This window comes from Gavia stellata, chromosome 15 (genome assembly GCF_030936135.1).
Source record: "Gavia stellata isolate bGavSte3 chromosome 15, bGavSte3.hap2, whole genome shotgun sequence".
Taxonomy (NCBI): domain Eukaryota; kingdom Metazoa; phylum Chordata; class Aves; order Gaviiformes; family Gaviidae; genus Gavia; species Gavia stellata.
In genome coordinates, this window is record NC_082608.1 from 3,679,259 (window position 1) to 3,751,347 (window position 72,089).

General features: G+C 38.3%; 2 protein-coding genes across 2 annotated transcripts; one reads left to right on the forward strand and one right to left on the reverse strand.

The window, feature by feature from the left end:
* Positions 1-6,670: 6,670 nt before the first annotated feature.
* PLA2G15 (phospholipase A2 group XV) lies at positions 6,671-27,243 on the reverse strand. The gene is made up of 6 exons (XM_059824790.1): positions 27,081-27,243; positions 18,921-19,077; positions 17,320-17,438; positions 15,627-15,725; positions 14,989-15,213; positions 6,671-11,133 (listed from the first exon to the last, which is right to left on the reverse strand). Exons 1-6 carry the CDS (start codon positions 27,241-27,243, stop codon positions 10,622-10,624), a joined length of 1,275 nt encoding a protein of 424 aa, XP_059680773.1. The 3' UTR covers positions 6,671-10,621.
* A 16,672-nt stretch (positions 27,244-43,915) lies between these two features.
* On the forward strand, positions 43,916-45,234 carry LOC104256916 (leukotriene B4 receptor 1). The gene has a single exon (XM_009811504.2). The coding sequence runs from the start codon at positions 43,959-43,961 to the stop codon at positions 44,967-44,969; it is 1,011 nt and encodes a 336-aa protein (XP_009809806.1). The 5' UTR covers positions 43,916-43,958; the 3' UTR covers positions 44,970-45,234.
* Positions 45,235-72,089: the final 26,855 nt, after the last annotated feature.

The following is a 72,089-nucleotide window of genomic DNA, read 5'->3' on the forward strand; positions in this document are numbered from 1 at the left end:
GCTTTGCAAGGTTTATTTGAGCTTAAGGTGCTGAAATTTTGCTAACCATTTAAACAGGGGAAAAAAACTTGGGGTCAGTGACAAGAACCAGGTTGGAAAGGCTTGAATCGAAGGCAGGGAGGAGAGTGAGTCATTGGATTAGGACCCAAAACTAGACTGAAGGATTTTTAATGGAATGGGTTTTGTTTATTTTATCTTTTATGTCCTATATTATATCATATTTTAGTTATGTTTTTCTTCATTGTATCATAAGTCTAGCATAGAAGTACAAGTGGACATAACAGAAACACAGGAAATGTGAAGTGACATATACTGCCATACTTACCAGTAGATGAAAAATCAAGGATGCGTTATCTTCACATGGGATTAACTGCTTTGGAACCTAGAGTTAGTTCAGCAAGATGAAATTACTAACAAGGAATGTGTTATGCAGAAAATGCACTCACTCACAAACTACATTTTTCTCAAGTATTCTTTCCTGTATCATAAAGAGAAGCATGTCAGCTTTGCCCTTATTCTCTAGCAAATTATTTGTTCTGTAGACTGAAGATGGTTTAATGTCAAGAGCCCTAACTTTGGAGTTAAAGGTACACAATTAGATTCTGCCTAGAGGAATTTGAACAAGTTACTTGTGTCTTTGTGTCAAATAGGAACAACAGTACTTGCCTTCAACTAGAAATATCACAAGACCTCAAGACTGAAGCAGATACAACAGAAGTGAGGATTTCATATACATACCAGAGATTATTGCGTTCTTCGCTTTATCATTTTACCCTCACTAAAACCTCTTTAACGCTTCACTACACAATTTCACCTTCCAAAGATCCTTCCAAACACCTGAACTGTGTAAAGCAGGGGTGACCAGTCCATGTTTTGGGACCTACAGGTACATATTTTGGCTTGGTCCATGAAAGTATGCCTTTGCCATGTGGATAGGCAGGGACCCTTTACCTGTTTTCAGATTCCACTGCCATCTGTAATCTGCTCTGGTCATGATAATTTAAGTATTTAGTGAGATTTCCTATATTCTATCTTGCCGGTTTTTTATACAGGTACAAAGAACTTGCTAGCACAGCTTAGATAACAGCAGTGTTCCTGGCTCATCTTAATCAAACTGCTTAGACCTGTGCTAGAATCCTTCTTTGGCTACCTCAGACACAGCACAGTTTCAAAAATAATAATAGTGATGAAAATACTTAGCCTGTAGGCACAGTATTTTCATGCAGCTGAATTTACCATCTGGCTTGATGACTCTGTGGATACTTACACTTTACTCACAGAAGGTGACATTTTTAGTTATACATGCAATTGCAGCTTGGACAATAATTCTGCCTTCCCAGAAATGGTACTAGGTATGAGTCAGTGATTACAAGAAAAGTGAAAACTTTGAGGAACAAGATTTGTCCATTGTTCAGCAGTGCAGTAAGAAAACAGATGGAGCAGTATTTGCAGCACTTCTTAAAAATACATTATCTGTTTTGTACATCATAGTACTGTACACTGAGTATATTTACACATCCACTCCTTGTTGTTATTAGAGAAGGACCTGTCCGAATGGCAGATTACAGACCTGTAAAATTCAAGAAGGTAGATGTATGCTCTGTTGTTGGTGCGCAGCCACTACACTTCATGCTCAGACTTCCAACAGCAACATCCCATTTGTGCTTTCATCTGAGCACAGAGAGGGGAGTGGATATATAATTCATGCCTCAGATTCTTTTACTCAGAATTTGAATCAAGCTGAAGTTTCTTGCTTTTTATGCCAGATAGAACAATCTTTGCCTTACTATTTAAAGTTCCTCCAAAAGCAGAATCTGCATATGGACAGTTGCTTCAGGAGAGGAAACATTTTGTGGATATCAAACTTAGGTCTTCATTTCCCTGTAATCCTGGACTTCTCAGGTGAAATTAACAAGATGACATTTAACATTACCAAAAAAACCCTCTGTAACTTATATACTACTGCCCTCTACTGCATTTTTAATATAGATCATAAAAGTATGCATTATGACACGCTCAGAAATTTACAGAGCTTTCATGGACAAAAATATAAATCGGAGTCACAATTCATGCAGAAGAACTGCACAATTTTAACTTCTCCATATTCATTTTTGCCCCTGGATCTACCAAAAAGTCACCCAAAAGCAAAATAAAATCAACTCAAACCATACAAATCACAGTTCTTGTCAGGTTTATGAGGATCATTCAAGTCATCATTCAACCAGCCCACCTTTACAGCAGAGCTATGAAACAAAAAGTGTTCAAAGTTTTGGGGAAGAAAATTGCAATGTGTCTGAACCAGGAAAACCAAACAAAACCCCAAGTATTTGTGTAGTTGTATTCATTAAGTCTCCCATCTTTCATCTCCCAACTACATAAGAAAAATACAGCATCACAGTCATTATAGAATTAAAAGCACCCTCCAGTCAGTTCTAGCTGCTCAAATACAAGTTGGAAAAAAACCCCAAACCTATAGGAGATGTGAAACACAACTAATATTAATGCCTTCAGATTATCTGAGGTTCACAAATCTCTAATGCTACTGACTGCTGAAGATGTCTACCAGTACAAAAGGTAAGTCTACATAAACGTATTTCTTTCCCAAGAACTGATGTTTTTGTGTTATTGAATGTGGCTCACATCTAGGATACATCTTGGAATAAATGGCATCAGGACATACTAGGTGTTAATCCTCTTAATTCAGTTCCCCAGGAAGTGATGTTTTGTTTCAGTATAGGAAAGAGATTTCTGCAGGACGTGAGGCACTTCAGACTCAGTTCCTCCAATACTTACAAAGCGTTCTCCACACAGGATCCTACATCACTCCTTTCTAATGGAGAATGGGCAGATTGAACTAGAAAGACAGTGCTGCATATTTGTCATTAAAATACATTGCATTAAGGTCAGGTAAATAAGTTCCCTTGATGGTAAGGAATGTTTTTCTTCCCCCCCTCACTTTCACTGCCATGAGTGAGCTTTGCCTTTCATTGCCAGGACACCACACCTGAGCATTTGTTGAGGTACTCCTCCCTCTAGTGGAAACTTTGTTAGTCATACCGCCAAGCTAGAGCCAAAGTTTGCACGAAACAGTTCCCTTGTCTTTACAAAAACGTGCTTACAATCCTATGGTTATTTCCCAGAAGTGAAATAAATACTGATTTTGATGGCAAAAGGAGTCCCTGGCACACAGAATTTTAACCCAAGCAATAGCATATCCCAGGAGGGAAGTTCTGATTTTAGATACTGTTGCCAATGTTTGAATTCCAAACTTCCCAGGTATTTCCAGGCAAAGTAGATGTATGCTTTCTAAAAATTTCCATGAGAAATTGATGAAGCAGTTACAGCATGATGATGTCACCAAGTCTTCCGTAATTCATCCCTATTAAAAATCCATTACCTTTCTAAGCCCTCATGTTTAAAACAGAAGATTTAAATGAACACACACAAAAAGCTCAAAAACCATTGACCACTGAGAACATCCCATTTTCTTTTGTTACAAATTCAGAATTTGTAAGTAAGCTTTACAGTTACATGAAGTTGGGGGAAGAAAGGTGGAATAGTTTGATTTTTCGATGTTTAAAAGTGACTATAGTAGCATATTCCAAAGCATTGTACAAACATTGACTAAATTTAATGTAGTCCTGGAATTAACAGCAAGCAGAAAAAAGTAAAACTGAAGGTCAGATTCTGCTCAAAGCAATGCAGCAAGTTACCAGAAAGACAGGATTACCATTGTTACCAAAATTGCTAGAAGCAACGTCTTGCACTCTCTCCCACAAATCTTTGATTACAGACAAAAATCAAGGATTACTTTGATTTGGCTTTACTGTTCAAAATAGTGCTTTTTTGTCTTGGATAGCTATCAGATCCATACCCTCAGAGGGTACAGCTGACCTTTCATATTTACCACTTTTGAGAGGGTGGATAAAACCTGTTTGTCTTGAAAGCTTGTGTCTTTGGACATCCACTGCATTAATTACCGCCATATTCGTGTTTGACAAAGAGTAGCTTGCTGTCAAGGTGTTAGTCAAGGCAGAATGAGAAACCAGAGTCGTGAGCATAAAGAAAAGATCTTTTAGGCACAATCACACAGGCTCAACCATCAACAATCTCCAATGCAGGAGTGGGAGATTCAACAGTGATTGTGAAGCCTGGATAAGAATCAGTGATAGGCTTTAACACTTTTTCCACTGAGGCAGTAGTCTTTGGTGCATATGACAGGAATGCTCTTGAAGTATGACAGGTAGGAAAATGGTAACTCATTTTTGGTTCTCTTATCAACACATATCAAAAGACATTCAAGACATGGTCAGATATGGTTGAGCAATTGGGAGGCGGGGGGCATGTTTTATGGTTTTGGTTTGGGCTTTTTTAGTTCAATTGTCAAAGACTAGCAAAATCATCAAGTGTTTTTCACTAGTAAGGCTCAATGCTGTACACACAAAAGCAAGTTAACTCTGGCAGATGGCCCTGTTTTGCAAAAGCCTAGATTTCTAAGTCACATCATTAGTCAAACTCAGGCCGATATATAAAGTGCGTAACATGACTTCAGATTCATTAAGTCCACTGAAACTAATAGTCATTGCATAAATTGGGCTGTTAAAGAATCATCAGTCAGTAAGAGAAAGTTTCTAGTTGGATTGCTTTGTCAAAGGCATCAAAATGTATTTTCTATTTGCATTTTTAATCTACTGAAGTGATTCCGTTTTCAAATTTCATTAGGGACTTTATGTTACTGCTGTTCATCTTAGTTTAGCTTACTATGCCTTTCTACTTTTTCCAGCTTCCGAGCCTTTTTCCCCCCTGTATTTTATGCTAAACATTCTCTCTACAAAAGGACACAGCTCACTTTTTTTGCATCACAAAATTTGCTTTCCTTCACATAAAAGAAATAATTTTGTAACTGGGCCAAGTGTTTATGTGTCCAGGTAACACAAGTACAAAGGTTCATTAGCTCACTAGCCACTCTGTAATATTTTATTTATAATCTGGCTTTCCAGTACCCTAGCTTTTAAAATTACCTGCTCCTTCCCAGATGGTTCAGCAGTAGCTCTTTAACAGCCTCGGTAACATGCTATGCAGTCTTTGGTTAAAATCTAAATTGAAGAATTTGCTCCAGTACACAGAGATCATTGTAGAAATAATAGATTTTCTACGATTGTTAGCTGAAAGTGACACTGATCCACCTCAAGCACCTTTAAATGCTGAGAAAGTGCAAGCAGTTCTGTAAGTGGTAAGATGTGCTTTAACTGGTAACAAACTGAATAGAACCTGCAAAAGTGCTAGAAGTACTAGTATGATACCACTATTGCTTCCACATTTGCTGGGCTGGGGGCAATAACTTAAACTTCAACTATTTGAGAACTAATCCCTAAAACCTGAAATGAAGGTACCTTGCTAAACTATTTCACTAAACTAAAATTAGCGATCACCTCTTACATGAGAAGGAAGAGTTCAAGATTGGGATATCCTGCTCAGATGCTGCATGATTTAGAACAAGAAGCTGGCAAACAACTTCAATATAGACAAACTTAACATCAATATTTTTATTAAAACATTGCATATGAATTTCTTGGATTTCCTGGGCTCATACTACATTCTGCTTTTGCCTGAAGAATGCCGATTTGGGAACTAAACATTCCACTTCACAGATTTGTTGATCCAAATGACCATGAAGTAAATTAGTCTTAAAACAAAGGAAACTATTCAGCTAGAACTCAGGAGAAAAAACTGTAATTCAAGCAAAAGAGAAAGTAAACATAATTTCTCAAAACTGTAATCCCATCATTAAAGTAAGCATTTAAGATAGCACAGCAAAATAGCATCAGGCAATACCCAACTATAACTTTGTTATTTAAAAGATGCACAACCCAAGCTAGCACCAGTGTTACATCAAAATTCTAGCATTACACAGAATACCAGGCTTTCACATGACTTGGCATCACTCTAGCCAGGCCCCATTATCATTCTGTCCCCCTGTCCCTGTGCTCTCAGCCTTCCCAGCTTCTTCCAAGAACTGGCACAGTGCTTTAGTGCAGGACTTTACCCATTTCAATAGTGAGCTGGAGGAAGGCCACGTTCCCCTTTCTCCTGCCATGATATGGGGTCAATGAACCCTGAGGAAGGCATGAACAAGAACTGTGCTGGGACAAGACATCCGATTAATAGGGATCTAGGGCACAGAGAGGAGCAGCAGTCACTGACACAGATCTTGTATTACAGTCTTTATCATGTAAAAAAAAGCCCCCCACAATGCAAGTTTCAGCCTCATCATTTTTCCTTCTTTCTCAAGAGTTACAAGCAATCATTGTACTATAGGTTAGTGAAGCATCCAGGCCAGCCAACAGAAGACTTATACTTGCCCAACAGGCATTTAGATTACTTTGATAAGGGAGATAATTTCCAGGGGGTTTTGCCCTACAGAATTGTTGTCTACCATTAAAAGTTTCTTCAGAGCCACAATGCACTATTTTTAATAGCAAAAAGATTGTTTCATACAACCATGAAACTGTATGGTCAACTTGCATGGGTTTATGGATCAGTTTGGAAACCAACAGTATAAAGGCAACTGCAAGCATTTAGGACACTTCAATTTCAAAATGATTACTTGAACAGAAGCATAAGGCATCCCAAGAACTTTTTTTTTGTTTCGTACAGGATGAGCAAGAAAGAAGCAAACGAAAGAAATTGTGTAGTCTCAGTCCCACATCTCCATAAACTCAAGAACAATTAACAGAACTCCAAATGTACCACAAGACAGTAGGTGCATTCGGAAGATAAACCAAGGAGCAATTACTATGAGAAAGTGAGACACCAAGAATCCATGGGGAGGAAGAACAGCAACAAGTTGACATTCCATCTGAGCAGCAAGACACACATTATTCACAACAGGAGACAAGCTGTATTAGATCAACTTTATTACGTTATCAAAGTTTGACAATAAAATATTCAAAATCTATTGAATGCATTCATACACAAAAAGAGCATATAAAATGCTAGGTCTCAGAATATGTTCCATACAAAATACTGTTAAGTGTAGAGCAGCAAAGTCATTGCCAAATCTTCCCTGAATTTAAGAGGGCCTTGAACACACTGTGCTCCAAGAACTACCTTAATACCAAACATTCCTTCCTTTGGTCTGCAAGTCCTTTGCAATTATTGCTAGTTATTGAAGCCTTCTGTTTTTAAACAGAATCACATAGTGACTCTGAACCTCTTCAGAAGTATTACAATAACAGCTGAAAGCATCTTCAGCATTTTCTATACATTTTGTCAAAAATAAGAAATACATTTGGTCCTCAAGACAATTTTTGGTTTCTGAAAATATCCTGGAAGAATAAAACCAAGTAAAAATTATGGAAAGAGAGAGATGTGATCAATATGTGTTAGGTATAACGAAGATATGTCAGTAAATTCAAACATTTCAACTGTGCAGTGTGGCAAAGCACCTGAGTTACTCCTCTTAAGGAAGTGCCACATTCTCCTCTCCTTAAAGATATATTTCTTCAGACCTCTCTCCCCACAAGAATCTAGAATGCTCAAGCACACATGGCTCTAGCAGGCCTGTAACATTAATGCTAAATACTCCTGCCTTGCAGAGGAACATGCCGTAGTGAGTAAGCACTTCAACATGCTGAGTGAAGTGGTTCAGTTTCAACAACTAGAATAATGTAGTTTACTTGCTGCATTCACTTTTCAATGAGAAGTCCATCCTAATATGCAAGAAACTGAAAATGAAAGGGTTGAAGATGATTTGGTAGAAAAATCACAACTTCTGGACATAAAACAGAATTATAGCCTGCAGAACCATCACATCCAATCAAAATCTCACCAGAAGCACTGTGCTTGCTCTAACACAGTACTTGGAACTCAGGTACGCACATTCCTGTGCAACAAGGCTTTATAGTTACAAACAACATAAAACAAAAAAAACCACCCTGAAAAACTTTCAGCTTCATTTTACCAGATTAACTAACGCAAGTTTAAAGAGACACACCTTAGGGCTTGTCTACTAATGGAAAGCTGATTTACAAATCTTTAGGTTAAAAGATACAGCCAATTGATCTCAGAAACACAGTACCAGGTTGCCAAAATTAGAAAAGAATAAGATAATTTTTTTTTCTTTTGGGGCACTAATAGTAGTATTAAAAAGTAGTAAAGGAAAAAATAAAGAAAGAGCATCTTTGGAAATCATGTATTTTGGAAGGTCAAATCACAAAAACCCCTGAAGCTAAACTCTTGGTATGAGACTGAAAATGCCACCAATTAATGGGTAAGGATCTAAATGAAACTTAGAAACATTGTCAAGATCAGTTTAAGAACTGTTTACCTATGTTCTTGTCTCATTTCTTCAGCCCTTCATGCCCATGTTGGTAGCCTGCAATACAGCCTCCAGCTCCACTCATTCCAGTGCTTATTAACCCGCACTTTACTTCAGCAAGAAATACAGGTTGTGATAAGCTGTTTTGTGTAGTTTCTTTCTGTTGTAAACCAGTAACATAATTTATTCAAAAATTGAGTCAGACCACAGGAAGACCTTTATTTTTGAGCAGTCTTGGAACACAAGCCTGAAGCTTATCCAGCTGACAGCCCTGCTTGAAATAGAACACTTAGCTAAAGGATGTTTTTGTGGGTTTTTTTGTTCTTGTTGGTTTTTTGGTTTTTGAATTTTTTTCGTTTCAACAGTTATCAATTACAAATGGCTTGGGGCAACTCGGTACTTACTCTGGGAAAGTCTAGGCAACATTGCTGCTGAACTGTAGGTTCCTGGGCAACTAACGACAAGATAAACATTCCATTTTAAAAAAAAAATCGGGAACGTGTGTCCTCTCCCTCAACAAAAGTATTAGGAAAAATGTAGGGGGGGGAAATGAAGCTACAGAAGGAAGTTAAAACCTAGGAAGATATTGAGCTTATCCAGGATGCTAGTTCAGGTTGTTCTGGATTTACAAGACATTTCTGAATTAAAACTTAAAGCCTTAAAGCTACCTCCTGTGCCAAAATGTTTGCATTCTACAGTAACAAGAGTTCAAGCCTGTCATTTCAACACATCTTATTGATCCATTTAATGGGAGCAAACATTTTATGCACACTACCAAAATAGTTAAAAACTTTACCCTTTAGACAACCTCAGTTTCTTAAGTAATGAATCCTCAGTAGTTCTGACGAGTTTCTGAAACTCATTTTTCTTGGAGGACCTAGCATTTTGAAAGCGTTCAAAATTGTGTTTTCAGAAAACTAAGTGCAGCCTGATGAGTGACTGGTTTTAAAGCAAGCAAAAGAGAATCTTTGAGTGAAACTTATTTCTCCAACAGCACTTCTGTAATCAAGGTTGTAAATATGATGGCCTTTAGGCTATCATTTCTGTAGCATTCAGAGTTGAAATTTTTTGTAAACATTGAGTAAAACAATACTGTAGGAAATTAACAGAGTTGCATGGTCAGCAATTTATATAAACATTTAAGGAACACTGTATCCCAACTTCTTGAAACAGCAATAATGAAACTTGTAATCTATGGGAAGTGAATTTTAGTCTTAAAATGTAAAGTTTCTTTTCAGCTGAATGCAATGTTGATCCAGTCACTACTTGGCCAGTAACTGGATCAGAGCTTAAGTATTTGACCAAGAACAAGGTTTATATTTCATAATGTATTATGCTGGCTTCCATTCCCCACCCCATTTCAGGAAGTTCACTTTTCTTTTTGAATTAATGCCCACCATCCATTATCATTTCCACTACAGGAGACAGTTTCTCACCCAGAAATGCAATTCTGCACTGTATGGATTGTTTGTCAGTATTCAATTAACTTTAATTTATGTGCTGTTCCACACAGCTGTGGTTATTGCAAGCACCAACCACTATTTAGCTTCTTTCCCTTGTTGATGAATAAAGCACAAGGTGAGAATTCCTCAGACTCCAGATGGTAAATAATCAGGTTCTAGAAGTTGATGAGCAAACAATTTCTTCCTTTTTTAAAAAAAACCAAAAAGGTACCTAATAAGAAGCTTCAAGTAATTCACACATCTATCTTTTTTCCCCCAAAAAAGCTGTAACAAAAGAAAGGCTGGATATGACAAAGGCAGTACAGTACCGGGCAAACCTCTTCCCTATCTTACCTAGTAGATATGCACATTTACAAACTAAGGTATGGGAACTGTGGATCAGAATATGCAAAACCATTTAAAAAGTTTACTATGCTTCCCAAATCGGTATCATTCCCTTGTTTTATGAGCATCTGAAATTGCAATCCTTCCTAGCCCTCGCACTCCAAACCCCTCAAAGGCCACACAAAGGAACTCAGGTATCTATGATTCTATGTAGTATGTGCAAGAGGCTGCACAATCTCCAAATAAGAGTCTTTATGACTATTGGACATAACACCAGAGGCACCAAAATGCGTATTTGACCAAATTTGCAGAATGTGAAAATACCATGAAGCATCATAAACACAAATCAGAGACAAACGATCATTTAGGACACCAAACAACTTCTTGAACACAGCCTTAAAAAAACCCACAAAATAAATAATTCAAATATCTAAATATCAAGGGATTAAAAGGCATTTTCCCATATTTAAGGGAAGGCATCACAGGTGAGGAAAATAACTGTCAACACAAGGTATCACAAATCAAAAAGCAGCTTTTTCACATAGGAGATAGTAGTATCATTGGATAGCATTTGAATATGCTCATTTCCTGAAAGCTCAAATATCACCACTTCCTGTTTTTGCATGTCCACCCACTTTTGACATTGCAAGGCACTCTGTAAGTTTACTGTACCGTCCCCATCGCTGTAAAGAATCTTGGGTTCTTTGTCAGGAAAACTTTCATAATGGAAGGAATCAGGTGTTTCCACGCCAGTACCATAAAGACAGTGTATGCGCACACCAGGTGGTGTCATCTGGTAGACCAGAGGTTCCGTGACTTGTCTCATGAGCCAGCCATCTTCAAAATCGATGTCCCTGTAGAATTTGCGGTAATCCCGAAGAGTGTAGTTAGCTGTAGGTGTGCTTACAAAGACCTTATCTGGAGGCCATGTGTAGTTGTAGGGGAGCATCCAATTTGTGGAAACGGCTGATCTCTGCTGGTCTCTAATCTTGAGTGAACTGATAACAGGTATTCTATTGTTGTCACCTTAAAAAAAAAAGTGGGAATTTCATTATACACAATGCAATGCATGAATCTCAGCCAGCAGCAGTTACTACCACTCACAGGGATAACATGAATAAAAAGCTTATTCCCTTTGCTTACAGTGACAGTTTGAGAAGTTTTTCCTCATTTATGATTGCCTTGATAACTAGCTTTTGCAAATGAACTTCTGATAACTTACAGGTTGATGAATGAATGACTGACAAACCAAGAACACTGCTGCCTTTCCAGTATGCTCCTTTTTAAAGGAGAAAACATTTCCTATATTAACCAAGTAAGAAATCAGCTTTTATTAGGAATTATTTGTACCATTTGCAAGTTTTGTCTTAAATGCTTTTCTGGAAATGGGTTTTACAGCGATTCTGGTACCTAGATCATGTTTTTGCTCAAAGAACAGATAAACACTACTATCCACACACATGTAAGAACTCACAAAGAGACTTTGTAGGCTTAACAAAAAGTTTGAAGTTTTGCACATTCAAAACAAGCAGAGTAGCAGTATTTCATTCAGGATAACTATAGAAATTACTATATGGTTTATTTACCATTTGGTGTAGTGTTTTACCACTCCCTTCGTAACAAAACCTACCAGAACATGCCTACAATTGAAAATGGCAGACTCTTACTAGTTACCTAAAAAAGATAACTTGCCATAAAAGGACACAGAAGCAAAGCAGCAAGGATTACTGTCTCTGCTTATGCTATCAAGTAAGAACACTGCACTCGGTGACCAATTCAGTCTCTGTGCATAGTACTTCTGTGAAAGAAGAGTTAGAGCTTGTTAGCTTCTGGCGAGAACCATGGAAAATCACCAATATCAGCATCTTCCCTTCCAGTCAGCATTTCAAGACTGTTGCTCAGAACACAGGTTTTCTCTAATGTAGCACTAATGTTTTCTAGCAACTCTGGTAACCTAAACTACATCTTTGCCAGGGGGCAGGACAGACAGAACCAACAATTCATGAAAGACCAGTTGATAACTACTGTATTTGGGAAATGTTTTCAGCTGGCCAAGCTTTTTCAAGGCATTATATCTTCTTAATATAATATAAATCTAGAGAACTAGAGCTTATTATCAATAAAGGTCTGAAATTATCCAATACCCATAAACCACAAAATTGTTACATTTTACCAAATTTAGACTTACTACAGAACTAGTGTTTGACCAAAACATTTCAAGAATTTTTTGTAGCCATCAAGTCCATTGTTTTCTTAGCAGTTTGTTCCAAAGATGGCTCAAACTAACACATGACTAAGGTGTAATTTATATGCATCTTTCTTCATATTTTAACCATTGTTCTTGCATCTCCACAAAATTAAAGACTGCTTAATAAATGGCAGATATAGTGATTACGAGAAACAATTTTTTTTAAAAAATGCCCTGAGAAATCCAAGTTTATTTTCATGGTGACTGTCTGATCAGACCTATTTTCCACTATCACAATGGCTGGCACACCTCAATCCTTTTGTCAGCTGAACCTTGAATCAGATTTCCCATTATTAGGTCCAGGTTGTTACAGCATGTAGCAATGCAGGTCAACTACACCATAAAAACTGAAATACTGAAACCGAAACCGCTATTCCTGAGATAGCACCAAAGTATGTTTTTCAGTTCCGTAAGGTGGCACTATTGCTTCAGCAAGGAGACCTAAAGCACAGTCTTTAATGCCACCTTTAGAAGGACTATGTGGAGACATTGCTAGTATAACTCTGAAACAGATAAAAGGAAACTCAAAAGAACACAGCAAGAATCACAAAGGTCCTGAAAAATGTGTTTCGTATTACTGTGCACACTCACCACTAAGCTACTGAATACTACTTGGCCGTTTTCAGCAAAGAAAGCCCGAGTTCTGAATTGAACAATGAAAGGAATGTGTACAAAATTTATTTCCAGTAGAATAATCAAACACAGAACCCGACTATTCCAGCCTTCACTTACAGAAGTGTTACAAAATGCTTATCAAATCCTTTACTTTTCTCTGAAGTGCAGAAGTACTGTATGGCCAAGACCATGCTTAAGTCAGCAGGCACAATGCTCATGACATTACAGTGAACAAAATATTAGGTCTAAGGAAGACACTGCCAGCATCTCAAGCTGACAAAAACAAACCAACCAACCATCACAGTGAACTTGGTGTCTTTGCTTGCTGTAGTGGGAAGAACAGCCTCACTTTATTGGCACTGGAGTTATAATGATATAAGTATTGATCCTGCAAAGCACATGAATTAAGTAGCAGAAAGTATCACAGAAGATCTAGAGAAAATAATTGCACCTGGGTACTGTTTACATCTTTGATAACACAGCTGTGGATTTGACATGAAGTTCCCAGCTATTACCATATTATGAACAGGAATGGGAGCAGAAAGAATGCACTCATAGCTTGCCTTGGCTTTCCTGCAGCAAAGCGGTATTTTTCTTTAAAGCAACAATTCTTCTGCATACTAACACCTTAATAATGTCAATTTTAGAAGCTCTTCAATAGACTAATGTAATCCAAGTGTTAATGCCTGACAGTGGTGATTTAATACAGACATTTGAGACAGCACTAGCCTAAAAATGTGCTTTCTGATATTTAACTTTCCTACATGATTCTTAAATTTCTGCTCTAAAACACGGAGTTTAGTACAACAGACATACAGATTAAAAGATGACTACATTTTAGTAGAAATTTAACTATTCGTTATGCATTTGTATAGCTAGCCACTTTGGATGAGATGCATTATAAACAAAATATGAAGCACAAAAGTTTAATCCCACAAGAAATTTGGTACTGTGGAATTTCATACAATTACGTGGAATTTTATGAAGGTAATATTAACATTGCTCACTTCCTGCCATTTCTGTAGCAAACTTGACAGACAAAGCCTGTGGGAAAAGGGAAATCACTTTTTACAGTGACATTGCAATAGATTCAACAATTTATAATACAAACATCCAGTTTAAGTTTTCTAATTATTAACTGAGCTGTGCACTACTATTCAGAATCAAATGCCTTTGCTAAGCAAAGCATTCTTTGATCTGTCCATGCATGGCTGGCACTTGCTGTGTGTTCTGCATTTTGATGAAGTCCAGTTTCTGAGGTCAGCTTTGTTTAGGAAGAAGATAGTGATAACCAAAGCTAACAAGTCAGAAACAAGCTAAAAAACCAAGCCAGAAACATCATGAACTAAATGCCAAAACACATCAGATAATTATGGTATCACATGATGGGGTAAGTGAACTTTTTCCATCAGTCATTTGCAGTTACTTAGTGAAATACATTATGTTCTTTATTCAAATTTTTTTTCATCTCAGGCATATCTAGTACACTAAACTAAAGATTTCAAAGATTCACTTTCCTTATCTGTAGAGTTATAACTTTTGACAGAGGCATTTAGGCTGTGAGCACCACTTCACCACCATGTCTGTAAGTTTCCCTTAATGTTAACCTCAGGCAGCTGTGTGATCTTTAATCAAAGGAAACTACTGAATGCTCTGGAGTCCTTGTTAGCTTTGCAGTACTGAACAGAGAGCAATCAGGCTGCAGGCAGAAGTGACAGAAATAGAAGACACCAGGCCAAACAGCAGATGACACAACAATCTGCTGAAAAGAGGTTAGGAGAGGTCAAGAGGGGACACAGCTCCTGGTTAAGGGATATAAAAAAAACTTAGTGCACTCCCATGAACATAAAGAATGAGTCTGGTCACAGGGCTTGAAACATCAAGTTGCCATCACTTATGAAAAAATTATTTTCAACTTCATAGTACCTTAAACTCTCATCCTCCAGCCTTACAGTTAACAGTCTAGTTAGTATCTTGCACTACTAACAAACTACATTGCAAACCCTCAGATTACCTACCTGAAGCCAGCACACGGAGAGTTTTAGCCACTCCTCCCCATGGAGCGCCTAATGACACATAATCCTTTATGTACTTGTCTTTCCACTCCTGAGTCTGATGGTTGAGGAAGTAGAGGGTGTACATATTACCCATACTGTGGGCAATTAAGACAACAGGACTTCCATACTGCTCGTACATTAACTCTATCATCTTGCGAAGGGCCACAAAATAGTCTCCATTCTCATCTAAAGTAAACATATACAGGTCACACGGTTATAATTATTAATTGTGAATGCTGAACTTCACAGTTCTTTAGAAGGTTATTTTTTGAAACTGTCTGTAGAATTAATAATGCAGAGCTTAAAAATTCCAGTATTAAGTGAGAGGGGTAGGTGTTTTTGTGGGGATGTGTTTTGGTGGTGTGGGGTTTTTGTTGTTGTTTTGTTTTTAAGCAAGTCTTAAGTAGCAAGTTGTTTAAAGCAAAAAAAGAAACCACACCACAGAGCTTTCATCTGGGTCCAGGGATAGCCAGGCCCCAAGAACCGGTCAAAATTAAGGTTTTAAGTATAATTGTACAGGGGGGATGAGAGAAGAGACCCAAAACATTATTTGCTGGCTGGGGGAGTCAAAATTTTGTTCAAGTAACAATGTTATTTACTTGGTGCCTTTCGCCAGTCATAAGGTGCTCCTCTTACATCTTCATCACGTTTGTAGCCCCAATCTACTAAACTCTGCACCAGCATATAAAAGTAACTGCCTGTAGACATCAGGTAAGAGAGAAACAGAACAGTGAGAAGATTAGCATTAGAAGCAGCCGTCAGACACTATCACGAAACAAAACAAGTTCTGGAGGCATTATCTCTGATACCGTATGTATAGACATTAAAACTGTAGTCTTACTCTTTGACAATCTAGAAAGCTGCATATTAAACAAGTTATGCTCGCTGTCCCCCAAAAGTGAGAGAATACTATTATTAAAGCTTCTTACTAGTTGGCTGATCTATCAAACAAATGTGGCAGCAAAATGTGATATACACAGAACAGATAAGTTTTCCTCAGAAGAAATGTGTCTTACCCTTGAACTGTAAAGAATACCTCAGAATTACCACATTAGAGTCCTAGCTTTTGTTGATTGCAAATTAACTTCAGGTAAGGTATATAATACATTCATAAAGGTTGGCCTGGATTTCACCAACGTTTATTCTTGGAAACAAATGCTTACAGCATACCCCAGGGCAAAATTCTGGAAACGACCCCAAAACTATTTGTCTATCTATCAGGTAGTGGACTAAGATTTAAGTGACTGAGCATAGTGCTTTAATAGCAAAGAAGGGAAACATTTGCAAACTGGCTAATGTTATATGTTGAAAGATGTTACATATAACAAGCTTTGACACATGGATTTAAGTATTACCACAATTAAATGCATCTAGTAACAGTTTGAAAAATTCAGTGTCAAAACATCCTATTGAATATTACAGTCATATTTAAGTTTTGAGAAGAATCTCACTCGTTAGTCTTGAATGCTTATCAAATAGTCCCTGAAGTGAACAAAGGCAATTTTAAACATGACCCTATTCTAGTGTCATCTAGTCAAGAATCATCTAGTGAAGGTCATTAAGCACATTACTACCCTTTTGGAGATTGCTCCCTAAAGAAAAAGAAATCCATGGTATGAAGTATGTGAAGCTCAGTGCATTACTGACTATTAAATTACATATGTCTTCAGCCACAGATAACAACAACTCACAAAAGCTTATCAGATTCAGCGTTTTCTGAAAGATGACTTCTACAAAAACACTAAACAAAAAACCCTGCAAACACATTAATGCGGAAATCTTTTGCAACACAAATATAATTATTCTGACACCGATGAAAGACAGGGAACTACAGAGCGTGGTACCATATCTTCCAAGCACATTAACTCATTCCTAAGGCCAAAGAACATCTTACTCAGAACTAAGCTGAAATGAAGTGGGTTTATTTTGGTTTTGCTTGTCAAACTTCAGGCACAGAATTTTCTACTCAACCCATCTCATTTTCCAAAAGTATCTATCTTCCAAGTGCCTACTCAAGTTTCATCCAGAGAATTTAAACTTGGCACAAGACTAAATAACATGGAAACTTCTTGTCTCAATCTATCAGGCCAAACAACAGACAAAACAACACAATGCAATGAAAACACTTAAAAGCAAAGTGAGCCATGTGCTACCCTACCACAAAAAAACCCCTGGTTTTCTACTTCTAAACAGAACTGTAATTTGAAATCACATTTCAGTAGCTTGTTGTATAAAGACAGGCTAGAAAAATCCTACAAGTGACAAAGCACTTCAGACACAGCTTGTACATACCAACGCTCCTTTTACTTGGGTCAAGGAATTCCAAGGAAAATGTCTGCCCAAAGCCTGGGACTCTGATATCCACTCCATCTGGTGGTTCTGTAATCTTACTTGTTCGATTATATACCAGCCTGGGGCAGGGGGAAGGAAAAACAAAAGAGAGAGAAAAACATGAAACATGTCGTATTACCACATGACAACTCTCAGCTACATTGGGTCTTACATTCTGAGTGCAGTAATAAGAACTTTAAGTGCTATTACCCAGAAGAAAAAAAACCAGGCAGACATGATAAGAGTACTCTAATGACTAAGAGGTTACACAATGCACACAATTATTTTAATTAGTTTAATGCTTTACATGCAGAATCTGAGACTTATCTTCTCTATAAAACTGAGTATACAGAATTATGGCTGACCTTCAAGTTCAGAATATAAACTACTTTATATAGTTCTATACCATTTCACTTTGCATCAAGCCACATAATGCAAAAAACTTCAAGTATTTAAGAATGTGGCAGTAGTAGATAAAATACCTGTAAAATCAGATATCAGAAAAATTCTCCTAGATAAAAATAATGCATTTCTGTTTAACTAGAACACCCATATCAGCATAAGGGAGTACTTGATATTTCTTGACTAATAACACTTGGTACCTCATGAAACACAGAGGTATTGAGTGTTTTGTAGATACTTTTCAAATCATTTTGACATATGAAGAATCTTGAGCATTGGGTCAGGCATGGGTTTTTTATATATTATTATTGTTGTTGTTGTTAGGGCTTGTTTGTTTTTAATACCATATCAATACAATTGCCATTTCTGAATACAAGTTTTTACCCCTAGATGGAGTCTTAGAATCTGAATTGATACTTAAATCGTCACACACCAAAAATATCTCTAACCTGTAAGGCACATAGCAAGACTTAAAGCAGAGGTACAACTACACAACAGCTTGGTATAGTCACATAAAAGAGCAACATGCCAGTACAATATTTTTAAATTGCACAGCTAAATATTTCTCATTTTCATAGAGATATTTATATGATTTTTACAGAAACATTAATGAAGCAGATTGAACAATTAAATAGTCCGGAAGTTTTAAATTAGGCAATGTTTTAAACCAAAATAATTCTGCAAAGAGACTTCCAGACTGCCCTTGAAGGACCCCGTGTGTCTCAGCTACCCATGAGACTGCTCTCTATTGACACACTGCCAGCAAAAGTGCATGCTCATGTTCCTCCTGCCTGTCCCCTTTCTGCTGCCCCATGCCTCATCAAAACTTAAGTAACTCATCGAAAAAGCAGAAAATGTTCTGCTTTAGATAAGCCTACAGATGTGTCTGGGCAAGTACCCAAACCAACACTGGGTAACTGGTAGGAGAGAAAGTGGAAGAAACTAAGAGAACCTCTGCTTTTCATCGGTGATGAACAGCTACCTCAGATGCAACAGAGCCACATCTTCTGATTAGTCCTGTTACTCTACCTGGCAGAATTCTAAGTCATTTCTCTCACCGGTCTTGAATCAGAAAAGAAAGTTTAAGGCGGCCATTCTGTACCAAGCATGTCAGTCTAAGGAAAGGAGATAACTGCAATGAGCAATATTTCTGGTCTCACCTGATATTATCAATCCAGCAGTCAATGATGACAGGCAGGAGCAATTCTAAATTCAGCCAGAGTGTAAAATAACTGTCTGTCTTCTTAGAGCAGAGATAGTGCACTACTGAGGGCTTATCCAACTTTGCTTCCAACTGATTACCTAAGTCCCCCGGAACTGAAAGATATAAAAAGGAGACACTTAAAATTAAAGTGTATAACATTTTATGTTATAATATACACATCTTAATACCATAGCCCTCATATGCAGTATCACTGCACCCAGAGATACTGTTAAGTTTTGTAAAAAAATATTACAGAAGAACAAAGTACTTCATGCACACTTTTCACTGAAAATATTTAGATTTTTTTAAAATCATTAGCTGAGGAACCACCATGAAGAATAATTCTGGATCAATAATAGTTCGTGACTTCAAAGAGCAGACTATATAGGAACAGGTCACATTAGGCCATGGGTATGAAAAACATGGTCTCAGACATCAAAATTATCTGTGTTTTTAAGTGCAAACTGAATCTTTCTGAAATAATTTTTTCTTCAGAGTATTACAACTGCACATGCAAGCAGTCTTTCTGCTCTCTTTAAACAGTCAGCCTGCAAACTATCAATCTGACATTAAAAAAAATGTGAGAAGTGAAAGCAGCTCAGTTTATGGGGTTTTTTTCACTTCTTCACCTCCAACCGCACTTCTGCTACGCAAGATTTAGTTGGCTAGCATAATAATCCAAATACATAGTTTCATATCTTTTCCATCCAGGTTTGGATGCAACAACAGTTTTGATGTCCTTTTTTTTGATACATTATACCAGTAATTCTTGGAGGGAAGAGTCTTGTATTTGCACCTTCTCTGAAGCGCACTGTTCTTACGCATGTACTAAATGCCAGTATTCCTTTGATGAAGTTTTATTTTCCTTTATTTTAAACACTAGATGGAGACAGGAATATTATTTCTGAATTAGAAATAAGCTTAGAAAATACTCATACAATTTTCAGCAGCAAGTTTCCAGAGAAACTTCTTACATTCTGTTACATTTAATCATTTCTTCCTCAAGAACCAGAAAAGCAAAGATAGTTCAGTAACTGAAAAGTTTCTCTGTATTAGAAAAATTTAGGAGTTCGGCACTTCTGAAGGGTTCCCCCCCACCCCTTTCAGCTCCACACCCCCCTGCCTTTTTTGGATGTGCGAACTGTATCATATTTACTTGTCAATATTAATTATGAAGTTTTTTAATGCATGCCTACCCATACAGTTGCTTTTTTTCCCCCCACTTCAGTAAATTATTTAATCAAAACAGTTCAAGTTTTATAGAGCACTGATACTTAGCAAGGGTTTAAAGAAAGATATAATATCTTTTAGTGGAACACCTAATTTAACTGGAAAGCCAGATACGCTTTCAGAGAAACACTTGCTGCAGAACTGAAAAAGGACAGAACTTCAGACTAAATATAGACCTGGAAAACCACACTCTTACAGCCTTCAACCACTGCAGGTTATGCCCCACCACAAAAGATATACCTCAGGATTTCTTTATTAACTACCTCTACTTTCTCATTAGGTTTTTAGTGTTTTTATTTCTGTAGTCTTAAGTGAAACGTTAAAAGACCCAGTAGCTGACCGCAGTTTATTTTAGGTCATGTTTCAAGGACTCTGATATACTGGAAAGCATAGTAAGGGGGATTATAGTATTGCATCACACCCTAGAAAGAGTTTACTGAAGTTCAGTCTTGTAACCTCACAAAATGCTGTTCAGTTATTGCTTACAGAACTATAAGGCAACAGCTTGTTCCATAGTCTCGTGCCTGTGCTGTATCAGTGCTCTTAATTAGAAAAGGAACAGAATGTAATTCTATTTATATCAATCATTCATGGCTGGCCAGTTTCAGCAGCAGACCTGCCAAGGACAGAACAGGTTGATTTTGTCTTCAGTTTCAATGCAAAACAAAGTAGAAGAGTGACATTCTGTTCTACCCAGGAATCCCATTTCCTTGGGTAAAAAAAAAAAGTCAAGTTCTTCCAGCAAAGATACCTTTCAAAAACTTAAACAAATATCTGGAGTATCAGAGTTTTGAGAACTTGCTGAGGTTTCCAAACAGCACTCAAATAATCATAAGCACTCCTGCTTAAGAGTAGGAAGACTCACAACTGAATAAGTTTAAGATTATAATCAAGATACATTTATCAACAAGAATACTGAAAGCAGGAAACTGTACGAACTCTCACTTGGACTTAATGGCGTGATCTTAGGTTAACTGCAAGTTTAATTTGGTTAAGATTTTATCCTCAAGCTTCTTGAGGATAGAGGCTGTGCTCCTGTGTCCCATTCACAGCAGAAACATTACATACTAGTTTTTACTCAAGGGATGACAAGGAACAAGTTGAAAAGTGGTAATTTTGTGTAATTCTAAATAAAAAATAAGTGGCAAGTTCCACCTGTGCCAAGATACAATACTGCAGTTAAAAAATAAAGTCTTATGTACAGGTGTGATGCCTGTTTGTTTATAAAGCAGGGATTAACAAAAAATGGGGTTTTTTCTCCTATTTACATTTCTATATTAACAGTGAAACTGCTAATCACTAATTCACAACTTGTGTTTTATTTTCTAAAGTATATTCTGCAAGCTGAAGAGGGTTCATGATGAAGCTATAGGGAACAAAATGCAAATTTTGATTTTTCAGATTATGGAAAGAAACATGTAAGATCTTCAGTCCTCACCCCACACAATTTAACAGTGTTAATGATTTACATTTTGGCTGGAGAACTACTTAGTGGCTTTTTGATAAGTAACAGGTTAAAGAGATCACATTGAAGATTAATTCTATAGGATAAGGACATACCTTTTGAATTTTCTGTGATGGAATTTGAAAGCAGTAGGAAAAAACACTTTTCCCTTTGCTTTCAGACCATACACAGAAAGCATCTGTGGGCAGAGTAATCTGTAAGTAATTTTTCTTCTCATCCTCTCATCTGTAGTTTCTAGGCCTTTTCGCTGGAAACATTATAGAAAGTTCTTACTTTGTAAATAAAGCCTGCAGACTGACCCCATAAATGTACAGAATATCTGGCAAGTTAAGTTCTGCAAAATACATCAGCACTAATTAAAACTGGATGTCCAAGAAAAGATCTCAAGCAAACCCTTGCTTCCTTAATTCGCAGTTCTGCAATACATGTATTGACTTCTGAACTGCGGCATTTGGAAATATAATAAGATTTCATATTCAGCAGAAAAAAGTGTTTCCATCAGATTTGGTGATCTATCAGTTCTATCATATTTTCATTTTTCACGAAGATGGTAATCCCAACAGAACTCATTCTAATACATCGAGGAGTCCAATTCACTTCCAATATTATAGTATCCCTTGCTGGGTTTTTTGTCTCAACTGCCTTGACAAAACTAGTAGATCTCCTTCTGGAATGCATTCTTGTTCGATTAAAATTTATGGAAAGCGCATTTACAAATTTCCATTTGAGAGTTTAAAAGAGGTTACAGACTTTTCCAAGCCTGGGAACTACAATAACTAGTTTTAGGATACACTAATACTCCTGCCTATCACACTATCCTTACATCTTAATGACCAATTCACAGCTCCCAGCAGAAGACAATAAGCAAATTGCACCTTGGAAAGTGACTTACCTTAATACCCCTCAGGAAACAGGAGAAAAGAACATTCAACAAAAGCCATGAATAGGGGGATTTTAAATTTTGTTTGGAAAAAAGAAAAGATAGCACCTATATAATAACGGGGGGGGGGGGGGGGGTGGTGTAGAAAAAGTTATTGTTAGTGTGGCAAAGAGGCCATCAACTAGTACTTTTTTACTACTTTTATTTGAAATGCAAATGCCTTTGGATATATATATCAACTCTCATAACTTTTTTACTGGTACAATTTCCTCAAATAACTGTCATCTTTTTGGTTCTATAAATTAGCCTTCCTTCAAAATGAACCAAGTTTTCCGGAAAATTAATGTTAAACTCTGACCACAGTTCTCTAAGGAGACTGTCTCAAAGTAGCTCATAGACTCAATGATAGACCGCCGCAGAAAAAGCTTGTGTTTAAAATTAGGAACAAGAAAGCAAACAACATCTCACATGATACTCCTAGATACCTCAGATCACATGAGGCATAAACATTTAAATCACTCCTGACATCCAGCCCGCTGACCATACAAATACACACACCTCAATTAGCAGTCAGCAGGAATTCACAGACAAACCTCGTTTGCATGTAAATCAATTATTAACAAACTTCATTTAGGTGTCTTTCTAGAAAACTTTAGCCAAGTACCTAACAAATTGTTTGCAGAAGGTATCAGAACATTGATATAGTAATTGTGTTGAGTCAGCTGTAAAAGGTAAAGAGTTCAGTGAATCCGCCACTGATCTTATAAGGACAGGTTATCAGCTCCCAAAATTGATAAGACATGAGATAGTACACAGCAATTATCGATGGACTATATGAGAAAATGAAGGAGGAAGAACAGCCGCAAAGCTTCTTATTGCAAGCATTAGAAGACAAGTGTGTTGAATATATAACCAAACTGATAAGAGGAGTGCAAAAATATTATAATTGCATGTAAACATGAAGCAGATATCCAGAAATACTTGCATAGAATATATATATATCTATTTTTAGTAGATATTGTCAGTAGAGCAGAGGTATTGGCAGTAGGTTATCCTGGTTCTTAAAGATTTTCCTGTATGAATATATTGTCCTGGCTGAATAGAAAACTCTTAAAAAAAGGCATGAAAGTAATTCAGTATTGTAAGCAGTCCCCAAGACAATCACCTTACATTTTAGTGAGCACTGTGTCTGGTATCAAGCCTTCAGGCAGGACTCTGGAAGGAAGGTTTTGACTTTCACCTCCTGTTTCTTCTCTAGTGCCCCTATAACATGAATACCCTTTGATGCTTTGTTATTTACATCTCAGGGAAACCCAAGCAATTGCATTGCAGCATTTTGGTGCCAATTACTACTCATGTCAGTTTGGTCCCTGGGCTTGCTCCCTTGGTATGTATAAACATGATCTTCAGGCATAGTAGCTATGCCAGCAACATTTGATGATGCACATACCAGCTTAAAAAATAACCTAATCCAAATGAGTGGTGCCATTCTCCACATTCCTTGTGCCAGCTCCTCCATTAAGGTAGTTCAACTACAAAATTAATCACTTCTTCCTCAACAGGTTTATTTTCTCATGCTTTAGCAACACAAACAACTCCACAAAGTGGCTGATGAGCAGGCACAAGGAAAGCTGGGGGAGCACTAATGAGCTATGAGACTGGCTTAGCTGTTTCACAGAACCACACTTCACCTGAGCCAGTTCAGGAGTGGGGCTCTACAAATCCAAGATCACTTGCTACCACAACTACAGCCAGTAGTTACAAGGTTGTATTCAAGCAGCTCATCTGTTTTCAGATTTGATATTCCTAGAAGCGGTATTGTTGTTAGTACCTGGGGAGCAGAACAAAGTTACCCATACATGAGCAACGTCCCATATTTGCAAACTACTGCTCTACTTCCTCCTCCGTTACTTGGGTAAGCACAGGTTGCAACTGCAAGTGGGATCATTACACAAAAAGTTTGAGAGCAAATTACACTGAGTCTTGTGACCATCGCTGGTCTAACACACTTATGAAGTGATCATTATGTTGATAACATTCCTTTAAACAGCATTCCTTCTTTCTTTATTCCTTAAGATCAGATGGCCAACTTGCCATGCACAGAGTAAGACCAAACTTGTTAACTGCCCTTTCTATTTGAGGGTTTTAACTTCCATAGGGACCAAGACTTAGATCATGAGACCACATTTACTACAAGATAAAAACATACTTAAAAACTGAACACATATGAGGAATTAAGGGTCTAGATGCCAGCCTGATAAATCAGGAGGATCAGCTCTCTATCCCACCCTTGTATGGACTCCAAAACCACCGCCGGCCTGCATAGGCCTGTATAATGCAGCCTTGCATACACCTCTCAATCTCCTTTTGCATTTGTGATTCCAGTGCAATGTGTGTTTTCCTCCCCTCTCCCAAACACCTGTGCTAAGCCAGCACTTCGAATGCCTCCCTAAACAATTCTCCTAAACCCTTCTACCACCCTCATCACAGTAATTCCTAAAAAGCTTATCTTAACATGTCATATATGCGAGAAGGGTGAAGAAAAGGTCATGAAAAGTTAACTAGAATCAAGATGAGAACATTTCATACAGAACCAGTGAGTGACCGACAGTCACTCCTTCCTCTGCTTTATTTGTTTGACCTTCACTGCCCATGTCATGTCTAATTGAGGCTAAGCTCTTAGTGCAGGTGTTATGACAACAGTAATTTCTATAAATCTAAATAACACAGTATTTCACAATAGTAAGTTACAGCAAATCGCTCCCTAAGAGCACCTACTTTCTCAAACATACAAGCAACCCAGAAAAGTTATGTTAAACCCATTGAATCTTCACTTTCTGGACAGGTCAGGACTGGGCAGCAGAAAACAGCAAGTTTTAACACACAGACACTGACTAGAATAGTAAGAGATGCAAGTTCTGTAGTGTTTGATGAAAATACACTTCAAAAGCAAGGTCTGTGTTTTAAACCACTCGCTGATGAACGTGTGCTCAGCCACGCAGTATTTACCAGAACATTTCTTAGGAAAGCAAAATGTAGGTCAGCCACAGTTTTTTAAAAGCATCCTTAGGAAACTTATATACTTACAGTAGATCCATCAGTAGTAACTCCATGCTTCTATAGTCAGTATCCCCATGCTTCTATAGTCAGTATCCCCTTATCCCAATTGCTTTTAATCTTCTTTGATTCCTTCATAGCTAGACTTGAATATTGGATCAGCAACTAAAACACTATCACCGTTGTCGTCGAGAAGCTTGCACTAGAATAAGTGCCAAAGCTTATTGCTAAAACCTGGCGTTACAGAATGGGGAGGGGGGAATAAAAGATTGCATGTAACCTTCACAGACACAACTCAAAAGAACTTTTGTTCACGTTTTAACTCCAGCCTCTTAGGACATCCTTTTGTGGTTTCTTCTTCCAAATCTACATCCTTTCAGTTCCTTCAGCGGCCTGTTAAGAACTGTGGATTTGTACATGGTGGTCCTGAGACACACAGCATCTTTTTAAAATTTCTTGCTTAGCTTTTAGCCTTTTACATCAGAAGTTTGTTAACAACAGTAATAAAGTCAACAACAGAGCCTAAATTATTATAAATAAATGGAGCTTAAACTGAACGACATGCCAGAGATTATACTTTTCCCATTTTCTTACTTTTTCTCCCCCCTTTATCATCAGGGTTAATTGCATAATAAGCACACACAGCGTACTGAATACATTCACAGGACTGACTACTGACATTAACATCACCAAATATACTTAATTAACGTATTGGAATGCTTAAGAATTACGATTTCAGTAGACAAGTTATTAAAACACAATTTATTCACAGTTCTTCTTATCAATGGACACAAAAAGCATCTCACAAATATTACTTAGTAACCATTATATGACTATTTCTACATGTTTGTTACAAACTATTTCGTGTTAACAGGTGGAACCACAGCCCAGTAATCAATGTTGGTTTTCTATGTTGGGTGATAACATAAACCTATTGTTTTTTAAGTACGTGTAGTTTGACTGCTGAAACACACACACCGCCCCCCCCGTCACTCCTCTTCCCGCATCTGATTCCAGCCTCTTTTACGAAGGGTTCCTGCAGAGCAGAAGCCCGAGAAGCGAGGCTCGGGTGTTGGTTAGCGAGCCAGGAACGTGCCCAGACGAGCCGCGCTCCCCCCGCTGCGCGCACGGGCACCTGCCGCCGGCAGCGCGCCCGACCCCCCCGCGCCGGGCCAGGGGCCGCCCCCCCTCCCCGGGCCTGTCCGCGCCGCATTCGCGGCCGCGCAGTGTCACGGAGAAGACACCCAGCGCCGGCGCCCCCCGCGGCAACCGGGGCGCTCGCAGAGCGGGGTGGCTCGGCCAAACACCCCGGAGAGCCCGGGGGGCAGCGGCGGCGGCCGGGCGGGGCGCGCACCCCAGCGGCTGTGCCCGCAGCGCCCCAGGCCTCCCCCCGCCTCCCTGCCCGGGGGGCGACAGCAGAGGCAGCGGGCTCGACCCGGTTCCGCGGCGCCAGACCGCACGCACCGCCGCCCCCCGGCTCTTACCCAGCACCACGGGCGGCCCCGCGGGCCGGCGGCGCGGCAGGCACCCGCCGCCGGGGCAGAGCAGCAGCAGCAGCAGCAGGAGGAGGAGGAGGAGGAGGAGGCGGCTGAGGAGGGGGCTCCCTCCCAGGCGCAGGAGGAGCCTAGCGCCGGCCGGCGGCACCATCACCCCAGCGCATAACCCCGGGGCCGGGAGCCACCGCCACCCCGCGCCGGACGGGTCGCTCGGCCGGGGCTGCCACGGCCGCCACCGGAGTGCGGCCCCGCCGCCCGGCCCGGCCAGAAAAGGGCCCGCCCCGCCCCGCCCCGGCGGCAGCCGGCCCCGCCCCCGCAGGCGTCACCAGCCGATTGCGGAGAGCCCGAGCCGCCGCGCGGCCTCGCTCCCCGCAGCAGCGCGCGGCGGGCAGAGCGGCCTCTCCTCAGGCTCCGCCGGCGGGAGCCCGCGCTCCCGTCAGCAGCCCGCCCGCCGCCCCTCGGCCGGAACCGCCCTGCGCGGCGGCCAGCCCCGAGAAACCTCTGCAAGTGCGGCGGCCCCCCTTGCTTTTCGGGGGCCCCCGGCTGCCGCGGCCCCGCCCCGGCCCGTGTGAGGCCGAGCCGGCAGGTAGGGCCCCCCGCAGGTCCGGGCTGAGGCCTCTGGTCCCGGCTGGCAGCACGCACTGAGGGAGAGGGACGTGCTGCAGGAGGAGCGCGTTTACCTCACGTTACCGCGTCTACAGTTCTGTGATCGTGAAGATTTCTAAAAGTGAAGTAAGGGGCGTTTGCTGCAAAACATGCATAAAAATAGGTAGTGCGTAAGGGGTGTGGTCAGAATGACTTAAGGAAAACCGAAAATACTTAGCACAGCTGGGAATTTTAGTATTACGCAGTCAAAGGACTGGGCAGCCGGTATAAAAGCTTATGGGCATAGCTGTACTTCAGGCAACACCTGACTAATGTGACAGCTAATTGGTACGGGGTATCATTGAGGTCAGGCGTTTGGCAATACTAAAAAAAATCATTAGACCTTTATACACATAACAAGAACAGGTAGACTTGTAATTACAGTAATTTAAAACCAGAAGGGATATAAGCCTTTGTGCTTTGGCAGTACCAGCTCATGGGAGTTACGTGCTCCGTTTGAAGTGCACGTTGTTTAGTGGGTGTCTGGTTTTGCAGGGGGAGGAGGGTATCCACAGGGAGGAGGAAGGGTATCCACAGAAGCAGAAACTAAATGGAGGAAAAAATGGTACTTGGAACCAGTGTAATCGCATCTCATGATCAGTCATGATTGTGCTTGATGGCCAAGACAAGGTTTCCTTGCTTCACTCCCATATTTACTGCTGTGGACACACACTTTCTGAGCCAGGTGTTATCAACTCATTCTCAGAGTAAAGCTATTTCTGATAGGGTTACTTTGCAACAAGGGCACTACAGTGTCTGCTTCACAGCTTCCTACTAATGTCTACTAATTTTTAGAAATTAGTAAATTTTATTTTTTTAATTTAAAAAATTTTAGTGTCTACTAATTTTCAGAACTATTCCTATCTTGAATGGTTAATACACTAGCATGAACGATATCACAAATGAAGACATGGGAGTGAGAGACAAGTAGCAGTAGAAAACTACTTCTTGTTGACTTGGTAACTCCTACCAGCTATACACACTGTATGGTATGAAATTGAAGTCTTTCTCACCTCACTGAATTCAGTATTCAACAACATTTGTAATTCCTGCAGAAAGACATGTCAGAAAGGTCTGCATGTGAAGGCATAATCTGGCAAAACAGATACACAGCCTATTGACAGGGGTTTAGAAAAGTGATGGGGGTAGCTTGGCATTGACATGGGAGGAGGAGGACATGTATTTCTCCTCCTGAAATAAGACAGAGGAAGAAAATGCAATAAATCACTCAAGGAAGCTAAGGCTAAGTCTAAATCTAGACTTGCCTCTTTCAAGGCAGCTGCCACGCCTTGTGTATTTACAATGAGTGGGAAGGTATCAACATCCAACAAACCCAAAGGCCTGCCCCAAAGACAGGTGCTTAGTCACCATGCAAGGGTTGGCTTGAAATGACCCCCTACTAAAACAAATTACAGGGTGTGCAAGCATGACTATAAAACTGATTGCAACATTGATCCTGGTGTAGGAATCAAATGTTACAAAATGCAGTGAAAGACCTTATGGAAGGGTAAAACAATATTTAAAGAAAACTGATTTCAGTCACTCGCAGTCATTCTCTCATACCCCTGTACTCAAAAGCCCCGAAACGCACATGTCCAAATAGTCAGGCCAGGCTCACTTGTGCTATGACACGAGGTTCAAGGAATGCCAGCTGTCAAGTCCTCACTACACCTCTTGGGTTCCCTTGGGTAGCAGCAAAGCAGTTTTTGTGCAGAATTTCTATGCCTTTTAAGAGTGAGTTATTATAATGTGATTTTTTGTCTCAGTCTTTTCTTTCACACTGTGTAAATTTTGAGCAAGGTCACTGCCTATTGTCTTTGTTCCCTCCTTTTGAACTATCTGTCTTTCTTCTTGCTGAGCTAACAGAAAGAGGAATGGCCTGTATGACTTACTGTAAACTTGATGCCATCTTCCTATTACTGAAAGGCAGTTCTGCTGATAAGGCGTTTCTACTGTAGGCCTCGCAGACCACAGGCCTTTTGGCAGCATTTACCAGTTTCATTGCTCTTATTTGTGTCCTTGATTATCACCTATGTGTCACTTTTGTAACCCTTGCCTTATTGATCCTTTCTCATGATATCACACACAGACATTTCCATGCTCAATTCAAACCAACCTTAATATTTCTTTTATAAATCTCTGTGCTGTTCTGGCAGCTGGGAGTTTCTTCACACTTCACTAAAAACCTTTCCATCTTATTCTTCTCCAGAGAAAGCCTGCTAAGCACATAATTGCTCTTCCTCCTGCTCTGCAAGCCCAGGCCCTTTAGATAATGGTCTTTCAGCTGATGAATCAGGTAGTCTACGTTAGTTATTTTTTGTGTTGTCTCCTTTTGAGAGATGAGGACCATTCACATTCAAAAACAAAGCAAATTAAGCTCTTTGCCTTTGTAAGGTTGTTTAAACATGCACAGCAAATTTCTGTTTTCACACTGAGTGCCTGGTCCTATTGTCACTTGCACCACCAAACAAGAGGAACCATGACACTCTGAAGAGTCCCTTAGCATTGCTTTACAGTTGATGATACCCTGCTATTAATCAGTGTAACTATTTGCAAGTGAGGTTTTGTTAGAAGGGCAATCCAGCTCTTTCTCCACAAAGAATGACTTGACAGCAGGGCATTTGTAGATGAACAGCAATTCAGGAACATGACGGTGTGTAGCCCCACGACAGAATTCTACTAGCCATCATCCAAGGCAAATTCAAGAAATAACAGAACAAACTACAAGTCTGAACTGCCAGTAAAAGGCCAGCAAGCTTATTGTTATACAAAGTACATGCTATATACCGCTTCCTTCACATGCCTTCCTTCCTATCCAAAGCTGGCTAGAAATGAAAAAGGAAGTTGTTACAGTTGAAACCACTGATAAAAGCAGTACTGCACTTTTTTCACTTATATATGAGGAGAAAAAAAAATCATTATCCATGCCCCAGAGGCCAGTTTGTTACCACTGTCGAGAATTTTTTTAATGTGCATAATCAGTCTTCTGAGAAAATATTCTTTGCTTCTTTCAAAAAAACGCACCACAAATGAACTCTATGAAACACCAGAAACTACAATATCAGTACCATTATATTTGTTTAAGACTCCTTGAGGGCTTGCACTGGCAACTTGACAAAAAACGTGAATTGGATATGAGTTCGCACGCTGGTTATTTAAAAGAAGCAATCCTTTCCAGAAATCTAATATTTGCTTAAACATCTTTTATTTGATTGAACAGAATTCTCTGTTTGTTTCTGATCCTTGCCATTTAAGTAGTGTTTGTATTGGCTCAAATACCCCCAAACACAATTGTGCTGAGCTAGGCACACTAGTAGCAAAACAGCAAGTTTCAAAGAAAGAAAGATGTGAAGACAACCAAAGTGTTGGCACAGATCTACATTGTAGGCAGAAGCCCATGTCAGCACTTTCCCAATTGTTAATGTGTTTCATTCAGGAATTTACCAAGTTCAGAATATGTTAACACCATCATCATCAGTCATATCTTTCAGAAATGTGCTATCTTAACTTTACCACCTCACAAGATTTTACCAGCCATCCTAATATTTGCATTTGAATTTGCACCAATACAAATTATTCCTGAGACCCAGAATCCAGCCTTAATGAAAATGAGAATAGTGAAATACAGATACTTGCAGAAGCTTCTTAGGCAAGAAAGAAGGTAAAAGATTTAAGAAGATGCTTATTAACATGTATACAAAAAATAATATTTGGGTCAATTTGCAGTGATTTGCTTTAATCATCTTCCTTGGTACGGAGTGTATAGACAGCATCTGCTACCCATTTCATTTTTTCCTGCAGACATCAGTATGACATCTCTTCTTGAATTCCCAAAAATTATCTTTGTCTTTGGAAAATATTACAATACAGATCTGTGACATTTCTTTCCTTCCAACCCCCAAACATCACAGACCAGCCCAAGTATTCAGCTTTAATAAGTTACGTTCATATGCACAATTTTGAACTTGTGCCCAAGGCCAGGAAGGAATCAAGTAGTGAGAAGTCAGGCCTACCCAGAAACTTACATAAGCCTATGCATTGATAAAAACTAACATATACACAGGTATAAGGAACTTAGGAAGACTAGAGTGATACATTTTGGTTTAGTTTGCCACAAATAGTCAGATTCCATAAAGTTCACATTCAGAACAGCACACTTGTTTAGTTTTAAACTTCATTAGAGAATACAGATTTTTTTAAAGAAGCTGGGAATTTCCTCCCCCCTAGTAATTCTTCTACCTGTATCACAAAGATTTCCAGTGCGCTTTCACACAACAGATTTACCCTTCTAAGTTTTCCTACATCAGTAGGAATCCTGGCCATTGTTTAAGCATGACTTTATTTTGAAAAAACAGCACTAAAATAAAATCATACAACACCAATATGATCTTTCTTCACTGTCTACAGATCAAGATAATTGTTTGGCATTTTTTTAAACAAGTATCACCCCTTAAAACTCAACTCAGGAGGCAAAAAGCAAGTTTAATCCCTTCCTTCTCAAGAATGGTTTGAGGACCAGTAGAAGTCAGTCATACCTGTACAATGTATTTTGGGTTTAGTACAGTTGTGGCTGACCTGTAATAATACTTACATGTTGCAGCTGACCTGAAAGGTGGACAGTCATAAACATGTATTCTTCTTAAGAGCTGAGTGTGCACTGGAAGGAGGCTTTTTTTTTTTTTAAATAGCAACACTGGGTTATGGAGTAATATTTCTTCAGAGTAAAACTTTAAATAGTCAAGATTCCATAAATATACCAGACATTCAGTTCAATTTATAGCCCAGTTTTTGTTAAATTAACCAGAGGAGGGTTCCACTTCTGGACTGCCTGAAGAGGGTATCGATCTCTTTCTTACCTTTAGCGAAGATTTTTTTTTGTAATCCACTGTTGGACAGGTTAGCAGACTTCTGGAAAGTCACTGCACTTGTTAAACAACACCTGTTAAACTCAAGCTGTGCTTGCATATAAGCGCAGTAGCATAATCCCAGAATATATTCTGACATGTGTTTGAGCCAGGGCTGCAAAGATACTTGCCCTTCCTTTCCCTTCTCCCTGCTTCCTCAGCACTTCACATTCACTTCCATATTGTTCCCCATGCTCACTAGCATTAGGACAGTAAACAAGACTTGAAATCAGTTCCTCAGCCCTTTTCAGGCTGAATTTGGTTACAGTGCAGAACAGGGCCGGAAAAAAGGGAGGAGGGCAGTTGGATAGTGGGAGTACAGAAATGCAGGCTTACATCAGAGCCTAGCCATTTGCCAAAGTAGGATATCCACAATTAATAGATCTGTCACTGTCATCTCTTCTAGCTTCAAACCTTTAATCCGTGTAATAGAGATCGCATTACTCTCTTGGCTCACATTTTGCTAAAGCAAATCAATTTGTGCTTGTACACCGTCCACATAATAGAGCTTCATAGTAAATTGTAAGGATCTAGTGACTGACAGGCTGAATTGCAGAATTCCTGCTCAGTCAAAGAGAATTTTGTTAGAATCTGGGACTGAGAATTCTTAGCAAGAATGCTGGGACTTAAGGTACTGGGAGTTTTACTTAAGATTTACTTAGAGTTAGTGTCCTGGGTTGGACCACTGAAGAATTTTGAAATTGAAGTTAGGCAAACATGGAATTAAAAAAAATAATAAAAGGTGTCACAGGAAGATAGAAAGGGGAGATACAATTTTCTGTAGGATGAATATAAGAGGAAACTAGTTGAAAATATAATCTACGTTGTGATGAAAACTGAGTAGGTTGAACCCTCAGGGACAGCTTATGTCTTGCACAAGTTCTCATAAATTACAACAACTTCCCAGCACATTGCGTGAGTGGTAGAACCTGACATTTTTTGCTGTGCAGAGAAACTGTTTGCACCCTCTGAGGTGGAAGGCTAACAAGGCGGTTTTGATCTGCGGGCAAGATACTTTTCAGGTGAAGAGAAGATTTAGAGAAAAAACAGAATTCGGCATGTTGTTATTGTAAGGCTAACATGTCTTACAAGACGGTAAGAGTGGCTAGGGCACAGTGACATAATTGTCAAAGAAAGCAAAAGAAATCTTGTCATGTGGCACGAATCAAACAGCAGCATTTCAGGATTCTAGCCCGCATATAATGAAAAGGCAGGGAGACCGCTATTCACAGAATCACAGAATCATTAAGGTTGGAAAAGACCTTTAAGATCATCAAGTCCAGTCATCAACCCAACACCACCATGCCCACTAAACCATGTCCCAAAGCGCCACTATTCTTTTGTTTAATAAGCAATTTCACCCAGTGTCACACCTTGTTTGGTATCCCAGTGGGGCAGGGTGTTGGGGAGGTCGCTGAGAAATACAGGACTTACTTAGGAATTTTGCTAGCTAGCTCAAAGTTACTGCTAAAAAGACACAACACTGCTACTGCTAGATCCAACTGATCACTGACAAAAGTGAATCCATTTCTGGAAACAGAAATGTGTCCAGAAGAACTGAAACTGATGTCAGTCATTTAGTAATTCATTGAGGGGAATGTTGGTCTTTCTCTAGTCTCATTAAAGTTTCACTCACTCATTTTCAGTGCTAAATTGTTCAAACACCCAAGGGTGGAAAAACCGCTGACTCTGATTGTATTTGTTGAGAGACCACACTTCAGCATGTAAGAAATAATCTGAGAGTTCCTCTTTAGTGGGTGCATTGAAAAAAGAACTGATGAGAGTTTAACTGCGTTTAAGGGATATGTAAAGATTTTTTTTTTCTTCATTTTATAATTATGGTTCTTTGTATCTGAAACGTGTATGCATTCCCACTAAAAGATACATCTATAAAGCAAACGGTCATCTTACATGAGGAGATGTAATGTACGTAGACCATTAATGTACATTAACATTAAAAAACAATCAAAATTAACAAGGTTAACAAAATGAATTGTTCAGATCTGAGTTTCGACTGTCACTACATGTAAAAATAAATGCCTGATCTGCTGTTTGGCTGATACCACTTTCCAAAGAAAGAAATAGGTAGCCTACAAATGCATCTAAACTGTGCGCAGACACTTACTATCCCATCCCTTGGGCATGTTAAGTTAAAAAGTATTGCTTGATGATTCCTGTAAGGACATAGTTCCCATCTAGGCTGAGGGACACAGGCAGTTGGGAATGGTTAATCATGGGAAAATGGGTTAATCAGCAGCATCGTGAGTAGCGTTGTGTCAGGCTGTGTCAAACGTGTCAGTGCAAAAATATAGTTATAGGAAAATTAAGGTTGGAAGGGACTTTTGAAGGTCGTTACTCTAATCCTTTTGTTGAAATCATAGCTAGGCTCAAACTTAGATCAGGACAGTTATTCTGATAGTTCTATTGGGCAAATAATACAAGGAGAATATAAAACGACAATTCTAATAAAATTCTACCATTTCATTTAACCCATTTCTGGGATTAACACTGAGTGAAGGGCATTTTGAACAGGGGGCAGTGAACTAACCTGCCATGTTCTAAACTGCAAAATGATAGTTTAGATGCATTTGTGCCCTTGTTAGAAGGGGGAAGCTTGCCAAAGACTGCCTGGACATAGTACTTTGAGAAAATGGATTTAGTGGAACAACTTTTTTTTAAATTAATATGCTATAAACAGATTGAGATGCTTTAAATGTTGCTACCATGCTACATTACCAATATGTTACTAGAATAACACTCTTAAAAGTTTCTTCACAGTATGGTGCAAATCATTTGGCTATCAGTGTTTGGCAGCTGGAAGTGAAGCTGCTCAGATTACAAGCCGAAGAAGTGGTAGAAAATGAGTACTGATATCATGTGACATAAAAACAAATTTTCTGCTAAAGCAAGAAATATATGAGCTTTCATATGGCAGATACATTGGTCTCATGATTTCCTGTCAAAGGATATGCCATTCTGAGGCAATTTCAACTCTTCTGCTTGGACCTCACCCTAACATAACTTGTGAAAACAGTTTGGCTGTGTTTGCGGGTTGCAAAGATGCCTTGATTAGCTGGAGAAAAGAATTCTGTCAAAGCTTCTATCTTACTCTATTTTAATGGATATTTCCTCATTTTGGCAAGCTGCTAGACAGTACTATTTTTTTCTGTTGTGCTTACAGAAGATGACTGTTCTCAGATAACATAGAAAGGCTAACAATTTTCAAAATTTGAGTTCTGTTTAAATGTTTGGTTTTATATGCTTTAGAGTTGTTTTCTTGATATCTGTATAACCTTGTATAGAAGATGGTATTACATAGTGATAAACAATAACCTAGCAAACCTCCTAAACTATGGCTTCAGCCTAACATTGTTCAAAACCTGAACCAGAGAACTAGAACTTGGATAAAGTTTGTGACTGGATCTGTGATTTGGCGGGGGGGGGCGGGGGGCTAATAATTTGATCAACTGATACTCAGCAGCAGTGTCTAGAAAGAGCCCTAGCTGTGTTTTCTCTACTACATAGTCTGTTTTTCACTCAGTAACAGACCTCAAAATGTGCCAAAAACCAGCACTCTGTATCAGGATGCATTGCACATAGCAAACATTTTGCTATACCAACATGAAGTACATCCAGCTGGTACAGAGGGGAACCAAGCCAGCAGAGCTATAGCAATAGTTTCAGTAATACTGTGGTCGGATACCACACAACATGGTTAATATGGAGCAACTCAAAAGACAGGAAAACATCAATCGTGAAAAAAGTAGTGACACATTTGCTGTGTAGGGGAAGAACAGATATTAAAGAGATACCATTCAATACCATTGAGGACTAAATGCCTCCCACACAGACAGGCATAGCAAGACACAAAGCTACCAAGAAAAAGTAACATACGCAATTAGAACTGCCTTTTATACAATATCAAATAATGGCATATTTAAATGATACTTGACTTTTAATGGTTTAAGCACAGAACAGGACACACAGCAAACAGAAATACATAGCTCTACCAGACAGAGGACAACCTATGGTTTAAGGATTACAAGGTAATTGCATCACATGAGGATTTCTATGATTGTGGAGCATCTGGAGTACATGAAGGAAGAATGACACAGTGACCTTTGGAACAACGTCTTCTAAATGCTAGAGCACAGACTGGCATTGAGGGGAAAAAAAAGCTAATATTTTTGTGGTTTGAATGTAAACTAAACTAATCCCCGATTTTTTAAAAAATAAGGACATTTTTGATGGTAGTTTAAGTATAGACAGCCAAGCTATGCTCCTTTTTACACTGTAGCAGGGTGAAACAAACAGACTTGAGGGATCTTCAACCTCTGTAACTTGGTTTGTTTCATTCCCCCTCTGCAGTGCACTGCAGTTTAATTGAACTCTTGAACTTGAGAACTAGTCTGTTCCTCTGTCTCAAAGGGAATATAACAGAACTGAATGAAGGGAGAAAGGCAACAGGGATGATGAAAAGTGTAGAATGGTTTCTATGTCGGGATTGATCATGTATGCAAGAACTCTTCAGTCTGAAAATAAGAAATGACTGACAGATGTAGGGTTTCATCAGATAAGGGCTATGGAAAGGATGAACAGGGATCAACTATTCACTGTTTCTTCCAACATATGAACTGTGGGGAGCCAGTTGAAGCTAACAGGAGACCAGCAAACAAACAAATGGAGGTGGTTCTTCACACAGCATTTATCAAAACTGCAGTGCTAAAAGTTTACGTGAGCTCAAGGATAAACTTGGGAAGTCTACAGAGTAAATGTCCACAAACCTTTATTAAACACACAGAAACCATACTTGGCTCAGGAAGTGCCTCAGCTGTAATTGGCTCAAGGCCAGAGAATATGTGGGGCAAGTATAGTCACACGTGGCTTGGTCTTACATTCTTCCCTAGGCACCCGCTTTTGGCTGCCGTCAGAGACAAGATACTGGGCTGAAAGGACTTTTTTGGTCTGACTCAACACTATAACATAAGAGATAAGAATGCCTAAACCCAAATCATGTTATTGGGCTCAATAATCAAATGTAAGAATAATGAGATCAGATGACTTTAGAGTCTATTAGCCTTATATTTTATAAAAATCCATGAATAATTAGATTTTTAACTAAGAAAATGGTGCTAGCACTTTCTGCCAGTGAAAACACTTGCTTCATTTAATGGAGAAGTCATCATTATTCACAGCCATTTCTAATATTACATAAAAATTCTACAGAAGCAATAGATCACATTACAGAATAACAGGAAATTACTTGTGCCTGAAGACTGTGTATCTTACTCTTTTTCCATACAATATATTATCTGTGTGTTTAGTAAATAGCTGTTACTGTAGCTGTGTGTGGCATCTCAGAATCAATCCTGACTACTTTTTATTTCAGATTAATAGTGCTTGGACAAGATCATTCTGAAGAGCAGCACAGTACAACGAGCTAGCTTCTCTAGCTATGCAGAACAACATACCAGGTATGCTAATTACTAAGTGACTGAGGGCGTAAACGTTCCTCTACAAGTTTCTTTAGCTAACACATTTATTGTGGCTGATACATAGCAGGAGAAAATCCTTGTATTCCTCATAAAATTAGTACAATCTTTCTACTTTCGGCACAGTTAACCAGTCTTCTCCTGTAAGGCCATAAAACCAAGACTTCATGTCACCCTATGGCCCAAGCTAGTGGCTCAATGCTTGTGTATTAAAGGAATTAAATAGATTCGGAAGCCGCTCAAATCTGCTGAGCAGGGCTGTTTCACAACGTGAGAGACCGCAATTTGATCTGCTTTTCAAAGAGACTACAAGAACACACTAACGGAAACTACACTGAAGGAACAATTGTGAATATCATTGCCAAACTTTACAAATTTTGTTAGTTCAGAGGCATAGAAAATTAAATCAGATTCCAAGTTATTGTTGTTGCAGAGGGAGCTGCCCTTATTGTATTAGTTACAGCAGAATGTAACATTGGAAATGGACATATATCAAAACAGAACTAAGAGGGCTAGAAGTATGAGTATTTAGAAAATAACATGATCTGCAAGACAGAAAAGACATTGTGATTTTTATCTACAAAGTTACCAAGCAATTAGAAACAATACTGAAATTTAAGCCACAATCATCTAACCTTCTTATACAAAAGAATCAGTTCTACGGATCTCAGCCTTGAACGCCGTGCACCACGAGCAGAGAAAGGCTACACCTCCATGGCCTGCAGTCTTAGCCAAAAATGCAATAGACGGTTCCCCAGTGCCGCCCTGTGTTGAAAATACATAACTACATGGACAGATCCTTTTACGTAAGGGTATGCTATAGGAAATAGGGTATGCCTGGTCTATGTGCGAAACAACAGCTACCATCTGTTGCTGCAGTACCTGCACAGCAATGGGTTTGGGTTTTTTTAATCACAGGTCCTTCACTAACAGATGCACTGCTAAAGACTTTCTTTCCTTACACTGCTGAATAACAAAAAGAGACGTTGATCCTATAGTAATATAATATTTACATGCAATCCCAGCAGATGAGATAGGAATGGCAGTAGGTTTAGCTAAACAATAAAGAAAAATCAAGTAACTTTGGCAGCAAATCACCCAAGCAGTATTTGTCATCAGTATTTTATTAGTCAAAAGGAAGAGTACGTAAACAATGCATTTGATTTACCCAGTAGGCTTGTGGTGCCAGATATGCTTGTGTAGATAAGGATTTTGGCCAGCAACAGTTTGTGTACATGCAAATAGCAACCTAGTGATAGCTGATTTAGAACAGGCCAAAGACTCACCTTAAATTGTAACAAACATTTACTGTTTGAAAGCTTGTACTATGAATAACAGGAAATTTAAACTATATACATTCATAATAATGTTGAGAAAAGATATTCTTAAGTTTTTCCATAACCTCTGCATAATTGTAATTCATATTCCTACTTATAGTCAGAATTATAAATATAGCTCTCCACTATCTTAATTGGCACCTCTACTCTCATGAACCTGGTATGTCTGTACAAGGAAGATATTTCACCATATACTTGAATAGTTTCACAACTGCTGGAACCGTTTTCTGATTGTCTGTGATCATTCTGTTAGGGTAAGAAAGGTACCAATATGTAAGCATGTATTGATGCACATACAACGGGTGCCTTGTAAGCACTCCTCCGATCGCAAGTTCTAAAGCAGTTTTCCCTGAACATAACAAACAGGAAATCTCTGGCCAGTCATGTAAAACTATCATTATTTGCTACTGAGCTGGGTAAAGGATATAATTTTGTAATATTATTAGAAGACTGATAAACAACAATGCACGCGGCACAGAATATTTCAGACTTTCTATTTATAGTGCAAGGTACACATCTTTTATTACATTCTAGAACTGATCCCAGGGTAGCTCTTCACTAAGTTGTTTTCTCTGGTGATAAAGAAGCACTGAGAGTGTTCTCATTTGTACTTGCTACCTCACAGGCTGCTGTCACAAACAGTGTTTGCAGTGTCGAAATGTCTGGTACGTGTCTCTTACACTGCACTTTCCTTTGCAGAAGTTGCAGAGCAGAGACATTATTAGCTGCTGCACACCACCATGAGATCCCATTTATATAGCAGACCTTCCTGGAATCAAGAAAGCAACATTTAGATCAGCTATGAACTAGCCCATGATTCTCTGATCAAGGCAAAGTGTGCCACTTTCACACTGTCATTAATAGCACCATTGAATCGAGTTTATTGTAAGACAGCTATACCAATTCTGCAAATACTACCTTGTTTCAATGGCTGAAGAACTAAGGGGTTTAGACTACTAACTTCCTCCTTCAGCATTAGCAGGCAAACAAGGTTACTAACTATAGGTTTCCAGTTTCTCAGCAGATACGTGATACTTGGTGATCATTATTCTACACTTAGTAGACAAACATCCAGGTGATTCTTCTGATGACAAAAATTAGAGAGGATTTTAAAAGTCTTTCTGGTACTGGTATTCATACAAGTTACGCAATACAGATTTCCCATGCATCAGCTACTCTGTAAATTGTTATGGGCACGCTCTTACTGCATGGAGGGGTGGATGCACTTTGAGCAGAGGCTGTTAGCCCAAAGACTCTCAGCATCTCAGAGTGAAATTCTGATTCTCAGAATAAATATGCAAAATCTGGAAATATCAATTGTAATCTACATTTAGTGGTCCAAACACAGCTGTCTGAAAATGCTCAGTGGCAGTGTAAATTACAGACCATCCACCAGAGGGAAGCTCATGCACGCATACAAAGAAAAATAAATAATTTGAAGGATGAATGAAACACCCCCCTAATATTTAAGCCAAAGCAGATTCTATTCAAAATGTTTCTTAGCAGTAGCATAGACTTCTTGAGCTTGGAAAGTTTTCAGAAGTTATTTGCCAATCTAAAGGTTACAGGCTTAACAGAAAGTTTCCCCTGTTAATGGCTGAATTGTGGCACTACATATAATATGCATGCACACAAAAAACTTCACAGATTTAGACCTTTTTTTTTTTTTAAACACAGAAATGCAGCCTAATTTCACTGCTGTTAATAGCATTAGACCAGAGCTTATGTGGTCAGAAGTCCAACTGCATGTTCGTAAGTTAAAAGCCCCACCCACATTTGGTCACTAGAGTGAGTAAGATACTGAGCTGTTTAGCCACTGTTGTGTTTAGCATGTTATTGAACATACTACACTACTCCCCTTGTTAATGGAAATGTTTTTTAAATTTCCCATAAAATTTGTGTACTAGTAGCGTAAATTTGACAAATAACAGTCAGACACTTTTAGAGAATATTAAAGACAGCTTACAAACAGTCTGAATTTTCAGAGTGATCCAATAGTCACAGAGAGCTCTTTAGAAACATGCTCTCTAGCCAACGTTAACTCTAATATCTGTGATATTAAATCTAATAACTTGTCTTCAGAGTCTTGCTCAAGGAAGTCCTAGCATTTCAACACCTGCCTGGGATCTTTTTTGAAACACAAACCCCAGGCTGTTGCTGCAATTCTGAGATTCATTTGTTTTCTTGTTTAAATGAAAGATACAGCCAGAGGCAGAGGCTGTCTGGCAAGCAAACTTCGACCGAAGTGGAGAAACACGTTTCTGAAAAACATAAGGGCAGATGCTTCAGAAGTTCAAACGGATCCATACACCACTGGATTAGAACTATACTGATACTGACACCAATAGTTGTACAGACAACTGCTCTTTGCCACCAAAAGTAAAGTTTTAAAGAGGAAAGTCTTACAGAGGTGTCATCTAATGCTACGGGAACATACAGGTTCTTTAGGTATCCTTGGTAGAATGAGGACTGGCCGCAAGGTTGTTGTTGCAATTAGAGCTTTATTATGACACTAAAATTTTAATTATCAGCATAGCTTATTGCTATCTACAATTTCTAGCAGTTAACGTAGCTTATTGTTACACTGAATTTTTAGCAATTATTGTAGTTTTCAGCTAAGCAGATTTTCTAGTAATCAGTATAGGTTTCTTATTATCTAGAGTCTTTAGTTACCTAGGCTTTTAGTCACCTGGGCCCTCTGCGGATCAGGTCAAATTCTTAATAATCAGCATATGATACAATAATCATAATCTAGATTCAGACTTTACGTAAAAGAACCTGCCTGTCCCTGTAGCATCAGGTGGCAAGAGGGCCATCTGTCCTTCAATTTTGTTTTTTCCCCAATAAAAACCTGCAGCTTAGTTCAATCTAGATATGCCACTGGCAATAAATTAATAAAAAGCCCTTCCAAAGTTACTTCTGGAGAAATAATGATGTGTATAAAGGTGATTTCATTAGAAGAAGAGACATTGCCCGGCACTTCCTTTCATTAGTTGATTTTCACAAGTGGTTTTCAGAAATTCCCTTTAGAATACAGACAACTGGTCTGGGTTTTTCCCCTACCCAACCTGTATTAAATGTAGTTAAAAATAAAAGGAACTGGAATCATGTATCAGATTAAATCCAAATTAAAATCCTTTATTACACAAATAGTATTTTGAAGATATAGTGCTCGACTTCAGTGGAGTTATTCTGGATTTGCTTTTGATCTCATTATACTATTACGAGATCAAAAAACAGCTAAGCTGTTTTGGGGGTGGTGGTGTTGCAATCCTTTTTCCATGGTGAAAGATACTTTTCTACTTAATATTATGCAGTACATTTGCCAGGTTTGTGAAATTCTACCTCAACACTTAGGGAAATAATCTGTATCACAGTCTTAAATTTAAGAGTGCGAGCTATGCATAACTCCTTTCTTCTGTGCATCTCTTTCATGGAAAATACCCTTCCAGTTTCACTTCTGTGATTCTTGAACATTTCTGTCTGTGCTGCTAGTTTAGTTCCTCCTTTAACTTTTCAGAAATGGACTTCAAAAGAAGATTTTTTGACATCAGGATAACAAAATATTGTCACATTCTTTGGCCAGACACTGAAGAACTTAGGATTCACCCAGGATTTGAATACTGCACTGACTACCAAGTTTCCTAGGAGATAAAGTCATAGCCCATTGCTGGCGCAGCAGGAGAACAATGTAATAATATATTTTCTCTCTGACACGGAGCATTTCCTCCTATAACCCTATATCCAAACTATTCTGATGGTTATTGTTTGGCTAAAGGACTGCAATTTCCCAGAGCATTAGAAAAACAGCTCCCACCCACTTTATTGTACCAGTACAGTCTCACTATAGGACAAATGTTGATTTCCTTGATGCCAGCATACTTTTAACGCATGATCAACTCATTTCTGCTGAATTAATAAAGATGATGTGAAGACAGTAAGCAGTTTTTTTTATGCTTTGGAACGGCATTTCATGTCAAACATATAATGAACGTTTATGATTTATCTGCCACCCCTCTTTTTTTAGCTTTTATAAAATAAAATGTTGAGTTATTCACACAAACAGGAGTAGAATAGCATAAAGAAGGTTTCTTTCTCCTCATAGCTGTTGATTAGATCAGTAACTTTAACAAAGTAGCAAGCTTCTGTAAATAGGGACACTTTTGAAAGACCACCGACATGCTTTAAAATCTGCTGAAGTATAATGGATGTATAACTAACAGCAAAGTAAGTCAGGTGCTGCACTGTATTTTTATTTTTGCTTTGTATGCAAAAATGCACACTGTCTTCCTAAACAACAGGAACTGCCATGTGTGGTCAGATGTTTGTAAGAGTGAGCATTAGGATGTGAGGTCATATGCCGTATTAGTCTACAGAATATCAGTTGGAGAACTTTCTCTTGAGTAGTTCACTAACACCTTCAGAATAAAAGCAGAGTGCAAAGCACCAAGGATATTGGCAACCGAGAAGAACCGAAGAATTTCCAGAATGAGTCAAGCTGAGGAAAGCAGTAGCCACTCGACATGGAATATTGTGAGGTCAGTAGTCTGCATAATACTGAGCTTGTCATTTGTTATTGGGACCCCTGGAAATTGCATCGTCATCTGGACTGTTTGTGCAAAAATGAAGCAAGTATCTCCTTCAGTTCTGCTGATTTTGAACCTGGCTATTGCAGATGTCCTTGTACTGATTACTTTACCAATTTGGATTTACTCCTTTGCTGACTCATGGGTCTTTGGAGTCATCTTCTGCAAAATACTGGTTTTCATTATTTACTGCAGCATGTATGCTAGTATATTTCTAATTACAGCACTGAGCTTGGAACGGTTAATGGCTGTGTTTTACCCTTTCACAATTCAAAGATACAAAACAAAAGAGAAGATTTCTTTAATCATGTTCCTCATTTGGTTCCTGTCTATTACTTTCGGCATTTCTGTCATTCCATTTCAAGAGACAGAAGAAACGGACAGTGGACTACTATGCACATGTCGCAACTACTCTTCTAATAGGCAGAAGGTGTCGTATCTTTTGCTGGAGACTCTTGCAGGTTTTGTAATCCCTTTTTTAATTATTTGCACTTGTTACGTGTGTGTTGCAAGAAGAATAAGCAGAATGACTTACCAATCTAAGCGGCGATCAGAACGGCTCATTGCCAGCATTGTGGTGGCATTCATTTTATGCTGGTTCCCTCATCATCTCTTTAACATCCTAGATATTATTTCAATTCAGATAGAACTCTCTAACGAGGAGATGTCTTTGGCACTGGATGAAATTGTAGGCAGAGGAGTGTACATCTCTGGAGCACTTGTATTCATCAGTAGCTGTATTAACCCTCTACTTTATGCTTTTGCTGCGCGAAGATTTCAGAATCACCTGAGATTTGCCAAGATATCAAAGCTGTTTGAACAGATGAGTCAGACTGTAACAGAGGAAGACAAGAAAAAAAGTTTGGTTGTAACCAAACAAGAAGATACTCTAGTAAGCACAGAAAATCTCTAACAAGGAACACAGACTTAGTGAATAATGTGATTCTGTGTCATTCCTTCAGCAGTCCTTTCTCCTTATACTCTCAGTTTCGTTTATTAAGTGGTCCAGGTAAAGCTAGAGACAGGTAAAAGTTGTTAGGGTTTGTTTTGTGTGTTAGAAAAGAATTGGCATTGACAGCCTAGTTCAGTTCCTGAGTTAGTATCCACATGATGAAATTAGCACTATTTCACTGGTGCTGAGAACCTCAGCAAAGTGGCTAGAAGCTCAAAGTGTAAGGAATGCATCATTTTTACTTGGCATTAAAATTATTTGTGATTTCTAGAAAGTCTATGTGCAGAAAACAGAGAAGGACTGTATGTGAAAAACAGAAGCTTTGAAAGTTTAAAACTAAGTTTTCCTTCAGAAAAAATTGTTAGATGCTCATAAATTCTTATAAAATCTAAATTTTTAAGAGAGCATACTTAAATTCTTTACATGGGTAAGAATGGTTTTAAAGTATATTAACGACACGTAAAACTCTTTTGGGTAGATGGAAAATATAAGGCTATTTTTATTCATTGATTTATTTAGCTTGGAAAGCACAGTCAAGTTCATTTACTGAATTATCTTGTGTTAATAGGTTTGAACGAGTAAAATGTGAAGTGTGACATGCCTCTTCAGAAAAAAAAAGGAGGTACAAGAATTCTGTGTTGTATGGCAAACATCGTTACAGACTTCAACCTATATTTGATGCCAAATACATTGCATACTTCAGTAGCAATTAAACTATTGATATATTAAATACACATACTATGAGTATCCTCAAAAAGTTTGATTCAGTTAAGCTTCCAAGATGTCTACTAAATTATGGAGGAATTGGATGAGGCTCTGGTGGAAGGGAAGGAGAGATCCTTGGTACTACTTTTTATGTGTAAGAAAATTATGGTAGCAGTACAAAGTGTCTAGTATCGTAAGAACTTCACCTTGCAAATAAAAGCATTATGTTTTCTTCTCTTGTAGAATAGGGTGGACTTTGCCATAAGAAACCAATACATTTCATGCTTCCAAGGACCTTATTTTAGTTTTGTGAATGCGTGTGCAAACTCACTGTGGAAAAACTGCATGGCATCAAGTGTTTGCTTTTGAAGTTTTTTTATTTCAATTATGCCTAACATTTTTTATGCTTACTCTTGCTTATTTTTAAGTCAATGATTTGTAATAAGATCAAGATAACTACTGATTACTAAGAAACATACTGTGATTTCCTGTACATTGTTCTGGACAGCTGCTAAATAGCTATGTTACTTAGTCTTGACGAAGAAATTACAAATACTAACTAGAACTTACTTTGCAAAATCTGATTATGTAACAATCAAGGATATTTGAGTTGTATTAATTTATCTTGTAAACTGAAATAAAGATGGGGAGTTGTTACCTGTTAATGGAAGAATATTTCTCTGAACTTTGCATATGTATTTGTTATTCCTGCTTGCCATGAAAAAGTAATTTTTTCTTCTCAAAGGGGGAAAAGTCCATACCACAGAGGGCTTTCCATCAACAGGACTCCTTCACTGAAATTAAAGTAAATAAAACTTTAGCAAGACCTTGTTTGCAGCACAGAGTAAGCAGCAGATTAAATCCCTTAGACTTTACCCCATCCACCTACCAGTCTTTTTTCACCCCACTAATGGCTCTTTGATTGCTATTTGTATATTCAATATAGCAATGTGGCATTGTCTCACAACAAAAGCAGCAACTTTAGTTATCTACTGCATGAAAAAGTGAAGCTGTATTTCCCAATATGTTCTTGAGATAGGAGTCACTCACTATTTAACAACAACACTGAACAGATGAAGAGATAATAAGCACATGAGCACTCCAACTGAACTAGAGTTCTAGGCCACAAGGAGCCAAGCATTTCACAACTTACAGGTTGTGAAAAGACCCAGACAAATTTTAGTACAAGCTGCCTGACCAGAATTTTCCTTTCTATCAGTCTGTGCCCTATACCTAGCTATAACCAATCTTCTTATTAGGAATCGGGTTAAACCCCTATCTGTCTGTGTGTATCATCTCTCATGAATGAAACAGTCTTTTTTTGTGCTGTTTGCTATTCAGTCAGCCTGTTGGGAGCATTGACTGCATGTTAAGTGCCTTATGCTCAGCTATGCCTAACCCAGGACAGACTATAAAGGGATCAGTGGTCAGATATATAGTCCGTGCAATGCTGCCTACTGCAGTGGTGTTTGGTTTTTCTTTGCTTGTTTTTTTAAATCAATGGGTAAGGAATAATGAGTCAGACCTTTTTTCTTCTCTTTTTTCCTGTCACTCACAGACAAGTGAACTTTGCTGCTCAGGCTGCATTCTGCCCAGCATCCTGGAATCTTAAAAAGTGAACTAGTAACATCCACAGATCAGTGAGTACATGCTAGGGAATAATGAAATTATTAGTTCAGGCAGTTTTGAATTAGTTCAGGCAGTTTTGAATTGAAAGCTGTTACTCTGAGGATTCAGAATCATTTACTACCAGGTGCTGCTCTTCCACTGAAATTACAGTACTTAGTATAGAGACCTAACCTAAGTTAACTAAACAGTGAGAATGTTTCTTATGGTCAACAGGCCAAAAAGCAGCACACTAGCTATATTCTACTTCTGTGCTTTGACAGTAGATAGCATGAATTTTCTGCCTCAATATTCAGTTCTCACATTTTATCCACTGCTTTTTACTCACAACTGCAGTACTTGTAAAACATGCAGTCCATCAAGGAGCTAGACCCGTCCTCTTATGTTCATATTAATGGCCTTGGACGCTGCCTCCAGTAGTCAGTCATGTTTAAGAGCTATGTTTCTTTTGAAGACTGTTTGAGGACTGGTAAAAGATGCTAAAACAGCAACCTTAACTAATTTACTTTTCTACAGAGCAAATAGAGTTAATTCTTGCAAACATTGCTATGCACAGATAAAAAACCACTGATTTAATATTTTTGGCAACATAGCCATCATGTCACTGGGTCCATAAGAGTCAATGCAGAAGTATAAGCTGATGACATGGTTGACTGCTTCTTCTTTTAACTGGTGTACATCAGGCCTATCAATGTAGCAAGATTTACCACTTCATCTATGCTAAAATGCTCTATCACAAAACTACAGGGATTCTAATAGGCCCATGCAGCCAATGGACAGTGGATATTCTCCTCTCCTAAAGTACTGAATCCCAGCCAAACCTAAGACCTAGCATAGGTTTGGTCCAAAATGCTGCATCTTATGACAGTGATACTTCATGCTTCTTGTTGACTACATTACATATCCATTTTACAGATTATAATTGGAAGATTGCTAGAAAGCAAAAGACTTTCCTTGATTGTTCAAGCCATTTCAGAGCAGTGACTTAGAGGTGAGAGCAGTCTTACTAGTAACTCCTGGGACACTCTGACCCTTCTGAGAAAAATGAGGTTTCATCTCATTTGAGTTCCTCTTATTTTTCTTACTTCCTAACTCTTCCATCCTTGTTTATGAAGTCTGTCTCTGTGGTTTCAGTGTCCAGCTATTTCTCATGACACAGCAAGGAAGGAGGCTGAGCTGAGAAAGGGCCGCTTCAGTCACCTGAGTCAAATCACCTCAGATTACACTGAAGTACAGGGAACATTATGTGGAATCAATGCAACACTGCTTAGAACACTGAGTACTACGAGGTGACCAGATGGTTTGAATTTCTCATGTTTGTAAAAATTAATAAGCTTCTAACATTAATCTCTAACATTAGTCTTTGCCAGCCTGAAACTTGCTGTGAACATTCCATGGGTATACATCAGGAATTTATCACATTTACTATAGTAGGATCATGCTGCATGAAGTGAATTCATGCAGTATTAACAGGATTAAAGGAGAGCCTGAAGTATTTTTAGTTCATACATAGCCAATATACAAGAAGGATAAAAAAGAACACAAAGAAAACTATCAGTCTTACACCTTCTGTTGCCTGCTGACATCAAAGGTTTTGTATAAGCATCATGGTAAAGTAGTTATTACAGAGGTTTAGATTAAAGCAGTGGAGCTTTGTGGATATTTAGAGGCAACTTGTAGTTTAAGAGGTAACACAAGGGAAATCACAGAGATCCTTATTTGCAGGCAGAAACAGGGCAATGGCATTATACTAAAGAAATTTTTTTTTCTTTAACAAAAACAGCAGAACATTATCTAGGAAGTAGTAGAGCAAAAGTTAAGAGACATTTTAAAGGCAGTTAAGCCTGCAGTTATGGAACTCTTAGGATTACTATTAACAGGCCTAAAAGAAGGATTTGCATGCAGGACTTGAGTGAAAGGAGTAAAAGAACCTGGAGGCTGACAGATGGCATGGAGACTACATAGGCATGCAAATTCTTTCATATTCAAGCAAGAGTCTGATGCATTATAAATATTTTAGAAGATGCAGAATTAGCAAATATTAACAATGGTGAAGTTTTTCTCTGGTTTTATATCCTACAACTCTTGTATTACTCCCTTTTCTGCATGTATAGGGAAAAGGGAGGAGTAAGGAAAAATTTCTATTTGATTGGAGTGGAAAAGCAAATGAGAAATAAGTCAGTTAAGATTATTAAGAAGAATATGGCCTTCAAATGAAACTGAGAAGTTCAACTATGAAAGCTGAGTATACAAAGAGAACAGAGAGGGAAGTGAGAAGTATTCTGTTTGCAAGACAGTTTCAGGTTTTTTAAATGCTTTCTTGTCAGACCAGTTAATCACTAAAACAGTTCTTTATTAGAAAACTCCTTGGCTAGATCTCCACTGGTTTTTAATAGGTTAAAGAAAGAAATCCAATAAAACACAGTTTAGAGAGACATAACCCTCTCCTCTGAGAGGGCAAGTAGCTTATGCTGCTTCTGTTAGCATTACGAGTTGGGTGTGACCAGGGCTATAATGATGGCCACTAGGATTTCAAAAACTTTACAATGCTGTTTACAGTACTAAGAAAATTCTTGCACTGATAGGTCTGGAGATAATAGAATCATACGCTGTTTGATTCCTTCACGTCTTCTTTTCCCTTAAATCAATTATTTGAAAAGTCATGCTGGTGGTTCTTAGTAAGGATGCAACATTTTAAACTAGATTCGTTTAAGCTGAAAAAAGGTTCAGGTTAGAGGAAAATTATTTTTATGGAATGTGTCAGTGATTTAAGTGATGGAATTAATGGAAAGGATGCTATAAAGTCTTCCAGGACAGGTTAAACAGTTACAACTCTTAAGTTAGGAAGATTATACATCTGCTACAACTGCAAAATCCACTTAATTTAATAGAAATCAGCTACCTGAACTGCATCTTGATTGCAAAGGTAACTGGTTACACTCCGGTTTTGGCTGCAATTGTGTAAGTACTAACAGTGTGTACAACTAAATGCATCGCTACTTCCGTTGGCTATTAACTAGAAAACAGTGCTAACTGTACTGAGACATCTAGAAACATTAGTGTATTGTAATTATGGATGTCCATAAAGTGAAGTGTTTGTCCAGATGGTCTTCAATCAGAGGATTAGTAGTTTGGACTGCTCTTAGTAGATCTTAAAGTGAAAAATCTGACTTTCCCTTTTTGTATAGCAGACCTGTTCATGATGTAGCACATTACATAAAAAATGAAGGGCTAAATATTTCATTTTCAGAGAATTATGAATTTGAAGCACCATTTATGGCCTGTCATTAACCTGGTAGTGTCACCATAAAAGTGACAATAGGAATATAGCTATGTGAAGATCACTTCTAGTCATTGACACCTCATACTGTGGTAAGATGTGGCAGTGTAGACAATATAAAAACATGTTGCAGATTCCATATCTTAACTGTACTACATAACTTCGACAGTTATTGTAATATTAACATTCACTGTATAATTCCCTATTGAACTTGGTGAGTAGTATCAGAAACTTAGAAGTCATGGACATTTTTTTAAACATTGTAACTAATGAATTATGTTCATGTCCATTAGATTTAAAAAATACAGCCATGAACCTACAGCTACGCTGTAGAAGGGAGCATTATGTAGTTAAAACCGAAGGAAGCATTTAGCAGTGCAATTTTTTAATATGCCTTGTTCTCTCCTGCCACCATGTGGCTCTTCCATTTTAAAAAGTTAGGCCTGCTTATAATACTCTTAAAGTCACTGAAACAACTGGTGAGGTACTCTGTTCATTGTTTCAATTGTGAACCACATTTTAAGGTTCAGGTCATTGAGACAGAAATGTTCACAATAAAACCACAACAGTGTATTAAGCATTCAAGTCCTATGCATTTCAGAGGGATCTAGTTGGTTCTTTTCTTACTCTTCAGGAATCCAAGCCCACATTATTTCAAACATTGCATAAATTAGGCAGGCTGAGAATTTTTGAGAGAACATAATTACCTCATGCCAGTTTGTGAAAAGCCTATGCTGAAAATTACTTTCTCTTTTTTCCCAACAAAACCATCAATAAGCATGTTGAGCTAGACCCTGACTCTTGAACTTGAGTAGCTCACATCTCATGCCAGGAGATAGTATTTATTTCTAGGCTCTTAGTAGTTTTGAGGTGCTCTCAAAAAGTTGCAAGAAGTCTTAACTTCATTGTGATAAAATTAGGAATATTTGTTGCAGTCTTAAAGATGTCCATGATAAGAAAATCATAAAAGCTTTGCCTTTAAGAAAAAAGGAGAAGTGTTAAGAGTAAAACAGAAAACAAAATCAAAGAGATTTCATTCCAAATTCCCTTTTTCTCTATTGCAATATTTAGTTTCTGTATGTAGCGCTTTTAGAGTCTGTCTATGAACAAGGCTTGGCTTAATCCTCTTACATTTGTCACATTGAATAGCATTACACTAATTGATTAATCCTACTTTTAAAAAGATTAGAATCAGAAGAAACTGATTTTGCTGAAGAACTTCTCGTAAGCACTTCTAGGAAGAAGAGCTCATGAAATGAAGGATTCTACCCCATGTCTTTCCTTAAATATCCATTCTGCCCCAGGACATGCACTGTATATTACACTAAAAAACAGCCATTTTACATTACACCCCTTACTTTGCTCTGTGATGACTAAAGTAACATGAAAATTGAAGATCATCTTTCTCTGTGGGTTCACTCAGGGCTCCTGTTGTTTGTTGTTACGCAGACAGGGCTGGTCCAAGGGTCAATCCTGGAAATCAATATGTATGTCAGGATCAGGTCCACTGAGAGTAACCAGCATCAGATACAGCCCAATGATCACTAAGCAAGACCACAGCAGTTAGTCAGGGCTGAGGTCAAGCCAGGAAGTCAGTCCATAGGTCAGGGCCTGTGTCAGCAAGGTACATGGCCAAGCACAAGCATGGCTGTGGCAGAACTCAAAACAGGCGCTCCAACAACATAGCTTAGGTAGGGGCTGAAGGTCCAGGCCGGAGTTTATATGGACTCCAGGACCTATAGGCAGGGTCTGCAGAGTGGAGACCTCAGGGGGAGCTAATCAGGGTCATTAAGGGTTATTAGTGCACTGAGGGACCTGATAGATTCTCAGCAGCAATGGAAACACCAAAGAACAAGAACAGGATAATGCAAATTATTCATGGAATAATGCCCACAAGCCTCAATTGCCATTTTATGTAATGGCTTAAGTTGGGCAACTTTGTGTAAAGAGAGGGAGCCTCAAAGAAAAAAATTATGGGTTTTTTGCTTTTTAACATTTTAAGGTTGCCATTTTTTCACTGATATTTATGTTCCTTGTAAATGTAGTATTACATCTGAACAATTTTAATGTAAGAACTTCAGAGTCTTTTTCCTACGTCTAACCCTTTTTCTTAAGTCTTCAAGCCTTATCACAGTTTCTCTATGTTTGAAACACAGGAAGATATTTTGCTTCCTCTGAGATATAGAAGATTAAGTCTTAACTTTTCACCATTGAAAATACATGGAAATTCTATGAGCAAAGGAGCTAGGAAAGCGCACACTGTTGTGATCACAAAGATGTTATCACAAACTGCACTGAGAATGTCGCCTTCTTTGGGTCACTGAACTTTGACTGGAGTTAACCAGATAATTAAATAGCCCAATGTAGCTGTCGGTTGGCCATATGATACAATCTTTCATTTCATTTAGATGAATGCCATTCATTGAATAAAGTTAAATATTTAGCATCCTGAGCAGAATAGCAAAAAAGGAAATATGCTTGGTATGTGTTTAAAAACATAATGATGCATTTCCCAAGCATCAAATTCACATTGCATTAGCTATAAAATACTTGTTTCCTTGTTACTATATAATTTTACACACATAAATAGATTTAGGCACACTGATAGTTTCACGGAGAGGTAGTGATGTTATTTTAATGTTTTAAATTACTGATGTTATCCACAAGTATTAAGCTATATCAAAGGGAATGAAACTGTTTAAGAACCTGCAGAGCATTTGCCTGCGTTTTTTACCAATAGGTGAGGGAGCTGCAGGAGGTGAGCAGGCCTCTAGCCCGAGCTGACCTAACAGCATGGTCTGTTTTACACTTTCCTCACACACACATTCCTCCTTACATTAGGGGAGATAACACCCCTTTCTGTGCTTTGGCTGCTATTACAGATGCCTTGTTCCTAAATGTTTATGACAGCTTGGAAACACCATTTCTGAAGGAGCTGGGACTCTGCTACCCCAGGCCAGGGAGCTGCCCGTGTGCCTTCACCCAGTGCCAGACCTCCGAGCTCTTGCAGCAGTGAGTTTGATTTTGGGTGTACTCATTTCTAACTCTTTTTCAGCGTGTCGGAGTAGCATAGTGAGACAATGGCGAACAGATACACCCCCAAATGTCCCACCTTGTCATTACTTTTTGTATGCCAAGGAAATCCCTTCTCATTTTCTACATTTACACACAAAAATAAAGACACAGAGTGTGGCATTGATAAACCTGGGAAGTGAAGTTTCATACTTTCAGGCTAAGTGTAAACATAGGCTTACTTTTCACCTTAGCTGCTTTAGCCAAATCCACTTCCTTTTCTTTCTACTTCTTCCCCTTTCCACATGCAGAGTAGCTCACCATCATTCCTGTTTAAGGAGAAGCACGGTGGTGTCTCTGATCCCTGCTATAGGCTGTAACTGTGATGTGGAAACATGCCTCAGATCAGTATTTTTCTGTGAAGTGGACCACAAAAAAAAAGGGGAAGCTCAGTTTGATTTGTCTGAATCAGAAGATAAAGATTAGCCTCTTAAGCCAGCAACTTCCCATATTTTGATTAATATCATCATTTATTCAATTCTTCAAAGAGCTGTATTAAAGGAATAGTAATTACTAAAAAATCCAATGGCAGGAAAGCCTAAGGACTTACCTCTTTTTCTATAACGTCATGAACTGCTTTGAACAGTTAATTATCTATCTCTAACATCTGTTGTTTAAACACTAGCTCTGGATGTGTAATTAATGATTCCATGATAGTAAATAAATCAATACAGCATAAAAATATTTTTTCTTTAAGGAAGAAGGTTTTTAACTTGTATAAAAAGAGGCTCAGGAAATGGAAAATTGCCTCTTTGCAGTGGTTAACAGAATTGAGAAGACCCCATTCAATCAACAAGAAAATAGGGGGATGCCATAGTAAGAAAGCCAGTGAAAGTAAAGAAATATTTCTGTACTATAATTTATAAGGGGCCTATGGAAACCAGGGCTGCAGGTGTTCATGGAAATAAGTAGTGTTGCAGGAATTTTAAAACGCTGTAATTTTATGAGCAGTTATACAAGCTAAGGCAATGATATGAAGTAACCCTATCTACTGCCTCAGGATATAAGCTGGGGGTCAGGAAGACACTCCTTTTAATGCCCCAACATTACCCATATCTCAGAAGAAGATTTTTGTTTGTCTTTTTTCTGAGTAGAATTCACATTCCTAGAAACTTTAGATGGTTGATGATTCTGGACAAAGAGTTCAGTTTTGTATTTAATATGAAACACTTCTGTAGAAATTCCATCATGCCTCAAAATGCAAGCCAAAGGTAAGAATGGATTACAGATGCTGCCCTGATGACCTACATGCAGGCAAAAACCCTCTGCACAACTGACAGAGGCTGTGCTATTTGTGATACTAGTCTGTGCTGTTACTACTCCCATTTTACAGATAGGAAAATGGAAGGTAAAGGGTGGCTACACAACAAGTGTCAGGGTAAGAGTTAGAAAAGTGTGATAATATATTACCATAGTTAAGTATAGGTCTAACAAAATTATCAACATACAGCACAGATAGATAGGCAAAATACTTAAAAAAATTTTTTACTAAAAAACTCCTGGCTTTTTATAGAATTGGTATTTCCAGAAGGTAGACTTCTTAAACTAGTAGGATTTTGCAAGTGGCTTCCTGGATTGAGAATAAGGGAGAAATAATAACAGAGAAAGTTACATTAAAATAATACATTAAAATTGTAAAATTAACGTTTTCTCAGAGTATAGTTAGAATGAACAAAGAGTTATATATATAAAGTATATATGAAACATATAAATAATTGCCTTTACAGACAAAGTTTCCCACATCTTAATTAAAGCAGAAGTTTTAGCCATTGTTTGCAGAAGTCTCTAAAGAAGTTTGTAAAAAAAGCAAGGCATTTATAGTCACAAAGCAATCTCGAACAGCAGTTTTTATCTGGAAGAATCATTTTGCACAAACTAAAAAATAACAGTTTTCAGAGTGAACATCTACTCTTTAGGTATTTGATTTCAACATGTCTAAGAGGTCAGACTGCAACCCCAGATTATTACTTCTTACATTTACAGAGAAGATCATACATAAATAGTTGTTTATGTCCATCACATATAATCCCTCTTTTTAAAAATGAGCCCAGAGGCTACCTTAAGATGCCTTAGAAGCCCACAGAACAAAAGGAGTGGTTTTTATTCTAGTTTCAGACTAGAACCAAAAAAACATTGTAGTCTGAGACTTGTAACATATTAGTCATGCACTCTGAAGCCTAGCATTTTTCATTGATAATACAAGCTTTAATTTGTAAAATTGTTAATATATTAAAGACCTCTGTTGTATCATCCCTGATTTTTACTTTCTAAAAGTGTATTTTCTGGAATGCTGTGTCATGATAGTTGTTTTAACATTAGACCTCTAAAATTATGTTTCAAATTGGTTGTATATTTTCCTCTTAGATGTAATGAGCACAACAGTACAGGACAGATTTTTTGTAGATAAATTTAATTTTGGGCAACTTATACTTCAGAGAAGCCAAAGAAGGTGAAGGCTACATCCCGTATACATACATCTAAAATGGATTTCCTTCTCAGTCTACAATGTCTTTATCTCAAGTATTACCTTAGTTTCAGGTATTTATCATGGACAGCTTTCTTCAGGAGTTTAAACATCATCTCCAAGTTGACTGCCCATTATGAATCATTGCATTTAGAAAAAACAACCCAATGGGAAGCTAGTTTTGCTGACGTGTTATTCATGCCTTCACAGCTCTCCATTTTTCACCCTGTTGCTCAGTATGTTGAACTGGGCGGATGCTGCAGATGACACACAGCTCTTTTGTTTACCTTTCAGTTTTATGTAACATGCCGATCTCATGGCCTCGGGTGTTTATTTCTTTTATACCTACAATATGCACATATTCACTAGAATATGGAGAAGATGATACATGTTTAGAAAAAATGTAATGAGCTAATGAATCGTCATTTTACCTTTTGCTCAATCAACACAAGGAACCAATCAGTGTACAATAACAGTTTGTGTTTGTGTGCACACATCTGTATGCATGCATACACACTATCATATATAGGGAGAGATTGATTGCATATATAGAGAGTGTCATGTTTTTTCACAGGGTAAATAAATTGGTTTTACTAAAGTTACAAGTCAATCAAATATGTATGTTATAAAAACAAGAAAAATCCCTAATTGTGCAAGGAGTTTGTTCCTGCATAACTGTTGGGTGCATTATTTACTCTTGTTGACTTCAATATGACCACTCCCAAGCTTAAAATTAAGTATGTGCTGATTTTCACATTAATTAATTAAGTATGTTTAGATTTTCAGAGGAACCAGAGTGTAAAAATCTTCCTAAACAGAAAGCTAGTTCCAAGGATTTTTTTTCTTTTGGAAGAATTTCCTAAGATGTATTTTACTCTGCATGATGATATTTCTGATATCTACAACAGCTTCTTCACATATGTAGTCTATTGCCATGTGCATACACATTTGAAATACAAGATGCACCTACTATCTGAAGATAGTTAAAAGTTGTAACTCCCCAAAGGAAATTATTTTGTATATTAAGAAAGAAGGGCCCAGCATGATCACCTAGCCTGAATACGTATATATTGTACACAAGTTCCTCTTGGCTAACAAAGTATCATAAAGTCCGCTTTTGTGTAGTAATTGCACATAATAAATTAGAGAGAGAACAGGTTGCAGACAGCTTCTGCAGAGCATGTGATGTGCTGTGTGTTCGCACCCTAGCACGCGCTGTAGTAGCTTGTTTGTACATCTGTACCTATAGGCAGTAGAATCCTTGTTTCACCTTTTGCTTAAACTTCAATTAATAGATGCAAGCAGCCAGGATAGCAGAAATAGAAAAAAAAATAGTATTAAATTGGCTAAATTTAGTCTGAATACCATACAAAGCCTTCCTGACTAAGGTATATCAAAATATATATAAGGTATATCAAAGAAGCAGGGAAATTTTTAATATATAACCAAAGTCTCTGTAAACAAGAAAACGGTGAACACCACTGAGAAATGAAAATTTGAAAGTGCAGATTCTGATCTATTTGCATAATGTAAGGTTTTGAGACTAAAAATAAAACCCAACAGGCATAATGAGTTTTGCAATAAAAAACACGAGTGTGCAAATGTAATGCTAGCTTGCTTTTGAAAGCATATAATACTTTAATAAGAAAGCCATGCTGTGGAGCAAAGTAGGAAAGGAGAGGTTGGCAGTTGAGCATATTACTAATTCTACTTTACACAGACTTCTGGGGGCATGATATAGTTAACATGAATAGAAAAGACGTGAGAATCTGAAGATAGAAGTTTGAAAAGTGCTTAAGAATACTAATAGCCCCTCTTCTATGTAGATAAATGGTGGCAGTGGCACAGTTCTCACTGTCTAACTTAAGGTATTTAACTAAGGTGGTTAAGTTACAAAACTGGCTCCCTATGACTTCAGGAGATGTCTTAAATTAAATTAAGAGCTTGCTGCTGCCAAAAAGGACTTCTCTCTTCCCTCCACCCCTCTCCTGTAACCCTCTCTGCTCTTGGCTACGTGATCCCACTGCTTACCTTGAACCACCTCTGGAACTCATCTGACTGCAGGTTGTTCAACCTGATAAAACAGCAAAAAATTACCCTTGCCCACCTTCCAAAGGTGTACATTTTTGCCAGGTTAGTGAGTTTTGTTGCCTGACCTTGAGATCAATCAGATAAACTCCAGAGGCAACATAAGAAAGATGTGGGAGAAAAGAAAAAGAAGCAGGAAAAGGGGGACAGGACTGGATGCCTTCCCTCCAAGAACTGTTAATTTGGCTCAGCCACTTGTCACCCTTTGGCCTCCCTGTTTAACCTGTAGAAAGAAGTAAGTAGCTCCTGAAGCAATTTAGAGGAAGATCTTAGTCGTCTATCAACTATATTAAAACATAAGGAGACTACTTTCCCAGTTTATCTTCTTAAACTAAAGTTTTAACTTTATGTGCTATAAATACCCCACCTTCATCTGCCTTATTCCAAATCCAACTTCCAGAGCAAGCTGGAAAATATTCTATGGCCTTCAATGACTTTTTTCCATTGTTAATCTTCTCTATTTGGCATCTCCCTCATCTTTCTGGTGACATTTCTCTTCTCAGTACTCCTTTTGTTTATGTTTCCAGGCATGGGGTGCTTTTATTTTATTTTTTATTGAACTCATTCACTCAATACTTATTTTGATGTTTTCTTTTGCTGTGTGACTTTGTTTATAATTCTTCCCACTCCATCACTTGTATTAACAATATATCTTTTGTTCTCATTATTGCTGTTCTTCTAGCTATATAATCGTGTTTGCATTCTTCTGTAGTTCTTTTGGCTACATCTGTTTGAATTTTCTGCTATGAATGCTGTTTGCTATTGGACAACGTAGTTCTCTCTACAATTGCTTACTTTCTGTATAATATTTAATTTAGGGTTTTTTTCCAATTATTTATTTTTTTCTATTTCGGTCGTCTTTTTCCGGAAAAAAAATGCAGGAGGTTGTAACAGAGCAAGACATCACTAGCAAATAGGAAAAAAGCCTCAGGAAATGTAAGAGACAACACTTTTTATCAAGCCAAACTCATTCACTCATTTGTTTAACCCCTGTCAAATAGGCTGAGTCAGAGATTTGACTTTTTCCTGATGTTACGAATCCAGCCAAACATTTGGTTCAGAAGGTGCTTCCATCAACCTAGGGATTTGAATTTCTCCAGTTCTGTAGCCTCCTACATCTGTAGCTCCATAAACAGGAGACGCCCTCAAATGAACAGCAGCATGTCCTCATGCCATAGATCACATAGCACAGGTGCCTCAATTCACATGTTTTGGGAAAGTGCTGGGACTGTAGGCTGGAGGGTTTCAGGTTGGGACTGTGACTGAGAGGTGTCTGTCTTGCAGTGAGATGAGGGAAGAAAAGGAAAGCTGCAGCACTGCTCAGCAAACATACGGCGGGCTGGCTGTATGAGAACACGTGTTTGGAAGCAATTGTGTAAATCTCATTTTCAGGGCATGAAACTTAACAGGTCTGAAGATTACTTACAGATTTTTATATTCCCATGTTGCCTATCAGATAAGCATTCTTTCTGATTTTACAGACAGAAAATGTAGTAGACTAAGTAACCTCTTTAGGATTTTTTATAACCATGGAAATAGAATCAAGACTTTCTAATTCTATAGCAGCTCTTTTTCCATTTCATTGTCTTTCTCATATACATCATGCTACTCCACTGATACTTTTGGTGTACTTGTTCTTTGTATCAATGTGTTCTCTTTATATATCTTTCCTAACAGTTATACATAATGATTTTTAAACTTTTTTTTCCTCCTACATTCATCCTCTTGTTTCCTCTCTCTCTTGTTTCCTTAGCCACATCTCTCAGTCATTCAGGTCCCCTCTATGAGAGGTTTTACAGCACCTTTGTCATATTGGTGCTAAAAGAAGGAAGCTCACAATATAAAATATTGGAAGAGGGATAAAAAAGATGGGTTTGAGCTATTGTATCAGTGAGGCATTAATACAAGTCCTGCTAAGCTTGTGTCTTGTAAAACTATCCCATAAATTTTCCTTCTATCATAACTTGAACTTGCAAATGAAAGCAATCTCCCATACTATTTGACAACAGAGGCTATAGTATGACACAGAGCTGATTAATCCTGCTCAGTATTTTGTATGCCTATTTTCTTGCCTTTCATCCTCATAAACACATGACAGCATGCACAAATTGAATAGTCTAACTACAAAATGAATCTGCTTTGTGACTGTCTGTGAATCGTCCTTTAACACTGTGTGAGCTGCTACTGCAATAATAAAGTTTGTTATCTGTAAACTGCATCTCAACCTCTTGCTGAGTAGACCATAATGTAAGTGGTTTTGGGAAAGTTATGGAAGCTTTCATGTCCATTGACCCTGTACATCCCTGGCATGCTAAGACAGGAATTCCAAAGTATCTCCTAACAAGCTGTTTATCAAGGTATTAGCCACATAACAAGCCATAAAGAGTTACCGTCTTTTCTTGGCCAATGTTTTCTGGGCCAATGTACATAGGTACTGCTTCCATTGTTAATCATTAACACAGTAGTGCTAAAAGAATTGTTTTGATCTATTAACATTCAGAAGGGTTTTAATTTGCTAACATGCTAGACTCTGCAGGTCTATAGATTCCCCTGAAAATATGCAAAAATGGCATACATTCACAGGATGAGGAGCAGCCCTTTTCCAGTGTGTGTGTGTATGTGTATGCACAGAAAATGTATTAGAAATCAGGAGTAAACTGAGTTTGGGCTTATAAAATTCAGGGATTTCTTTCTTGTACAGTATAATATAGAATCAGATTAGTTTATTATGGTGAAGCTTAGTTGATCTGATAGAGTTTGGTCTATTAAATTTCCTTTCCTGTTTTACAGATGACTGAGTTTTTCCCTTGGGATATGGAGTGAGGATTAAAGAAAGAGAGCTGGCTTTGGTCCTTCAACTCCTTTCCCAAAGTAAGGCAGATAAAAGTAAAATTCACTATGTCTCAGTAACAGCTTTAAGGAAAGAACAACTTTGCTGCTAAATTTAGTTAAAATCAGTATGGATCTTAAAAATAAAAAAAAAGATGAATTATGCACAGCACTGCCATGAGTATAAATGTGAATTAGGCAGCTTTGCTCCCTAATACAACCACAGTATCAAACAGAAGAGAGAAAGCAATAGCCAGCTTTCTGTCTCATGTTCTTAATACAATGCACAGAGATTTATTTCATTTAGTATATTGCAGTAGCTGTAACAAACTAATTTAAATGGAAGAAATAAGAAACAACACAGAGCAACAAGTCTGCTTATTTGCATACTTAGTAGACTTCCTGAAGCTGGAAGTAAACAGTGTTTATGGTATCAAAATTCCCTTCATGCAATCTTCCGCTCCACTGTTAACTGGCAGTTTGATGTTTACTGTAAGCATCAAAGTAAAAACATGTCTCGAGGGTGGATTTTAAGTTGAATACTGATTAATATGACCAGGGTTTTCTAGGTTTAAGGGATAGTGTGAAAGGCAGGTTTTGGCATAAAGAAATAAACAAGCAGCAAAAATTGGTGTCTAGCTGGAAATACTGGGATGACAGGTGAAAACCGCTGTGGAGGACCAACCTGACTGAGACCTGTAAATGTAAGGATAAGGTGGGGGCAAAAAAGAAAGATGTTAGCAGAACCTCTGACTGATTTTAACAGCATTTTTGAAAGATTTAATTTAAAACATAATATGTGTATGACTAGTGTATACATTTGTTTTGCATGTGTTCTGATTGGTTTTGGTAGTGTTCTGGTTCTTGCCAAAGCAAGAGCTGATTGTGCTCAGTCAGTCCGCAGAAATGTTTAAGAAATCAGGAATCTGGACCATGGGTGTGCAGTTTTTTCTCTCAGTGACAAAGGCAGTTTACAAAGTTTGCTCACCTTGCACCTCTGTCCTCGTACGTGGCCCTTGGTGGTGACAGTACAAGTGTTTGTGAGCCTGCATGGTTAAGCAGATGAGGGAAATTATCTATCTTAAAAATAACCCTTTTTCTTAGGGTTATCTTAACCCTTAATATCCCAAGAAAAAGGGTTATTTTTAACACAGATCAGTTACTTGATATGTTTCATCATGCAGCACCGCAAGCAGTCGTATGAACTGTTGTACCAAACCCTGGAAGGGGAGCAGGGAACTTTTTAAACAGACTTTGCTACAGAAAACACAGAATATCAAGACAGTCCCTTCCTTCAAGCATTTGAAAAGTAAATTTTTGTTTTCATGTTTTTTCAGTGTAGAAATGTGCTTTATTGTTTCTATGGAAGCCACTAGAGAGCAGCAAATATTTCAAGAGCCGTCAGTCTAAATGTAACTGATAAATTGACATCAAGATGATCAGTTAGGTAATTATAGTAAAAGAAGCAGAAGTGGGACACTACTTGCCTAATTTTCTTACAGATACATTCTGTTTGTTATCTTGGTATAATTGCAAATAGACAGTACACACTTTGAGGTGTAGTTCTACAGGTTATTTCTTTTCAGTGACCTTCAAAATTATATCTAGTGCACTCATAAGTTTAAGCAAGTGCTTAATCATCATCACAAATAACAGTTCACCAGTTTGAAAGGCAGGAGGTATAAGAACGAATCATGGCTAGTGAGAAAGTTTCTCCAATTGAAATTTGTCACTCAGTCTTAAAATAAGTAGGTTACAATCTGGTTTGTGTCGCTAAAAATTTTTTAAAAATATTGCTTGCCCTTACGTGTTCTTGCTGAAAAAAAATTTCTGTCTGAACTGGCCTTTTGATTTTTAGCATCAGCAGAGAGATGGAGCTTAAAGGATGTGGAAATTAAATGTAGCCTGGACTATTACAGATTGTGTTTTATTTCCTCTGTAGACAGATTCAGCCTTTAAGAATGTAATTTTACGCCTTTTAAAATAACTTTCTTATTTAAAGCTAAGTTATATTGTATTCTTTTGATAGTGAAGGCTACATGTAGACACTAACCAAGCTTTGCTATAGGTGGGAGGCAGGATTACTATATTACAGTAAGAACAATGCTAATGGTTGCAGTTACAGCATGCATTATCTTACCCCACTGCTGTATCCCCTCATCTTTATTGGGGAAGAAAGGAAGAAATTCTTCACCATGAGGGTGGTGAGGCACTGGAACAGGTTGCCCAGGGAAGTTGTGGATGCCCCATGCCTGGAAGTGTTCAAGGCCAGCTTGGACGGGGCTTTGAGCAACCTGGTCTAGTGGAAGGTGTCCCTGCCCATGGCAGGGGGGTTGGAACTAGATGATCTTTAAGGTCCCTTCCAACCCAAATCATTCTATGATTCTGTGATGATTCTATGATTCTAAGAATGGAGATGACATGCAGTTTTACTGGGGGTAAAAGGAAAATAAGAAAAAAAAAATTAAAAAGGGAAATTTATCATTGCTGAATAAAAAAAGGAGACAAGCTCATTTGTTTGCTGTTCCAGACCACGCAGTTCTGGTGGGTGAACCCTTGCATTGCCCAAATTAGAAGGATGCAAAACCTTGGTAATACCACTCTGTAGAAAAGACTATTGAACAGTTTTCTATTCCATGATCCCGTTTGCATCCCACAATGTCATGAGAATCCAGACATTTAATCATTTCGTTTCCCAGATCTTGGATGGCAGACTTTCCTAGCACTTCCTACCTTATGAGAATATCCCAGCCTAACAGCCTGGGATATCAAGAAATAAGAGGAACAAAGCAATGACAACATAAATATTCTTTAACTTAGCACAAATAATACTTTTAAAATTACTTAATGATCCTGGATTTATGAGAGATTATTTCAGAGCATTATGAGATGATCTAAAAACATGAAGCTTGTGTTACCCAAAAGCAATTTTGCATTATGGATGAGAGAGAGTTAACAGCCTGAGGCTGCACTGGATTTCAGAAGCTCAAAAAAGATTTTTGTTGTTGTTGTTGTTGTTGTTGTTGTTGTTGTTGTTGTTTTTAGGGGTTCCCTGAATCTTTTATAGAAGTGTAAAATCTTGCAAATTTGTTTTCCCAGTTTTAGAGTATCTCTTTGGTCCACTGTTTTGATCTCTTGAAAATGTGTCTCAAAGTAATACAAAACCTTCATCTTTTTGTTAGTGGGATCACAAGCTTTCCAGTGAATGTGACTGAAAATACCAAACATACTTGCATGCTGACAGGTGGGGTAGCTATTTTCCCCTTGGGGCAGGGTTGGTGGATCTTAGGTTGTAAGTAAAAACATGTCTGTTGCAGTGAGTAATTGCTGCTGGGAACAGCTTGCTTCAACAGTAGTTTTAGCCAGGGTAGCAATGAAGCTGGCTCTTCCCTTTGTGTCAAATTAGGATGCAAATTAAGAGAATCAGCCGAAAAATCTTTTGTCAGAATCCTAACCAGACTGAACAAAATGGTTGGAGCTTTTGAGAGTTTAAAGTTTCAGGTCGCCAAACAATTTATTAAGTAGATACTTTAATTACAGCTTTCCTTTTTCACTGTGATGATCATTAGTTTTTACATGTGAAGTAGTGCATATGGGCATAAAATGAGAAGAAAATCACTTGGTTCTGTTCTTAGCTTTGCCTCAGGACTTGGTTTAATGACCTGCTCCAGCCTGGCTTCAGCTGGCTCACGAAATCTCTAGACCTGTGTATCTGCTACTGTCTCTACTCAGAGGAAGACTGACAGCTCACCAGCAGGGACACTTTGCTTTGGATTATTGCAGTTGTTCACACCCATACTCTCCACATTGCTGGTCTTCAGGGATGCTGCAGCTATTCACGCAGTGGATGCTGAATTTTTGCATATTTTTAGACATATTTTTCTATATTTTACAGCCTGCCATGTTAAAGAACACCAAAATCTGTGATATTTATCTTCAGTGTGTTGGATTGTAAATTGCAGCAGTACAGCTACTGCTTCACAAGCTTCACAGCTGCTTCACAAGCAACTGTGCTGAACCTCTGCAAAGAACATAGAGGCAGGATGCACATCAAGCTTAGCTTCTTTGTTAGTCGGAACTGCAAAGCAACTCTCAGATCACTTCCTAGATTGCGTAGCAAGGTGTTCTGAAACTATGGTAGGTCAGGGGCTGATCCATAGGCAGCTGAACTTCTGTGCCGCAGAAATGAGGTATATACCTAGGAACAGTATTTTCATCAGCATCCTAAGCTTGTGCATCCCTCTGACTATTTAGTTGCCTTCTGGTAATTCAGTTAACTTCAGGTGTCTCATCTGTGACATGGGCATAGGAAAGAAACACGCCTAATGTATTTTGATTAGACTATCTGCATGCAGTTCTGCATACTCACGTTAAAAAGTATATGGGTCCCAATAAATTTAATAGCAGGTATAAAGATAGTAACATAAAGACATTTGAATGGGCAGAGCTTATAAGTGATATTATTTTTATCTCAGTTTAGAAGAGAAAACGAGACAGATAATTCTGATTCTGTAATGGTACTGAGTTTCATTCTCTCATTGTCACACTAATGTAGTACTGGAGTAACTCCAATATTAGTGGGATGTTCAAAGCAAAGAAAATTCCCAAATAAAAATGCTCTGTCCTTTACATAACTGGTATTTTTTCCTAAGCAAATAATGACATTTTACATATGGCACTAAAAGACAAGATCCTCATTCTTTCAACCGTACATGGGGATCCATACATCTCTGAGCAATGCAGAACAGAATGTGAAGCCTGTCCTTGAGCCCGAAGTTCTGCTGCTCTACTGTCATTTTCTTGACCTTCAGTGGAAAAAAATGATGCTAAAAGTTGAGCCGTATTCATTTATATCAGTCTATCATCACAAAATAATTAGACATCATGGTTTTGTAAGTTTCAGAAACCAAAATTTCTGTGTAAACCTGAAGGCCTTTATATTAAATTTCCAAGTTAATATAACAAAAATTTAGAGCACCAAGTTTATGTACGTAAACATAAACAGTGGCAACAATTAAAAGGCTCTTTTAATTAATTTGATAATTATATTTTTACATTATTAAGATATATTCAATCTTTCATATGTTGAATATCTTTTGTATGTTATTAACTGTGCTGTATAAAGTGTATGACATTGTTTTTCATAAGACAGTAATTGAGATCCCCATCTTCCCGAGGTGATTATTTACCCTGGGTCAGGGTCCAGGTCTCTCAGGTAGCCTGGGCTATCCTCAGTCAGGGTACAGTTCCACAGCAATTTAAGATGACCGGGACGATCTCTGTCAGCACAGTGGTAGCTCTGTCCCTCCCATCCCCTGCCATACACACCCTCCCCCCATCAACCACAACCTTTCACTACCTGATTTGGGGGTTATATTTGCTCTTATCTGACCCTGTCAGAGTCAACTGAGTTGTATTTTCCCACATTTTTATCATTGACTTGGCCATTCTTTCTGTAAATATCCAAGTAAACTTTTTATATAACAGTAGTTTTCTGGAGAAATAAAAGTTTCAGTGATTGGTATTAAAGCAGTTTTCAGTCATGAAGCCATCTGCTAAGTGGAAAGGGAACATTCAGGAGCTGTCCAGATGTAGAAAGGGAGGCTCAGGGACCAGTCGGTGGCTCTTTTCTTGTAATATCCAAGAAGTATATGCATTTCTTCAACTTTAAGTGTTGATCTCTGTTAAAGCCAATCAATTCTTACAAGCTTTTTAAAAGAACCTTAGTGAAAATTAATTTTTTACTAAAACATGTTTGTAGAAAGAACTGTTCTAAACTAATTCAACTGTATGTAAAAGCAAAGTAAAAAATAAACCATAGAAGGCTTGTAGATTTTTGAACAATGGCTTTGATAGAGTTACATAGACTTATTTTTTCCAATTTGTATTTAAATTAAAAAATCTCAATTGTTTTGTTTTTCTATTTGCATGCAAATTTTAGTTTGAGAAAAAAGTCTTTCTGACAATATTGGATCAGTCTTCTTTTGAAAGTGGCAGCTTTTTGGAAAAAGGCAAGCCCAAGATTTTTCTTGCCTGCAGTCATCAAAAATCCCTGATTCCCTATGAAAGAATAATGTCAATCCAGGTGTCATTGCCAAATTCCAGTATGATAAATACATTCCCTACCTAAATGCTCCCCTCTAATTTCAATTAGACAAGATTTTCTCCACTTTGTGTGCTAAGATGTCTGTGTTACTGGTTCCCTCCCTTCAGGCAGCTGACTTGGACTTCAAGGGTGACCGCATTTCAGTATGGCACAGGCAGATCCTGTAAACAGCGTGTGCCTTGTAATTGTTTTGTAAAACTTCCTCTATGTCTGGACTGTAGAAACGAAAAGCAATGGAAAGGTGAGATCATGCTATTATGAACAGCCAGTAGCATGGGAGTAGAGGCTAGTAAGACATCATTTCACACGATAATATTCAGTATTCAGTAGTGTGATAGTATTCAGTATTCCAAATATGACAAGGTAGCAGAAATACACTGAAGAGCAACAAAAGCCTAATAAAGAGCAGTTAATATGCAGACACCTTAACTTGCAGGAGATTGACCATCAAAACCTAAAAGTCAGTTCCAACAAGTTTTGACTAGTGAACTACCTGGCTATCTGGGGAGGAGATAATAAAAAAAATCTAGACAGCTCAATCTTCTCTGTCCCTACCCAAAGGCTTGCCTGCTGATGGGAAAGGTGAGTTGTGTTACAAAGCTATTGCGATCCACAATCCTTGGACAGAACAAAGATCATGGAATGTACTAGGTAAAATTAAAGGAGTTTTGCCACTTTGATCCACTCTGACTGATGATCAGTGTTTGCTGTCATATGAGGGTCTAACCTGGTTTCAGGCTTTACCTCTAGATTTTTGTTGAGCTGCTTTCTCTTTGATCCAGCAAACTATGTAGCTACTTCCCTGTAATAGGATGTTCATAAGGAAAGCTGCAGTCCTAGGTGAAGGAATAGAAAAGAATTATTTTCAGTGTCCCTGAATTCTAGCATTGTGTGTCAAGAACAGCACAGCATTTTCATAATGTTTTATGTCCTTTCCTTGTTCTCACTTCATATTCTTGCAGTCACTAGGAAAAAGCTCTTAATGTCTAGGCATGTTGGATCTGAGAATTTTCTGATTAGTACATTCCTGACAAGCTTGTCATGTTTGATGCTGTGTCTGTAACTCCTGTGACACTGTCAGCATACCATTAGCCAGTCATCTTGCACAGAAATTTGCAGGAGATATCAGTTATTTGTGCACAGAAAGAGAATATTATGCTTGCCTTTACTGGCTGAACCAAATCCTTGGAGAGCTGTAGGCTAGCTCACATTGCTGCTGCCCAATGAGTACTGCTTTTATGAATAAAAAAGATTGTATAAGCAGGAATCTTTCAGTAATAGGAAGTTTTATTTCGATTGTTTGTGTCTAATAAAGATTTTTCATTGCTAGAAAAATTTCTCTGTTAAACGGGAGATATCTATAGGAAGGCTTTCTGGTTTTTCCATTATTCTAGGCAAGGCGCCAATTTCAGAGCACTTCTCGGAGCTACTATTCATGCTTACAAAACTGGTCCCAGTGAAAGAAAACAAAACCTGTTTTTCAGATGGAGAAGACTAAGGTACAGATGTTTACTGCTCTACCCAAGTTTCCATATAAGAATTAAGTGGCAGAGGAAATGAAACTGAGATTTCTTGACAGCTCTTAAATTTTAATGGCTAAAGGATTCTTTCCTGTTAAATCTTCCTGCTAGTTTATGGCTGATTCTTAAGGGAACATGACCAGTAATGGAGGTTGAATCTCAATTACTTTATCAGCTTTCCAGAATGTATTGTGGCAGCTGACCTTTTTAGTGAGTTTGCAAAACTCACCAAACCAAAAGGAGACAGCTGAGGAAAGACCTCAGAGTTGAGAGAACACTCTCTGTGTTCCAGGATTCCAGCATTACCATAACGTTTAAATGTAAAACTCATTATGTGCAACATGAGGTTTTGGGGAGAAAAGCGGTCATAGAAGAACTTGGGGAGAGTTCCAATGGTGGGAAAAGAAGAGTCCCTTTTTCATTTTGACTGTTTTCTATGAGTAATGAATTTTCAGCTTTTACTTTTCTGACACTAAGTTTAAAAAAGAAAAAAAAAAAGGAAACCAATATTCCTGTTAGAAGCAAAATTTGGAGGACAGCATTTTTGGGGTGTGATGAACCATTAGTTGAGAGATTAACCACGAAAAAAGGCAAGATGTAAGATACGCTGAAATAGTAGAGTATGGTTTCCAACTTTGTTGAAGTGTGGATGAACATACAGACTGGGTTATGGGGAATTTTGAAAAGCAACCTATGTTACACTCAGTTATACTGGATAATACTCTGAGAAGAAATAGTTTCTTTCTTTTTACATCACGGACTTAATACAGAAGAATCTCAGAAGATCAGGACCAAATAAATAAAAGTAATTGCAATTAACATAACAGAAGGCCTATCTGTGTACACACAGCTGCTTTATCAGGGTTCAGGGTTCTAAACCATCAACAGGAAGGCCACAGGGGTAATTACAAAGTAATTCAATTCTTACCCATAACAAAGGACCAAATATCACACTTGATTACACTAATCTTATTATACTCAAAAAGATATATAGATGAGCACTTCAGATTGTGAATCTATCTGTTCTTCTGTACTTACCAGTGTTGTCCAGAGAATCTGAAATCCCCTGGAAGCTTTTTTGCTATGCAGCTCAATTAAAACCTAGAGATTAGCTGAGATGGATGACTGTCAAGCTCAGAGAGTGCTGTTTTCAATGCAGTGAGCAGCAGTGCCTTCCTATTGAATGGCCTTGTCTCTGATTACTGCACCATCACCTGTCTGGATACCCAGAGGGCTTATTCCCCTACCACCAGTACAGGAAATAGCTCTGTCCTTAGGCTGGTGAAGGAAAAGGTAAAAGGGTCTTACTGTCCTTTGTAAGAAAAGAGGGGAGTAAGACAGGAAGAAAGGTAAAAGTAGTTACGATGCAGTTCTGGTTTAGGAAGCTCAAAGGCAAACTCAGTGATCCCTGTACCGGTACCGGGGGTGTATGCAGATTGTTTTGTTTCTTTCCTTTCCTAGTCAGTCTGAAGCAGCTGATATATTTAATGATATCCCCCTTTTTACCTTCCCAGTCCGAAAAACTGGGGTTTTTTTCTTTTGTTTGTATATTTCAAACATGTAAACAAAAGCCAAGATTTATAAAAGGTTCCCCAAAGTAGAAAAGTTACTGACTTAGTGCTTCCAAGGTTGGCCTCAACTACAAGCGAGGTCAGTGACTGCTTTTGATTTCCTGTATCTTGACACTTCAATGACATCTCTAGAAAAGGAAGCCTAAAGTTTAAGAAACTAAAAGATATGTTACTCTCATTGAAAGCTCATCCCTATAAAGCCTTCATTTTCAATGTCTGAGTGCCTGTGACAGAAGTTCTCCAAGACTTATCCTGAAATTTACCTTGCTCCCTCACAGAAGAGAAGACAGAAAAATAATCTGATGTTTTCACCACAAAATGCAGAAGTCATCTTTAACTTTCCTCAACAAATTTTATATTCATATGACAACATGATCAAGTCACTTGAGCCTGCTGGAAATAATCAGATTGATTGTTACTCTTGACCTCTGAGAGCTCCTAAAAATTATCCTGAGCAGTGCTACTTATGAACTAAACCCAGAAATACTGGGTGAACCAGTTATACTGGTACAACTGGAGCCAAGTGATGAATTCTGGTAATCTCCTACCTCACGAGAGAACAGCGCCAATTGTACATCTGAAGATTGTTGTTTTTCTGCACCTTGTAAGTACAAGTTTCAGTTTCATTTCTAATCCTGAAGATTATACATTACAGTTCTGTTATATTTTGGAAGAAAAAAATAGTTCAGGAAAATAGATATGCATGTTAATTTCTCTTTGAATTAAATGTTGGTTGAGTGGCACTCTTCAGAGATTATTGCATATAATCATTCTTATAGATTTTACTAATAGAAAAATTATAGAATAGTATAGGTTGGGAGGGACCTCTGGAGGTCTGTGGTACAATCACGTTACACAGGGCTTGTCCAATAAAGATATGAATATCTCCAGCATAGAGATTTCACAACCTCTCTGGGTCCATGTGTTGGACATTTGACCACCTCATGGTGAAAAATACATCTCCTAATATGTCATCAGAATGTCCTTTTCTGCAGCTTGTGCTTCTGTCCTTTTACTCATCCTCCAAGAAGAGGCTGATTCTGTCTTCTCTATACTTTTTACCCTTTACAGTTTAATTTATTTACAAAAATTCAGCATCCTCAGAGCTTGAGATAAGGAATATCTCAGAGAAGTTTCATTCAAATGGTGAGTGTACATTTCTGATAATCTGATTTTACCTGTAACCATTAAGATTAATGCACATTGTAAATATTTTCTGTTTTCAACAATAAGAAGTCAGCAGTAATGTCTAACATAAGATGATCATTTCTTCCTGAAGAGCTTGGTTATTATAATATTTATTTTTAAAGAAGAACATTTCCCCCAGGCTGTAACTGCAAATCAGTTAATATTTTTAAATTTTATTTTGAAATACAGTACTTAGTGTTACTGGGGAAGATACCAACTGTGCAGAATGAAGACAAGTTATACATGGAACCTATCTCCAGAGCATGAGAGTACTGGCTGCACTGAGAGGCCTTCATTGCTCTGACCAGCATCACCTGGGGCCTCCACCCACACCCCTTGCCAATTGGTCCAGGAGCCCTATTTCAGCTCAGGCCTGGGAAAGTCTTCCTGGCCTAAGCTCCCTGTCAAGGAGCAGCAGGAGTGGGGCTGCTCCTGGTGTTTGGGAGGTGTGGGTGCCTATTGCACAGACTGCCCCTTTGCTGGGGCAGTCCTGCAATAACTGACTTGGGTGTGCGGAGGTCATGATCCTTCAATGGTCCCGGATGAAGGAAGTTAACAAGCCAGGGTCTATTCTGGGAGTCCCAGTCAGTCACAACAGGAGGCCAGCGATCACACTGGAGAGAGACAAGCTA

Bases quoted from the DNA above. Each gene is read 5' to 3' on its own strand.
- PLA2G15 (XM_059824790.1), bottom strand. From the start codon at position 27,243: ATGGTGCCGCCGGCCGGCGCTAGGCTCCTCCTGCGCCTGGGAGGGAGC. The intron at 15,726-17,319 runs GTATGTACAAGC...TGATGTCTACAG, and splicing joins CCCAAGTAAAAGGAGCGTTG to GCAGTTACTTTTATATGCTG. The intron at 11,134-14,988 runs GTAGGTAATCTG...TTTTTTTTTAAG, and splicing joins TCTCCGTGTGCTGGCTTCAG to GTGACAACAATAGAATACCT.
- LOC104256916 (XM_009811504.2), top strand. From the start codon at position 43,959: ATGAGTCAAGCTGAGGAAAGCAGTAGCCACTCGACATGGAATATTGTG.